The sequence below is a fragment of the Lithobates pipiens genome, unplaced genomic scaffold, assembly GCF_037356315.1.
Source record: "Lithobates pipiens isolate NorthernLeopardFrog02 unplaced genomic scaffold, aLitPip1_a1.2 Scaffold_8, whole genome shotgun sequence".
Classification (NCBI taxonomy): Eukaryota; Metazoa; Chordata; class Amphibia; order Anura; family Ranidae; genus Lithobates; species Lithobates pipiens.
In genome coordinates, this window is record NW_027507903.1 from 615,630,359 (window position 1) to 615,686,503 (window position 56,145).

General features: G+C 45.5%; 3 protein-coding genes across 3 annotated transcripts; 1 reads left to right on the forward strand and 2 right to left on the reverse strand.

Annotated features, from left to right (window-relative positions):
• Positions 1-594: 594 nt before the first annotated feature.
• CYB5D1 (cytochrome b5 domain containing 1) lies at positions 595-9,107 on the reverse strand. Its single transcript, XM_077470669.1, has 4 exons — positions 8,931-9,107; positions 6,861-6,937; positions 5,862-6,080; positions 595-4,365 (listed from the first exon to the last, which is right to left on the reverse strand). Exons 1-4 carry the CDS (start codon positions 9,055-9,057, stop codon positions 4,135-4,137), a joined length of 654 nt encoding a protein of 217 aa, XP_077326795.1. The 5' UTR covers positions 9,058-9,107; the 3' UTR covers positions 595-4,134.
• A 77-nt stretch (positions 9,108-9,184) lies between these two features.
• On the forward strand, positions 9,185-16,084 carry NAA38 (N-alpha-acetyltransferase 38, NatC auxiliary subunit). The gene is made up of 3 exons (XM_077470670.1): positions 9,185-9,339; positions 11,154-11,325; positions 15,832-16,084. Exons 1-3 carry the CDS (start codon positions 9,295-9,297, stop codon positions 15,942-15,944), a joined length of 330 nt encoding a protein of 109 aa, XP_077326796.1. The 5' UTR covers positions 9,185-9,294; the 3' UTR covers positions 15,945-16,084.
• Positions 16,085-27,965: 11,881 nt separating this feature from the next.
• On the reverse strand, positions 27,966-41,230 carry TMEM88 (transmembrane protein 88). The gene is made up of 2 exons (XM_077473561.1): positions 40,928-41,230; positions 27,966-29,249 (listed from the first exon to the last, which is right to left on the reverse strand). The coding sequence occupies exons 1-2, from the start codon at positions 41,168-41,170 to the stop codon at positions 29,001-29,003; spliced, it is 492 nt and encodes a 163-aa protein (XP_077329687.1). The 5' UTR covers positions 41,171-41,230; the 3' UTR covers positions 27,966-29,000.
• Positions 41,231-56,145: the final 14,915 nt, after the last annotated feature.

Here is a 56,145-nt window from a genome sequence, read left to right on the forward strand (position 1 = left end):
GTTGCCAGCGAGTAAGAGTATCGATTACTTTTCGTCAGAACTCGGCGTTTCCCAGTACCGATACCATTGCAGTGTGATTTGAGCCCATACAAAAATGAATGGGATCAAATGGCACTGCAAAGAATCGTAGGTGATTCGAACAGGAATGCGGTACGATTCCTGTCCGAATTGAATGCGGTTTCCTGCACCGCTCCTGTATGAACACAGGCTGAAGTCACTATGACAAGCCTGGATTCACATATGAGTGATGGGGGGGAAAACCGCATGTCATTCGGACAGGAATCGCATCACATTCCTATTCAAATCACATGCGATTCTTCGCAGTGCCATTTGAGCCCATTCATTTTGTATAGGCTCAAATCGCACTGCAAAGGTATCAGTTTCAGGTATCGGAGCATTTGCACAAGTAGGAGTACTGGGGCACTGGTACCGGCAGAGCCATCTTTAACGCAGGGCAAAAAGAGACAGCTGCCCCGGGCCCAGTCATTGTTGTGGGGCCCTTTTAGCTCACAAATAGTTGATAAGTGGATGTGTGCCCAGGGTTCAATCAATATTAAAGATGGCCCTGGATACCGGTATTGGTGCAACCCTAATACCGAGAGTCTGCAGGAGTCTGGCATTGCACCCATGATCTACTTAGATCACAGGTGTTATGCTGCCCAGGCTCCTGCAAGGAAGAAAAAAAAAATAATAAAAAGGCACTTTTTTTATTCTGCAGAAATATGTACATTTATTATTTTTTTTTACCAAAAGGTGAACTTATCCTTCAAGAAATTCCTCAATAAAGAATAAAACTTTCCATTGTTAACAGGCTGCTCAGTGGATATTCATAGCTTGTGACTCAAGGGCTATGTAACTCCTGAGCCCTTATCAGACATGCATGTTGTTAGGGGAGGTGCGGCCACAGACTTCTGTTCAGCTCAACGGAATGTATACTAGACATGTGCAATTTTAGTTCTGGATTCGTTTAAAAAATTTGTTAATACCGAAATTTTCCAAATTTCAGAAATTACGACTTTCGAAATGTCGGAAATTCGAATTATCGGAAATGTAAAAATTCTAAAATTTGGAAATTTGAAAATCCAAGAATAAGAATGAAAATCAGAAGATTCAAAAGAATAAAATCTGAAATAACTAATAATAAATATTAAATTATAGGTATTGTAATTTCCTTTCAAATTAGTGAACGTATTTGAACAAATTATCTGAAATAACGAATGCCGTATTTAAACAAATGGAACGTAACGATCTAATAATAATAACTAACAATAATAATAATAAAACCTTTTTATCATTATTACCGTATTTATCAGCATATAACAGGTGTATAAACACGCACCTCCATTTTAGGAGGGAAGTTTCAGGAAAAAAAACTTACATTTTAAATGAAGAACTTTGAAGCAAAATAAGGGTCAGTGCCCATCAATGCAGCCTCACCATTGCCCATCTGCAGGCTCACCATTGCCCATCTGCAGGCTCACCATTGCCCATTTGTAGCCTGATCAATACCATCTGCAGCCTCACAATTGCCCATCAATGCAGCTTGATCAATGCCCATATGCAGCCTCACCTTTGTCATAAATGCAGCCTGATCAGTGCCCATCTGCAGCTTCACCTCAGATTACTGCTGCCTCGGAAGGGACAGGGATGGGGGCGGGATGAGCGCCGTCAGATTACATACAACGCAAATCTGTTTACTCAGCAGCCTCTTTAATACAAAGTTATATGATAGACAGAACAGTGGTCCAATGGCGGCCCAGGAGACGGGACTTCCTATTACAGAGGCCGCTGTGTAAACAGGAGATTCTCACTTTATGTAATCTGCCGTCTCTCGTCTCGTCCCCTCCCCGGCAGCCCAAATTGCAGTATTGCCGTATAACACTGACACACCATTTGAACCCGACTTTCAGGGTGAAAAAGTGAGTGTTCTATACATCAATAAATACAGTAATTAATCATTTGTTCCATTACATTTGTTTAGATGCGGCATTCACTATTTCGGATAATTTGTAACTTCAGAGACAAATTTGAAAGGAAATTCCAATACCTATAATTGAATAGTTAGTTATTATTTAGAATTTTACTGATTTTCTTTCCAATTTTTGAATTTCTGAGTTTCCGAAATTACGAATTTTCAAATTTCCGAAATTACGAATTTTCAAATTTCCGAAAATTCTGAATTTCGTAAATTCGAAATGTCGTAAATTCGAAATGTCGTAAATTCGAAATGTCGTAAATTCGAAATGTCGGAAAAATCGAAATGTCGGAAATTCGAAATGTCGGAAATTCGAAATGTCGGAAATTTCATAAGTTTAAACATTCTAAACTTTGGAAATTTGAAAATCCAAGAATAAGAATGAAAATCTGATAATTCCAAAGAATGAAAATCTGAAATAATAACTAATAATGAATATTACAATTATAGGTATTGGAATTTCCTTTAAAATTTGGCTGTTAGTGAATGTATTTGAATGAATTATCTGAAATAACGAATGCCCTTTTAAAACGAATGGAACGTAACGATCTAATAATAATAAATAATAATAATTATAAAACCTTTTTTTATTATTATTAATTTGTTCCATTCCATTTGTTTAAATGTGGCATTCCTTATTTTTGGACAATTCCTATCTTCAGATAAATTAGTATTTGTTACATTCACAAACAGACAAATTTGAAAGGAAATTCCAATACCTCTAATTTAATAGTTAGTTATTATTTAGAATTTTACTGATTTTCTTCCTTTTTTTCAGATTTTCGCATTTTTGAATTTCCGAAAATCTGAAATTAGGAAATTCGAAAATCAGAATTTTTGGTTTTCCGAATTTCCAAAAAAAAAAAAGCAAAAAACGAATGAAATGAAAACAAACACATTTTTTGTCAGTGCACATGTCTATTGTATACCCTCCTGCCAACCCGTCCATTTCTCATTGGATGGTTTCTGATAAGGGTCCTATTTTCTCAAAAAAAGTAGAGTACCAAATCACCAGGAAAAACCCATATTAAATAATTGGCTAGCAGTTAAAGCCTTAGCCCAGTTTTTTATATTTTTGTTTAGGTTTCTATCATACCCCCCACATGCTATTTTATGTACTACTCACTCTTTCCATGCTCTTATCTGCCATCGGTTCTCATCCAGGATGAACAACACACAGGGGATTGATTTACTAAAACCAGAGAGTGCATACCAACCAATCAGCTTCCAGGTTTTATTGTCAGAGCTTAGTTAAACAAGCTGAAGTTAGAAGCTGATTGGCTACGATGCACAGCTGCATCTCTGCTCCTTGTCACGTGACTGATTAAAATTCAGTATATATAACAATTAAATACAATAAAGTTAAAGTTAAAATAAAGTTTGGCGGTGTAGACTCTAGAGTTGGGCTTTAACTCTACTCTAGAAACAATCGATTAAGTTACAATGCCGCGTACACACAATTGGAATTTCAGCCAGCAAAAGACAGATAAGAGCTTTTCATCAGAAAATGCGACCGTGTGTATGCTCCATCGGAATTTAGCTGGCCGAATTCCCGCCAACAAAAAATTTGAGAGCATGTTCTCAATTTTCCAGATGGAAAAACTTTCTATCAGAAATTCTGATGGTGTGTATGTAATTCCGATGCGCAAAAACTCACGCATGCTCAGATTCAACTACAAGACGGAAGCTATTGGCTATTGAACTTCCTTTTTCTAGCGCCTTCCTACATGTTGCACGTCACCGCGTTCTTGGCGGTCGGAATTTGGTGTGACTGTGTGTATCCAAGACAGCTTAAGCGAAATCCCATCGGAATTCTGTCTGGAAAACCATCAGAGCTTTTTCCGACCAAAATTCCGATCATGTGTATGCGGCATTATAAGGACTGAAGCTTTCCAATCATTGTGGTAAAACTCCTCCAAAAACTAGAACTATACCTGGCTTGGTGACTGGCTAATATGTTGTAGGATAGCTGCACTGTGATTGGTTTTTGGCATCAAAGGATCTGCAATTTGATTGGCTACTCTGCACAACAACTAAAAAGAATGAACAGCAATTTACTTTGTCTCTTGGCCTAAGAAAATATAAAACTGGCACTGTATATCAGAAAACCTTATGGAATAAGGATGTAGTGGTGACCGGGGGGGTTGATGCCTTGCTATTTAAAGTTCTGTCAAGTCATCATTGAAATATAAGTGTATGCTGGCTGTATACAGGTCGGAATCTAACTTCAGTTCCTCAAATTCATCATCTTCATCTTCCACACTGTTTTCCTCTAATGTCAGATCCATGTTCAGAGGAACACCGCAGTACTTCCATGTGTAACTGGCGGCATGGGCATTGTATGGCAAATAGCGGCGCAGAATCTCCCATATAGTTTCCTCCGAGCAGACCTAAAAGACACAAGGGTCACACTATAAACGTCTTATATAAAACTGAGACATTCCCTTCTGTATCACCCTGCAGGAGGAGGAGGACAGACTCATAGCTCCCTTCTGTCTGTATCACCCTGCAGGAGGAGGAGGACAGACTCATAGCTCCCTTCTGTCTGTATCACCCTGTAGGAGGAGGACAGACTCATAGCCCCCTTCTGTCTGTATCACCCTGCAGGAGGAGGACAGACTCATAGCCCTCTTCTGTCTGTATCACCCTGCAGGAGGATGACAGACTCATAGCCCTCTTCTGTCTGTATCACCCTGCAGGAGGAGGAGGACAGACTCATAGCCCCTTCTGTCTGTATCACCCTGCAGGAGGATGACAGACTCATAGCCCTCTTCTGTCTGTATCACCCTGCAGGAGGATGACAGACTCATAGCCCTCTTCTGTCTGTATCACCCTGCAGGAGGAGGAGGACATACTCATAGCCCCTTCTGTCTGTATCACCCTGTAGGAGGAGGACAGACTCATAGCTCCCTTCTGTCTGTATCACCCTGCAGGAGGAGGAGGACAGACTCATAGCTCTCTTCTGTCTGTATCACCCTACAGGAGGAGGACAGACTCATAGCTCCCTTCTGTCTGTATCACCCTGCAGGAGGAGGAGGACAGACTCATAGCTCCCTTCTGTCTGTATCACCCTGCAGGAGGAGGACAGACTCATAGCCCCCTTCTGTCTGTATCACCCTGCAGGAGGAGGACAGACTCATAGCTCCCTTCTGTCTGTATCACCCTGCAGGAGGAGGACAGACTCATAGCCCCCTTCTGTCTGTATCACACTGCAGGAGGAGGACAGACTCATAGCTCCCTTCTGTCTGTATCACCCTGCAGGAGGAGGACAGACTCATAGCTCCCTTCTGTCTGTATCACCCTGCAGGAGGAGGAGGACAGACTCATAGCCCCCTTCTGTCTATCACCCTGTAGGAGGAGGACAGACTCATAGCTCCCTTCTGTCTGTATCACCCTGCAGGAGGAGGACAGACTCATAGCCCCCTTCTGTCTGTATCACCCTGCAGGAGGAGGAGGACAGACTCATAGCCCCCTTCTGTCTATCACCCTGTAGGAGGAGGACAGACTCATAGCTCCCTTCTGTCTGTATCACCCTGCAGGAGGAGGACAGACTCATAGCCCTCTTCTGTCTGTATCACCCTGCAGGAGGAGGAGGACATACTCATAGCCCCTTCTGTCTGTATCACCCTGTAGGAGGAGGACAGACTCATAGCTCCCTTCTGTCTGTATCACCCTGCAGGAGGAGGACAGACTCATAGCCCCCTTGTGTCTATCACCCTGCAGGAGGAGGACAGACTCATAGCTCCCTTCTGTCTGTATCACCCTGCAGGAGGAGGACAGACTCATAGCCCCCTTGTGTCTATCACCCTGCAGGAGGAGGACAGACTCATAGCTCCCTTCTGTCTGTATCACCCTGCAAGCAGTGTGCCATTTAGAGTCCACTTACCTCCAAGGTATGCTCCTGGGATGTCAGCGTGTTAATGATACGTATGATCCGGGTTTTGGCAGACAAGATTCCAATTTCATAGGATGGATCCCTCCACCAAGGGCGTCCAAAGTCTGTGTCCCAATCTGAACAGGGGTAGGAAGGGGATATATGGAGAAAACGCCCCTGAGGTGTAGAGTATCTCAAGCAGCCAGTTTGTGGATCTATGAATGTCTTGATCTGTGAAGACAGGGACAAAATAAAATGACTGTTAGCAGAAAAGAACTATAAAAACACATACGAAGGTCAACTATCCCAGCACTTCCCTGGTGTGACAGTTCAGGGGCTAACTACTGAAAGATGGATCAGAACATGTTCCCCAACACACTCTCAAGCTATGTTAAAGCGCTGGACGCTGGGCACACTGTTTGAGAGCGTTGGACGCTGGGCACACCGTGTGGGAGCGCTGGACGCTGGGCACACCGTGTGGGAGCGCTGGACGCTGGGCACACCGTGTGGGAGCGCTGGATGATGAGCATGCCGCGTGAGTGCACTGGACGCTAGGCACGCCGTGTGGCAGCGATGGACACTGGGCACGCTGTGTGAGAGCGCTGTGCGAGAGCGATGGAGGCTGGGCACGCCGTGTGAGAGCGATGGAGGCTGGGCACGCCGTGTGAGAGCGATGGAGGCTGGGCACGCCGTGTGAGAGCGATGGAGGCTGGGCACGCCGTGTGAGAGCGATGGAGGCTGGGCACGCCGTGTGAGAGCGATGGATGCTGGGCACTCCGTGTGAGAGCGATGGATGCTGGGCACTCCGTGTGAGAGCGATGGATGCTGGGCACTCCGTGTGAGAGCAATGGATGCTGGGCACTCCGTGTGAGAGCGATGGATGCTGGGCACGCCGTGTGAGAGCGATGGACGCTGTGCAAGATCGCTGGACGCTGGGCACAGTCAGCACTGCACCCGTCCAGCAATGACCTGTTAGTTTACATAAAGAGGCATTCTCTAATTTCTACTTACATCGCCTGTCTTGGGATTGAACCAATGACTGATATCCTTCCCTGCAGCTTCAATAATTGGCTTCAACAAAATGTCACCTAAAAGGAGACACAAGACAGAAATGTAAAGGCCACACTCACAGGCAAACATAGGGACAGACAGTAATTATTCTGCTCAGAGACAGCATGGAGCAACAGATTGGGGGGACACACAAGGACAATACAGGGGGGCAGGTGAGGGGGGACATACAAAGACAATACAGGGAGGCAGGTGAGGGGGGAACACACAAAGACAATACAGGGGGGCAGGTGAGGGGGGAACACACAAGGACAATACAGGGGGGCAGGTGAGGGGGGGACACACAAGGACAATACAGGGGGACAGGTGAGGGGGGACACACAAGGACAATACAGGGGGACAGGTGAGGGGGGACACACAAGGACAATACAGGGGGACAGGTGAGGGGGGACACACAAGGACAATACAGGGGGATAGGTGAGGAGGGACACACAAGGACAATACAGGGGGACAGGTGAGGGGGGACCCACAAGGACAATATAGGGGGACAGGTGAGGGGGACCCACAAGGACAATACAGTGGGACAGGTGAGGGGGGACCCACAAGGACAATACAGTGGGACAGGTGAGGGGGGACCCACAAGGACAATACAGGGGGACAGGTGAGAGGGGACACACAAGGACAATACAGGGGGACAGGTAAAGGGGGAACACACAGGGACAGGGCAATGAGTCAGGTGAGGAGGACACACAAGGGGATAGTAAGGGGGAAAGGTTAGGGGGGACAAATAGGGACATGTGTGCGCTGTAATATTTTGTTCTGTTGTATGGTCTTATGGCTTTACCATCTTTAATACATCTTTTAGGGTGTGCCCCCCAAATATCTTGTTTGTCTATTGTATGGATTCTGACCAAATCCTGTTGGGTGGAGCACCCCACTCCCTCAGTGAGTACCTCTCATTAGTGACCACCTGTGTCATGGTGGAGACCTCATGTTCTCCCATTTGGAGGAGTATAGCTCCCATGGTTCAGAGAAGCAGGATCTCCCAATCTATGGATAGTGTAGGACCCACTAATCATGGGGTACTCTGTCGCAGTAAGTGGGCTTAAGCACCATATAGCAATATGGTGTTACCAAATCCCCATATTTTTTTATAATGATTTTTGAAAATGTCTAGGTGTTTTTAAATAAGGGGGGACAGGTGAGGGAGGACACATAGGGACGGTACGGGGGGACAGGTGAGGGGGGGGACACACAGGGATAGTATGGGGGGACATATAAGGACAGTACAGTGGAGCATGTGAGGTGGGACACAGGGACAGTATTGGGGGGTACACATAAGGATAGTACGGGGGGACAGGTGAGGGGGGGACACATAGGGACAGTACGGGGAGGACAGGTGAGGGGGGACACATAGGGACAGTATGGGGGGACAGGTGAGGGGGGGACACACAGGGACAGTGCAAGAGGACAGGTGAGGGGGGCGGAAATGACACATCATAGGGACAGTAGGGGGGGCATAGAGACAGTTCACGGGGGGGCGGGTGGGGGGGCATATAGAGACAGCAAGAGGGGGACAAAGAGACAGTAAGGGGGGACAGGTGAGGTGGGGCACGTAGGGACAGTAAGGGGGTGGCATAGGGGGGACAGGTGAGGCGGGGCACACAGGGACAGTGCGAGGGGACGGGACAGGGACAGTAAGGGGGTGGCATGGGGGGACAGGTGAGGGGGGGCACACAGGGACAGTGCGAGGGGACGGGACAGTAAGGGGGAGGTGGCATAGACACAGTGGGGGGGGCAGGTGAATGGAGGGGGACACACAGGGACAGTAAACAGGGGACAGGTGTAGGGGTCAGACACAGGACAGGAAGTGATAGTAAATCTCTCCAGCGGGGACACTAACTAAAAATAAATAATTTCATGTGACACCATTTCTTGTAAGGTGTCGCATATAATGGAAGTGAGGGTGGATCTCCCCTTTGGGGTCACAGATAAAGCTAAAACCAATAACAGAAGACAATATGGGAGGTCGGTCATCTGTCAGTTTGTGTGTGGAGATGTGTCCGGAATCACCTCTGTAGTGGGCGGCCAGTGGGGTGAGGTCATACACCCGTCCCAGGTACGACACCCACAGGTCGGCGGCGGTGCAGTGCCGGGATACCTCCCTGGGAGTGAAGAACGGAGCTCTCGCCGGAGACATGATTGAAGGCTTCTTGGTTACCTCGGCAACGGGACGCGCAGCGCCCTCCTTCCGCCCTTATACACTATTTCCGGTTTAGTTTCTGCACTTCTGCGTTCCACAGGGCTCCCATAGGACGTCACGTCCGGTGTACAAACATTATAGGCGGTGTGATTGGGTGAAGGTGGTCTTGGGGGCGTATCCTTTCCATTGGTGGCTGGGTTGTGTGCGTCCCATAGTGCACTGCGGGGAGAGGAGATGGCAGCTGTGCTGGAGGAGAATGGATGTAGCCCCCCTCCTGGGGTGAGTACGACCTTCCCCACCACCATTCCAGAATCCGGGGTGTCCTATACAGGGACTGGGAGAAGGAGCCCCCCCCCCCCCAGAGACCGGGGTGTCCTATACAGGGACTGGGAGGAGGAGGGGCTCCCCAGAGACTGGGGTGTCCTATACAGGGACTGGGAGAAGGGGGGGCTCCCCAGAGACTGGGGTGTCCTATACAGGGACTGGGAGAAGGGGGGGCTCCCCAGAGACTGGGGTGTCCTATACAGGGACTGGGAGAAGGGGGGGCTCCCCAGAGACTGGGGTGTCCTATACAGGGACTGGGAGAAGGGGGGGCTCCCCAGAGACTGGGGTGTCCTATACAGGGACTGGGAGAAGGGGGGGCTCCCCAGAGACTGGGGTGTCCTATACAGGGACTGGGAGAAGGGGGGTCTCCCCAGAGACTGGGGTGTCTTATACAGGGACTGGGAGAAGGGGGGTCTCCCCAGAGACTGGGGTGTCCTATACAGGGACTGGGAGAAGGGGGGTCTCCCCAGAGACTGGGGTGTCATATACAGGGACTGGGAGAAGGGGGGCTCCCCAGAGACTGGGGTGTCATATACAGGGACTGGGAGAAGGGGGGCTCCCCAGAGACTGGGGTGTCCTATACAGGGACTGGGAGAAGGGGGGCTCCCCAGAGACTGGGGTGTCCTATACAGGGACTGGGAGAAGGGGGGCTCCCCAGAGACTGGGGTGTCCTATACAGGGACTGGGAGAAGGGGGGCTCCCCAGAGACTGGGGTGTCCTATACAGGGACTGGGAGAAGGGGGGCTCCCCAGAGACTGGGGTGTCCTATACAGGGACTGGGAGGAGGGGCTCCCCAGAGACTGGGGTGTCCTATACAGGGACTGGGAGGAGGAGGGGCCCCCCAGAGACTGGGGTGTCATATACAGGGACTGGGAGGAGGAGGGGGTCCCCCCAGAGACCGGAGTGTCCTATACAGGGACTGGGAGGAGGAGGGGGTCCCCCCAGAGACCGGAGTGTCCTATACAGGGACTGGGAGGAGGAGGGGGTCCCCCCAGAGACCGGAGTGTCCTATACAGGGACTGGGAGGAGGAGGGGGTCCCCCCAGAGACCGGAGTGTCCTATACAGGGACTGGGAGGAGGAGGGGGTCCCCCCAGAGACCGGAGTGTCCTATACAGGGACTGGGAGGAGGAGGGGGTCCCCCCAGAGACCGGAGTGTCCTATACAGGGACTGGGAGGAGGGGGTCCCCCCAGAGACCGGAGTGTCCTATACAGGGACTGGGAGGAGGAGGGGGTCCCCCAGAGACCGGAGTGTCCTATACAGGGACTGGGAGAAGGGGGACCCCCCAGAGACCGGAGTGTCCTATACAGGGACTGGGAGGAGGAGGGGGTCCCCCCAGAGACCGGAGTGTCCTATACAGGGACTGGGAGGAGGAGGGGGACCCCCCAGAGACCGGAGTGTCCTATACAGGGACTGGGAGGAGGAGGGGGTCCCCCCAGAGACCGGAGTGTCCTATACAGGGACTGGGAGGAGGAGGGGGTCCCCCCAGAGACCGGAGTGTCCTATACAGGGACTGGGAGGAGGAGGGGGTCCCCCCAGAGACCGGAGTGTCCTATACAGGGACTGGGAGGAGGAGGGGGTCCCCCCAGAGACTGGAGTGTCCTATACAGGGACTGGGAGGAGAAGGGGGGGCCCCCAGAGACCGGAGTGTCCTATACAGGGACTGGGAGGAGGGGGGGCTCCCCATGGACCGGGGTGTCCTATACAGGGACTGGGAGGAGGGGTTGTACACGGACATTGTAGTAGAGATTGAATGTTATGTATTGGTAGGACCTGGATGTGGGGCCCAGGAACAACGCCCGCCACAAGCTGCAGTCTCTCCTGAACCGAAACATGCGGATAGAGATGACAGATGGACGCTCCCTGATTGGCTGCTTCCTCTGTACAGACCGGGACTGTAACGTCATCCTTGGTTCAGCCCAGGAATTCCTCCGTCCCTCAGGTGAGACCCCATTGGACATTCAAAACGTCTAGGAGGTGATCCAGCAACCCCAGTTTAAATGTCAACTAGGGGTACAGAAGAAATCCGAGCCATCACCTTGTCCCTGTCCAGGACTGACATGTGAAGATGTGTAAAAGGTGACTGTCCTCCTGCACCTCTTACCTGTGCAGAGTCCTGTGGAGGACTGGAGGCCGCCTTTCTAGCTTGAGGTCCACTCTAAGGTTGGCCTATAAAACGTGTAACAATATCGCCTCCTACTGGCACAAGGTAACTATTTGTTAAATAGAAACTCCGGGCACATAAAATATGGTCATTAACCACTTCATCCCTGGAAGAATTTACCCCCTTCCTGGCCAGAGCAATTTTTACAATTCAGCACTGCGTTGCTGTAACTGACAATTGCGTGGTCAATCGCATTAAGTGTATATCGATTGGTTTGCGCAAAAGTTTTAGCATCTACAAACTATGGGAGAGATGTACCGTATTTTCCGGCATATAAGACGACCTTTTACACTAAAAGAAAACGGCCAAATATCGTCTTATACGTCGGGTATAAAGCAGAGGTCATTTTCTATGCAAGCCGCCCGCTGGATGACAGCCTACTGGATGCTCGCAATAAATGTGCGGTAATACTGTATACATACAATATACACCGAGGAGCCAATCCTGGCAAGCGATGTATTCTATTAGTGAATACAAAGCCTGCTCGGATTGGAGTAACCACCTCTGCCAATCCGAGCAGGCCATACGGAAGCCTGCTCCGATTGGCTTTGAGAGTCAGAGGCGCGGGCTGATGATGTTACAGCCCCTGCCAATCTGAGCAGGCTTTGTATTCATGAATAGAATACATTGCTTGCCGTGATTGGCTCAGCGCGGTATACTGTGAGACAGTGTTAACTGTTACATCGAGCAGGCTGACAGACTGGTCGGAAGGGGGTCGTCTTATACAGCAAGTATAGAACAAATCCAGCGTTTTAAATGGAAGATTAGGGGGTCGTCTTATATGCCCAGCCACCTTATACGCCGGCAAATAGGGTATGTCCTTTTATTAATTTTTTTAACTAGTATTGGCGGCGATCTGTGGTTTTTGGCGCGATTGCGACATCCTGTCGGACACTTGACACATTTACGGGACCAGTGACATTTATACAGCAATCAGTGCTGTAAATATCACTGGCAGGGAAGGGGTTAACACTAGGGGGAGATAAAGGGGTTAAATGTGTGTTCACTGGGTGTGTTCTAACTGTGGGGGTCATGGGACTGACTAGGGGAGGAGAGAGAGAGAGAGAGATCACTGTTCCAACTTAGTAGGAACACACGTTATGTCTCCTCTCCCCTGATAACACAGGGATTTGTGTGTTTACACACACAAATCCCCATGCTGCCTTTTGTGCCCGCGGGCCACACACATCGGGTCCTTTGATGATGATAATAAAGTGCTTCTAGGATGCACTAGAGGAGATGCTCTTCAGGTCAGATGTCTCCAGTATTGTGTGTTATAGAGGTCCCACATTATTCATGACTGTGGAAGTGGGGTGGCTCCAGAATTGTTGGTAACAGTATTCCTCATGTGACCACTCGTTCTCTGCCTGTGAGGTGAAGACATGTGAGTGACAGCGGGCCCCATGTGACCATTCTTCATCTGCCCCATGGGGTGGCTCCAGGATTGTGAGTGGCAGCGGGCCCCATGTGACCATTCTTCACCTGCCCCATGGGGTGGCTCCAGGATTGTGAGTGACAGCGGGCCCCATGTAACCATTCTTCACCTGCCCCATGGGGTGGCTCCAGGATTGTGAGTGACAGCAGGCCCCATGTGACCATTCTTCATCTGCCCCATGGGGTGGCTCCAGGATTGTGAGTGACAGCGGGCCCCATGTGACCATTCTTCACCTGCCCCATGGGGTGGCTCCAGGATTGTGAGTGACAGCAGGCCCCATGTGACCATTCTTCATCTGCCCCATGGGGTGGCTCCAGGATTGTGAGTGACAGCAGGCCCCATGTGACCATTCTTTCTTTGCTTCCAGGGCAACTCCAGAATTGTGAGTGACAGTGGGGGGAGGCCCACAGGACCGTTCATCTACCTGCGTTGTGAGTGACTGCGCCCCCCCCCAAAATGACACTTTATCTGCCAGCAGGGCAGTAGTCGGCTGCTAAATCAGCAGGGCTCTAATGAAGAAAGTGCCAGAGTCTGCATCCCTTTAGATGTAATCTCCCTTGGAGTATCTCGCCAAAAATGTACTTTTTTTTATTTTATTTTTTTAACCACTTTCAGCCCCGGACCATTTTGCTGGCCAAAGACCCGACCACTTGTTGCGATTCGGCACTGCGACGCTTTAACTGACAATTGCGCGGTCTTGCGACGTGGCTCCCAAACAAAATTTACGTTTTTTTTTTTTTTTTCCACAAATAGAGCTTTCTTTTGGTGGTATTTGATCACCCCTGTGGTGGTTATTTTTTGCGCTATAAACAAAAATAGAGCGACAATTTTGAAAAAAACGCATTATATTTTACCTTTTGTTATAATAAATATCCCCAAAAATATATTAAATTTTTTTTTTTTCCCTCAGTTTAGGCCGATACGTATTCTTATCAGTGCTATACAAATGCACTGATTCCTGTGTAAATGACACTGGCAGTGAAGTGGTTAATCAGGGGGTGGCAGTGTAGGGGTTAAGTGTGTCCTGGGGCATGTTACTAACTGGGGGGCGTGGCTTTGTGTTGGTGAACATTGATCTCTGCTCCAATCACATGGAGCAGAGATCAGCGTCACTTGTTGCTAGGCAGAACAGAGAGATGCTGTTTACAACGGCATCTCCCCGTTCAGCCTCCCCGTGAGACGATCGCGGGTATCCCCACGGCGATAGTCCGCGGAACCCGCGACCGTACTCATGGGGGGGTCCCGACCGGCGCGCACACACGCGGTGGCAGGGCATCATATAGAAATGGACGTACCTGTACGCCAATATGCCTGCCCGTGCCATTCTGCTGACGTACATTGTCGCGCGCCGGTCGGGAACTGGTTAACTTTTTTTTTTTTTTTTTTTTTTTTTTTAACACAGGGGATTTCAAAAACCGGATTTGTATATTGGTGCGCTGCACAAACTGTTGGCACTGTATAAATTCTGTATAATAAAAATATTGCCGATTTCTGGGGAAATCAGTGAGCCAATCGCACAAGCAGGGAATTGCCCACCTATATACTACAGGTTTAGGAGTGTACAGATTCATTGCCCATTTATCTGGATCTAACCACTCCTAGGTAACCACCCACGTGATGGATATTAGTAAAGGATTTATGGGTGCCTGCCTATATCACCCAGAGCTCCTCCCCTGCCTGCTGTCATTAACCACACCTGGACCACCCCATAGTATATTTACTCGGCCCCCAGCTACATCACTAACCTGGTCTCCAAAAACGCCAACCTACTCGTTCCCTTTGGGGGTTGTAAACCCTCGTGTTTTTTCACCTGCTCATTCTATGCATTAAGGTGAAAAAACTTTGAACACTGACCGTCCCCCCAGCCCCCCACCCCCTGGTTTTTACTCACCTGATCCCGCTCGCTCCCTCGGCGGAGATGCGCTCTTCCTCTCTGCTCGTTGTCTCGGCTCTTGAATGGATAGATAGTGGCGCAGCCATTGGCTCCCGCTGCTGTCAATCAAATCCAATGATGTGGGGGGCGGGGGCCGAGTCCAGCATTCTGTGTGAATGTACACAGATGCAGGACTCGATAGGAGAGCCTTCTCCAACGTGGGCACTAGATCCGGTGGCGCCGGGGGACCCCAGAAGTCGAGGATCGGGACTACTCTGTGCAAAACGAACTGCACAGTGGAGGTAAGTATGACATGTTTGTTATTAAAAAATAAATAAACTGGGTTTACAACCCCTTTTAAAGGTAATGTCCTTCAACTTTTACAGTTCCTCCTTACCTAAAGTGTCATAAAATGCTTGTTGTTCGTGACGATCTTTGCTCTGGTTACACAGATCCCAGGGGGTTTCCACAGTTTTCAAACAAAGGGCCCCTTTATTGTCCTTCAGACTTTAGGAGGGCGAATTGTAGGCAGCAGGGGCAGAAAATGTCAGGGGCCCAGCACCAGTGAGAATAAATATGACCTCAGGGTTGGTGGTCAGTAGGAGGAGTATACCTCCTATTAGTAGGAAGAATAGTATCCCATCATTGGTATTGGTGGAAAATATAGTGCTCCATTGTTGGTGTCAGTGGGAGGAATAGTGCCCGAAGGGCCGGCTAAAGGCCAGCAAAAGGGCCACATCTGACCCTCTGGCCACAGTTTGGAGACCCCTGCCTTGGAGTGACTCCTCCATGATAGAGATTTATTTCAACATAACAAGGTAACACTAATTGGCATCTGATTTTGCTGTGCTACTCCTTTAGGTAACCTGTAGTGCTCTAGGAATCCTTTGTCATATGTGAAACGTTTTTTAAAATAAAAAAAGCACAATATATAATTTATATTATGTTCCACTAAAGTTCTTTCTCTTCCCTGTAGACACTTTTCCTATCAGAGAGCCTCGTGTCCTGGGTCTTGCCATGGTTCCCGGACATCACATTGTGTCCATACAAGTGGAGCTGGAGAGCGTCACCTCCCCTCAGTACCTGTGAGCAGCGGAGGAGACCGGACGTTGTGTGTTCCTGAGTGCAGAATATAGACATCGGCTGTCTGTGCCCATCCTCCAGATCTGTGTGTGTTTATCGCTGTGTACATTTTTCTATAATGCCAAAAATAAATTATTTTTACTGCCTCCTCTTCTCATTAGTCATGCTTGCTCAATAAAGTGAGAACTCCATATTGAGGCTGGTTGCTTGCCCGTCAAACTGATCCATTGGCTTCGGTACTTTGAGGAGTCGGCCATCAAGAATGCAGATCTGACTTCTGTCCGAATCTTTAATCAATGTGCTTGTTCCAAGTCAGAAAACTTTGAAGGTGGAAATAGCCAGGGGATTAGTGTTCATAGGAGGTCAGCAACTGACCCTGTGTTTTTTTTTTTTTTTTTTTTTTTCCCTTAGTGCATGAGTGGACACATTTAAAAATGCATTCCAGGGAAGGATATTTTTTCATGGTTACAATGGTCAAGCTTGCACCAATGTAACTAATGGGGTTGATTTACTAAAGGCAAATCGACTGTGTACTTTTGCAAGTGTAGTTGCTTCAGAGCTTAGTAAATGAGGGAGAAAATAGCTCTTCCATCATCCAATCATGTGCAAGCAAAAATGCTGTAAGCTTTACCTTACAATGAATACCCAATCACATGCAAGGGGGAAAAAAAAAATGTGTGTGTAAGTACACACATAATAAAAAAAAAATATATATATATATAGTTTTTAATTAATTTATTTTTATTTATTATGTGTGTACTTACACATTTATTTTTATTTTTTTTCCTTGCATGTGATTGGGTATTCATTGTAAGGTAACGCTTTATCTCCTTTTACTCCGTTCTGGAGCAACTGCACTTGCAGATAGGGAACAGTCTATTTGCCTATAGTAAATCAACCCCCTATGCTTGATCCCTATCTAGAAGATCCATGGGAAAGCTGGAAATAGCTGTAATAGGCTCAGGACCTGGGAGCAAATGGTGATCACTAGAGCAACAGTGCCTGCTCCAGGGATATATGTGTGTTGGTTTTTTTTTTTCTTTTAAGTACTGGGTCCTCTCCTGGCAGTGGATGATCCTGGACAATGCAGAGTAATATGATCACATCAGCTCTGCTCTCTTCATCATGACATTGTGCACACAGGGTGCTACTTGGGGGGGCATGGCCATGACGCTACATTCAACATCTTTCCTTGGTCTTCTGGGTTCCATAATGCTTTCATTCATACAACTCCCAGCACAGTGACCAAGCTGTCAAGACAGCTCTCGGTATCTACAAATGATCAGGAGCTGGCATGACTGGCTCCTGATCATGTGACGGCCAATCACAATGGGAACATGATTGGCTGATCTTTCCCATCCCCCAGCCACAAAGACCCAGCTAATTGGATGCTGGTCTGGCCATGACAATACAATTAACATCTCTCCTTGGTCATCGGGAGGGGTTCAGTGATGGTGGTCTTCATACAACTCCCAGCACAGTGACCGAGCTGTCAGCTTAGTATCTACTAATGATCAGGAGCTGGCAGGATCAGCTCCCGATCATGTGTTAGTCCCATGCCTGATGAAGGGGTCCTGCATGGCTCCGAAATGTTGCAATCTGGTGTAGTGATGTGATCGAAAAAAGCTTTGGACCCGTTCTGGAGATCCTTGGTGTGCTGGTGCCATTCTCTTGCTCTGACTTGACACGGTTCCAGACGGTGGTGGGTTCAGCACCCACTTACATACACAGCCATTTCTACAGGAATGTGTGCTTTGGGAATAGTGCGGTGGATATTGACAGCCAATCACAGTGGGGATGTGATTGGCCTGTTATTTCCATTCCCCCCCCCCCCCCCCAGGTATAAAGACAGTGTTGGGCAATCCATAGATTATATGATTTTTCTTTCCTGCAACCATGAGTGGAAGGAAAGAAAATCGTTTGATTTATTTATTTTTTCCCCATCAACACAGTCAGTGTTTATTATTATTATATACGATTTATATAGTGCCAACAGTTTACGCAGTGCTTTACAATGTAGAGGGGGGACAGCACAATTACAGTACAGTTCCATACAGGAGGGCCCTACTCATAGAGATTACATTCTAAATGGAGGGAGTAGTGGTACAAAAGGTAATAGATGCAGGGATGATTTGATGGGGGAGTCTCTCCTGCTGAGCTATTGTGTTCTCCCGGCGGGTAGCTGTCCCTGCCAGGAAAACAGAATGGTTATTGTGGGCGAGAAATCCCACATAGTAGGTGAGGTTGAAAAAAAGCCACAAGTCCAACCTATGTGTGATTATATGTCAGTATTACATTGTATATCCCTGTATTTTGTGGTCGTTCAGGTCCTTATCTAATAGTTTTTTGAAACTATCGCTGCTCCCCGCTGAAACCACCACCTGTGGAAGGGAATTCCACATCCTTGCCGCTCTTACAGTAAAGAACCCTCTACGTAGTTTAAGGTTAAACCTCTTTTCTTCTCATTTTAATGAGAGGCCACGTGTCTTGTTAAACTCCCTTCCGCAAAAAAAGTTTTATCCCCATTGTGGGGTCACCAGTACGGTATTTGTATATTGAAATCATATCTCTCTCAAGCGTCTCTTCCCTAGAGAGAATAAGTTCAGTGCTTGTAACCTTTCTTCATAACTAATATCCTCCAGACTCTTTATTAGCTTTGTTGCCCTTCTTTGTACTCGCTCCATTTCCAATACATCCTTCCTGAGGACTGGTGCCCAGAACTGGACAGCATACTGCAGGTGCGGCCAGACCAGAGTCTTGCAGAATTATCATTTTATCTCTGGAGTTAACCCCTTTTTAATGCATGCCAATATTCTGTTTGCTTTGTTAGCAGCAGCTTGGCGTTGCATGCCATTGCTGAGCCTATCATCTACTAGGACCCCCAGGTCCTTTTCCATCCTAGATTCCCCCAGAGGTTCCCCCCCCCCCCAGTGTATAGATTGCATTCATATTTTTGCCACCCAAATGCATTATTTAGCATTTTTCTACATTGAACCTCATTTGCCTCATAAATGGAACGACTTGGGTACAACAATCAGCCTGCCGATAGGCGGGTCAAATTGGGACCATCTATGTTCGGCCTTAATGGCATGCAGGGTCTAGCCACGACACTACTTTTAACAACTTCCCTTGGTCCTCTGGGTAATGGAAGGGGGATCACTGCTCCAGGTGGAAATATGGATATAGAACTCTCCTTGGAACTGGAACACCAGATGCCGGCTAAGCATATAGCAACATGAGGCAAAAAGGAAGTTCTGGGCAGCCGCACTCCAGGAATATAGCCTTTATTTGTAAAATGTCCAACAGATACAAGCCACAGCAAAAAATTGGGACAAACGTACTGACGCGTTTCACACTTAACAGTGCTTAGTTGTAGGTCACTAAGCACTGTTAAGTGTGAAATGCGTCAGCTCGTTTGTCCCGTTTTTTTGCTGTGGCTTGTATCTGTTGGACTTTTTTACAAATAAAGCCTATATTCCGGAGTGCGGCTGTCCAGAATGTCCTTTTTGCCTCATCTTGGTCCTCTGGGTGTAGTAATGCTGGACTTCATACAACTCCCATCACAGTGACCAAGCTGTTGGTTTGTACTAATGATCGGGAGCTGGCAGGACTGGTCATCATGTGACCACTGTAACAGCCAATCGCAGTAGGCACGTGATTGGCCAATCCTTCTCATCCCCCCACCAGGCATAAAGACCCTGTTAAAGGGGTGCTGGGGTCTAGGCAGGGAAGGGCTTGGTTCTTTTAAAAGTCCTGTTTTAGCAAAGTGCCTGGGCTTACTGGCTCTTGGGAACAAAGCAAAACAGGACAGAAGGGGTTCTTTTCTGGACCTGGAAGGTAATCAAAGACACCTTGTGGTAGTTGTCACCTATTGCTGCCTCAGTCACAGCTAAATGTAGAAGAGGATCTAATTCAGTGTGATTTTTATGGGCAGTTCTCTGGCAGCCATGATGATAATGCTGCAGATAACGCTCACTGGCCTGTAAAATCCTGTCCTTCAAACACCTGGGGGGGGGGCGTTGATCCCCATCTGTTTATAATAATAATAAAAAAGTTGCAGTGGAAATGTCCCGGCATCTGTGCAAAAGTCACAAATATTACCCATAATGTCTTTAATATCTGTGAAATGTCAGTTTCTACTTGGTGCCTTTCACAGGGTGAATATACCATTTCCTAACATTCGACCCTAAGAGAAAATAGTCTTAAGAACATTTGATCAAAAGAGTTAGGCTATTTTCTGAATTGATCGAATGCTAACGGTATAGTCTAAGAATGTTCCACCAGAACAGAGAACTCTGCTCTGTAAACCATGGGGTTTATAAAAATAAAAATGGCAGAGCTATTCATCTTGCGAACCTTCATGTATATGCATTTTGTATGAATGAGAGCCAAAACGAATGTGATTGGTCTATTTTCTCTCCACTTCAAATGTTTTGCATTTAGGGCATGGGGTATTAAATTAAAATTAAATTTAAAATTAATTTTCTCTTACAATCGAATGTTAGAAATGCAAAACATAGAAACTGAGGTGTCATACGTATTACAGGCATTATGAGTGATTTTTTGGAAAATGCAAATTTTTTTTTTATTTTTTTTTATAAATAGACCCACCTGAAACATTCAGCCTGAGTATATGGGCCCCTGTTTATTCTTCAGAGCGTGATTTCATTTTCCTGTGGACGAAGGTTTACACATACACTGGAAATGGCTGGATTAATTCTGATTAAATCAAGAATTAGTGGGAATGTTCTAAGGCTGCTGCAGTTCCTCAAAGCTGCCACTAGATGGCGATGTAGTTGCAGTGTTGGTGTGAATAGTGTAGCAGAGTTCCATTTTTCTTATAACTTTCAAAGAACTGTACAACATGTCCCATACTTAAAGTGAACCTGTCAGGGTGGTCACAGGTATGCCGACATATTTTATTAAGACAATTTTTTGCATCAGTCTCTGTAAATCCTAGAGACTGTAGTTTGTAAAAATCTCAGTAATTGCACTGTTTTTCCACCTTCATAAAGCCTGTGTCCAGCCTGTTTAATTTTCATGGGGTCCCCATTCTGCTTAAAAAAAAAAAAAGTTTGGCATTACTCCACCCCCTCCCCCCCCCCCCCCCCATGCTTCAGCCCTACCCCACATATTATCACAAGAGAAAGGACAACCTGCATGCAGCAGATTTTGCGTGGCCCTTGGGGCGCCGACAGACACTGATGTGGGTTTCCTTATTGCTCTGGTGTAGAATTGATCTCTTATGTAATGTGTTCCCAGTCTATAATAACTGTCTCTTGAAGCGTGAACTCCAGTCTACAAAAAACTCCTATATCGTGTTCACAGCCCTGATAGTCTAATGCAGCTTGTTTACAGTCTCTGACCATCTCCTGTATCATGTCTGCAGTCTCTGACCATCACCTGTAGTATGTCTGCAGTCTCTGACCATCACCTGTAGTATGTCTGCAGTCTCTGACCATCTCCTGTATCATGTCTGCAGTCTCTGACCGTCTCCTGTATCATGGCTTCAGTCTCTGACTGTCTCCCGTATCATGTCTTCAGTCTCTGACCATCTCCCATATCATGGCTGCAGTCTCTGACCAGCTCCTGTATCATGTCTGCAGCCTCTGACTGTCTCCTGTATCATGTCTGCAGTCTCTGATCATCTCTTGTATCATGGCTACAGTCTCTGACCATCTCCCATATCATGTCTGCAGTCTCTGACCATCTCCTATATCATGGCTGCAGTCTCTGACCATCTCCTGTATCATGTCTGAAGCCTCTGACTGTCTGCTGTTTCATGTCTGCAGTTTCTGACCGTCTCCTGTATCATGTCTGTAGTCTCTGACCATCTCCTGTATCATGTCTGCAGTCTCTGACCATCTCCCGTATCATGTCTGCAGTCTCTGATCATCTCCCGTATCATGTCTGCAGTCTCTGATCATCTCCCATATCATGTCTGCAGTCTCTGATCATCTCCCATATCATGTCTGCAGTCTCTGACCATCTCCCGTATCATGTCTGCAGTCTCTGATCATCTCCTGTATTATGGCTACAGTCCCTGACCATCTCTTGTATCATGTCTGCAGTCTCTGATCATCTCCTGTATCATGTCTGCAGTCTCCGACCATCTCCTGTATAATGTCTGCAGTCTCCGACCATCTCCTGTATAATGTCTGCAGTCTCCGACCATCTCCTGTATAATGCCTGCAGTCTCTTATCATCTCCTGTATCATGGCCGCAGTCTCTGACCATCTCTTGTATCATGGCTACAGTCTCTGACCATGTCCCGTATCATGTATGCAGTCTCTGACCATCTCCCATATCATGGCTGTAGTCTCTGACCATCTTCTTATCATGTCTGCAGCCTCTGATCATCTCCTGTATCATGTCTGCAGTCTCCGACCATCTCCTGTATCATGACTGCAATCTCTGACCATCTCTTGTATAATGTCTACAATTTCTGACCGTCTCCTGTGTCATGCTTACAGTCTCTGACCATCTCTTGCAGAATGCTCACATTTTCTAACCATCTCTTGTATCATGTCTACAGCCTCTGGCCATCTTTTCTTTCATGCCCCGGGTCTTTGAACATATCCTGCTGTGTGTCTGTTGTGTCTGTTGTCAATGAGGGCTCGCTAACACTAGCAGTTGAGGGACAGTAAAACTTGCTGTGTTTTTACCGCTCCCCCTTTAGCTGCAGATCCTTTGTTTCATGGCCATGGCAGAAAATATACCCCCCTGACGCTTTTGCCGGTCGTAGAACCACTCTGCAAGCGTCCCTTTACCACATGCAGTGCGGGCAGTTGCAGCACATTACTGCAATGTTCAAGGGGTTAAATCAGGCAAAACAATGCTTCCTCATTGACTGCCAAATGCTCTCTAAAGAGTGATCCAAGCGCAGAACATTCTTCAGAGGCACAAGCAAACATGAACCAGCCCTGAGACTGCATATTCACCTAATTTTATGTGTGGCCCCTTGGTGACATCGGGAGCTGCACTTGAGGCACCCCACCTCAAGAAAGTGGACCGCCACTGCTTGAAGGTATGGAAGGACCATGTGACTCGCTCCATCTGACAGTGTTGTCACACATGGATTCCTCAGCCCTCATAGCTTATAAATGGAGTAGGGGATGAACAGAAGGTAAGGATATGCAGGGCTACATTGAAGCGAGCCACACTCAGGCTTGCCCCCTCCCCCCCCATTCTCTTCCGGTTGACCACTGCAAAAGGGTGACCTCACATACCATTTACCAAGGCTGCTGAATTTGACTTGTACTACTGATTTTGAGTCATTTTAAAGACCCCAAGGCTTTCAAACAATATACTATTTTTAATGGGACAAGCGTTCTTCCAATACATGCAAAGGTAGAATAATAAACATATAAGTTTCCGTAGGCTGTGTTTCAACTGTACAAGGAAGAAAACCCATAAAAATCACAATTACAGTACAAAAAAAGTCACAATTACAGTACAAAAAAGTCATTCATTTAATCAAACAAAGGTGACATAGAAATCTGAGCTGCAGAGAGGAGAGAGAGAGAGAAGAGAGAGGGAGGAGAGAGGGGAGAGAAAAGAGGAGAGAAGAGAGAGAGAAAAGAGGAGAGAAGAGAGAGAGAAAAGAGGAGAGAAGAGAGAGAGAAAAGAGGAGAGAAGAGAGAGAGAAAAGAGAAGAGGAGAGAGAGGGGAAAGAGAAGAGGAGAGAGGGGGGAAAGAGAAGAGGAGAGAGGGGAGAGGGGAGAGGGGAGAGGAGAGGGAGGAGAGAGAGGGAGAGAAGAGAGGAGAGAGAAGAGAGGAGTGAGGGGAGAGAGCTGTGCATGATGTAGCCTAGGCTGATGACCAGACAAGAAACAGGCAGTGGGCTGTAGAAGGTATTTACTGGCAAAAAAAAAAAAACGTTTTACTATCCAAAGTTAAAACAACAACAAGGGCAGAAAATTTAATAGATGGAAAATTGGAAAAATGACTGAAGGTCCACTTTAAGGATTATTTAAAGTAAGTAAAATAGATCCCTCCAGAAACAGTAGATCCATCCAGCAACAGTAGACCCTATGCAATAAAATACCCCCTAACAACAACAGTTCCACCCCAGGAACAAAAAACCCCCACCAGCAAAAATAGATCTCCCAACAGCCACCATTAATAAACACTTCAACAGCCAGCAATTATAGACCCCTCCCTCAACAGTAGATCCCTCTGAGCAACAATTGATCTCTCCAGCAACATATGACCCCCCCCCAGCAACAATAAACCCTTCCCTCAACAATACATCCCCCCCAAGCAACAATGGATTCTCCAGCAGCCAGCATGAATGGACCCTACAGCACAACCCCAGCACCCCTCGTCATTGCAAACATTTGTAGCTGGAGGTGCCGGAGCTGTGTTCTCCCCGTGATCCTGTTGAGATAAAGCCCTGAATGTAACCATGTAAAAATATCCATACCCGGAATTCTTCTATAAAGATGAACTATGGCTAAAGTAAAAAATGACCTTCACTAGAATTACCATACGGGTTTTGTTCTTCTGAAGCCTCCTGTAGCTTAGTTTGTTAACTGTTAATCCTGCCAGCAGATCCATTTGTCACTTCCCTTTTTGAAAGTCCAGCTACATAGGGTGACAACGCTGCTGTGTGATCTGACTACAGAACGAACTGTTGTCACCCCTTTACAGGAAGTGAAGCATAACAGACCTACTGGCTGGATCATTAGGTAATAAAACTTTGTTACCGAGTGGACTCATAAACTGCTGTGTTAATGCTACTGACATTTTTTTTATTTTGCCCGTAGTTCCACTTTAAAGAAAACCTGTATGAAAAGATACACAGGGTCCTCCATTACCAGCCCTCTTTCTGAGGATGATAGATGTCTAGTAGACATGTGCAGTTCGTTTCGATACAAATTGAAATTCGGACACATTTTTCGCTATTTAGAAATTCGGATGTATCCCAATTTCCGAATTACAATAGTAACAATTTAACCAATTTAAACAAATCTGAAATAATGAAACTTTCAGACGAAATTCAAATCGTTTTTGAATCGAATTCGAAACGTTTTCGAATTGAATAATTTTCGAATTTCCAAAGAGAATCAAATAGAATATAAAAATAAAGGGATAGAATAGAAAATAATAGAATAGAAGATAAAATAATAGAATATAATAGAGTAAAACAGAAACAGAATACAAAATAACAGGATGGAAAAAAATAAATAGCAAATAAAGGGATAAAATAGTAAATAAAAGAGTTGAAAAGAACAGAGTAAAACAGAAAAAATATAGAATATAGAAAATAAAAGAACAGAAGAAATAGATTAGAACAGACTATAGACTGAAATAAATTAGACTATAACCATCTTCTAAAATTCAAATTTTAAATAGAATAAATTTGAATTAGAATAGAAAAGAATAGAATTGAAAAGAAAAATAAAGAAATAGAATAGAATAAACTATAAAATGGAAGAAATTTAAATATAACCATCTTCTAAAATTCTCATTTTAAATAGAATAAATTTGATTTAGAATAGAAAAGAATAGAATTGAAAGGAAAAATAAAGAAATAGAATAGAATAAACTATAGAATGGAAGAAAATAGAATATAACCGTCTTCTAAAATTTGAATTTTAAATAGAATAAATTTGATTTAGAATAGAAAAGAATAGAATTGAAAAGGAAAATAAAGAAATAGAATAGAATAGGCTATAGAATGGAATAAAATAGAATATAATCATTTTCTAAAATTCAAATTTTAAATAGAATAAATTTGATTTAGAATAGAAAAGAATAGAATTGAAAGGAAAAATAAAGAAATAGAATAGACTATAGAATGGAAGAAAATAGAATATAACCATCTTCTAAAATTTTAATTTTAAATAGAATAAATTTGATTTATAGTAGAACAGAAAAGAATAGAATAGAAAAGAATAGAATAGAAAATATTACAATAGAAAATAAAATACTAAAATAGAAAAGACTAGAATAGTATAGAATAGAATAAACAACAGAGAAGAATAGAATAGAAAGAATATAACTTCAAATTTTGAATAGAATAAGTTAGAATTTGAATAGAAAAGAATAGAATATAATAGAAAAAGAATAGAACAGAAAATAAAAGAAGAAAATAGGATGGAATAGAAAGAATATATCCATCTTCCAAAATTCAAATTTTGAATAGAATGAATTTGATTATGAATGGAATTCAATTCGAATGGAATTCAAATTTGAATTGATTCAAATTTTCCAAATTTGACCCGATTCGAATTTGAATAAATGAAGCGAATTCCGAAAACAAATGAAACTAATTTAACTAAACAAATTTATGTAAATACTGAATCGAAATGAAACGAAGCAAAAGAAAAAATAAACAGAAAAGCACACAGGTAAAGTAATACACATACGGGTGGTAACGTGTTTTGATACAGTATGATCATTTGATCAACCAGTTGCAACCAAACAAATCAAACTGCATACAAATGCAACGTTCAGTCAACAAGTAAATCAGTCCTTTTCCATTGAGATTGCTTCCATTTTCCCTAACAGTCTGTGCTAAAAACCAGAAACAAACTGTAGGTAGTGAGACGCTACCCCCCCAAAAATCGAGTGTCGCGATCAATTTTTTGCTTCTTATTGAAGGATGATCTGTAGCAATGGAAGGAAAAGCCTGCAGGGTCTTCAGGATCTGGATATATATGGACAGTTCCATGCTATGGGTCATGTGAAGATTTGGTAAGATGATCAGGTCCATGCTATGGGTCATGTGAAGATTTGGTAACATGATCAGGTCCATGCTATGGGTCATGTGAAGATTTGGTAACATGATCAGGTCCATGCTATGGGTCATGGGAAGATCTGGTTATATGAACAATTCTGTGCTATGTGCTATGGGAAGATTTGGAGATATGGACAGTTCCATGCTAAGGATCATGAGAAGACCTGATTATATAGACAGTTCCAGGTTTCTGGAAAATCTGGTTATATGGACAATTCCATGTAATTTGTCATGGGAAGATCTGATGGTATCAACATTTCTGAGCTATGGGATATGAGTAGATCTGGTTATCTGGACAGTTCTGTGCTATGGGTCATGGGAAGATCTGGTTATATGGAGAGTTCCATGCTATGGGTTATGGGAAGTTCTGGTTATATAGACAGTACAATGTTATGAGTCATGGGAAGATCTAATTATAAGAACAGTTCTTGTGCTATGGATGATGGGAAGATCTGGTTACATACACAGTTCCATGTTATGAATCATGGGAAAATCTACTTGTATGGAGAGTTCTGTGCTATGGATCATGGGAAGATCTCGATATATGGACAGTTTCCTTGTCATGGGTCATGGGAAGATCTCGATATATGGACAGTTTCCTTGTCATGGGTCATGGGAAGATCTCGATATATGGACAGTTTCCTTGTTATGGGTCATGGGAAGATCTCGATATATGGACAGTTTCCTTGTCATGGGTCATGGGAAGATCTCGATATATGGACAGTTTCCTTGTTATGGGTCATGGGATAATCTGGGTATATACACAGTTCCATGTTATGCATCATAGGAAAATCTGCTTGTATGGAGAGCTCCATGCTATGGGTCATGGGAAGATCTAGTTATACACACAGTTCCATGTTATGGATCATGGGAAGATCTGGTTATATACACAGTTCTGTTCTATGTTTTATTAAAAGATCTGGTTACAGTATATGGACAGTTCTGTGCTTTGGGTCACTGGAAGTTCTGGTTATTTGGACAGTTCCATGCTATGGGTTGCAGAAAGATTGTGTCACGTGGACAGTTCCATGTTATTTGTCATGGGAAGATCTGATTACATGTACAGTTCCATGCTATGGGACATGGAAGATCTTATATAGTTCTGTGCATGGGTCATGAGAAGATCTGGTTATATGGACAGTTCCATGCTATGGGTCATGGGAAGATCTTGTGTTTATGGACAGTTCAGTGCTATGGGCCATGAGAAGATCTGGTTATATGGACAGTTCAGTGATATGGGTCATGGGAAGATCTGGTTATATGGACACTTCCGTGTTATGGGTCATGTGAAGATCTGGTTATATGGACAGTTCCATGCTATGGGTCATGGGAAGATCTTGTGTTTATGGACAGTTCAGTGATTTGGGTCATGGGAAGATCTGGTTATATGGATACTTCCGTGTTATGGGCCAAGGGAAGATCTGGTTATATGGACAGCTCTGTGCTATGGATCATGGGAAGATCTGATTACATGGACAGTTCCATGCTATGGGACATGGAAGATCTTATATAGCACTGTGCATTGGTCATGAGAAGATCCGGTTATATGGACCTTTCTATGCTATGGGTCATGGGAAGATCTTGTGTTTATGGACAGTTCCGTGCTATGAGCCATGAGAAGATCTGGTTATATGGACAGTTCAGTGATTTGGGTCATGGGAAGATCTGATTATATGGACACTTCCGTGTTATGGGTCATGGGAAGATCTGGTTATATGAACAGCTCTGTGCTATAGGAAGATTTGGTTATATGAACAGTTCCGTGCTATGGATCATGGGAAGATCTGGTTTTATGGACAGTTCCATGCTATGGATCATGGGAAGATCTGATTTTATGGACAGTTCCATGCTATGGATCATGGGAAGATCTGATTTTATGAACGGTTCCGTGCTATGGATCATGGGAAGATCTGGTTATATAAACAGTTCCATGCTATGGATCATGGGAAGATATGGTTATATGGACACTTCCGTGTTATGGATCATGAGAAGATCTGGTTATATGAACAGTTCCATGCTATGGATCATGGGAAGATCTGTTATATAGGCAGTAGCATGTTTTGAGTCATGGAAATGCTGGGTATTGTACTTCCAAAGCAGCTGAGAAATAACACAAGGCCACTGTGTTCTTTGCTAATAGTATGGTACATTGTAAAGTCCTTTGTACGTTTTGAATAGTTCTTCAGGGATGATGCGGCATAGCGCTTGCAGTAGTGACATCATAATGAAATCAGCAGGTCCCAGATAGGCATAGTTTTAGAAAGCAACGCGGTCATTGTGGCATCACACAGTCAGTAGGGTGACCGGATGTCCCCTTTTCACACCCAGGCCTTGCTCTGTTTGGGGCTCTCCTTGGCCGGGGTTCTCTGGACCCTGCCACCTTCGTACATGGCCCGGCTGTAGGGCAGGAAGCAGGAGCCAAGGTGGAAGCCGCGGACGATGCGAGCGTAGCCGGCCAGGCCGAGGATCAAGAAGGGCAGGAGCAAAGCCAGTCCAAAGACCAGCAGTGTCACACAGGCTGCCGGGGTCAAGATGGCGGGGCAGAGGGTCTCCTTCGCTTGGCGGAACTGGGGAGGAGAGATAAACGGAAAGGGTTAGAGCAAAACATGCCAGGAGCAGTGGATATAAATATATAAATGCATAGTTATATATTTTTTTTGAATGATAGCTATTGAACTAGATAAAAAATAATTCAATGGTGAGTCCACCCAAAAGTGATATTTGACCTATAGGTGGAGCCTGATACTCCAAAAGAGAGACCTCCCTTCCAGCAGGTGTGCAGACCCATGAACCCAGAGAGCACCCAAGCAACAGACTGCCAAGTGGTTTACAACTTTTTCTTTTAGGACCCAGTAGTGTCATCACTGGGTCTCTGTGCTTCTCTTTGCAATGCAGGCAGATAGTGGGTGGTGGGAGAAGCTGGCAGGATACTGAACATAGCTTGCTGAAAACATCAGAGCTGCCTCAGTACATTCTGCCATGAGCTCTCAGGCAGTCAGGCTGGGGTGGAAAGGGCTAGATGATGCTGGGTGACCTCCACTCAGGATATGAGGTGAGCTTCATCTGGCTTTCTGCAGCTTCTAATACACGTTGTTAGAAGCTCACAGTGTGCAGTGAAATCGGGTGAGGAGCCGGTGCAAGACTGAAGGGAAGGCCGGGTGTCACATTTAAGAGGTTTAAGCAAAGTGTCCAGGCGAAGGCTCTCATTGGCTGCCAGTTTTGGAATATCCTGGCTGATATACCGATCAGGTGAGGTCAATTTTTTTCTGCAAAAGGGAAGTCTATCTAAAAGTACACCATTCTGAGCGATGAGGACAAGGGCCTCTTCCCTACAACCCTGGCCCGGTAGGGGTGGGGGTCTGCAGGCATGGGGCTTTATTGGAATCTCGATGCCCCATTTAACAATAATCTGGCATTAAGTCCCCCCTTCCCAGCGAGGACACAAACACAGGATTCAAACAGCACCCCCACACCCACCACAGGGGTTCTGCTCTTCCCCCCTAGTCATCCAAGTTAAAAAAAAATTGGCTGGAGCGGTGATCTCTAAACTGCAGCCATTGTTTGCCTTTATCTTGCCCTTGGAGCACTATCTACTGATACCAATAATGGGGCACTATTCCTCCCACTGAAATCAATGATAGGGCGCTATCCCTCCCACTGACACCAATGATGGGGCACTATTCCTCCCACTGATACCAATGATGGGGCACTATTCCTCCCACTGAAATCAATGATAGGGAGCTATCCCTCCCACTGACACCAATGATGGGGCATTATTCCTCCCACTGACACCAATGATGGGCCATTATTCCTCACACTGACACCAATGATGGGATACTATTCCTCCCACTGACACCAATGATGGGGCATTATACCTCCCACTGACACCAATGATAGGGTGCTATTCCTCCCACTGACACCAATGATGGGGCACTATTCCTCCCACTGACACCAATGATGGGGCATTATTCCTCCCACTGATACCAATGATGGGGCACTATTCCTCCCACTGATACCAATGACGGGGCACTATTTCTCCTACTGATGCCAATGATGGGATACTATTCCTCCCACTGACACCAATGATGGGGCGCTATCCCTCCCACTGACACCAATGATGGGCCATTATTCCTCCCACTGACACCAATGATAGGGCACTATTCCTCCCACTGACACCAATGATGGGGCATTATTCCTCCCACTGACACCAATGATGGGGCACTATTCCTCCCACTGACACCAATGATGGGCCATTATTCCTCCCACTGACACCAATGATGGGGCACTATTCCTCCCACTGACACCAATGATGGGGCGCTATCCCTCCCACTGACACCAATGATGGGACATTATTCCTCCCACTGACACCAATGATAGGGCACTATTCCTCCCACTGACACCAATGATGAGCCATTATTCCTCCCACTGACACCAATGATGGGGCACTATTCCTCCCACTGACACCAATGATGGGGCACTATTCCTCCCACTGACACCAATGATGGGCCATTATTCCTCCCACTGACACCAATGATGGGGCACTATTCCTCCCACTGATACCAATGATGGGGCACTATACCTCCCACTGACACCAATGATAGGGTGCTATTCCTCCCACTGACACCAATGATGGGGCACTATTCCTCCCACTGACACCAATGATGGGGCATTATTCCTCCCACTGATACCAATGATGGGGCACTATTCCTCCCACTGATACCAATGATGGGGCACTATTCCTCCTACTGATGCCAATGATGGAGCGCGATCCCTCCCACTGAAACCAATGATGGGGCATTATTCCTCCTACTAATACCAATGATAGGACGTTATTCCTCCCACTGACACCAATGATGGAGCGCTATTCCTCCCACTGACACCAATGATGGGATACTATTCCTCCCACTGACACCAGTGATGGGGCACTATTCCTTTCACTAATACCGATGATAAGGCACTATTCCTCCCACTGACACCAATGATGGGGCACTATTCCTCCCACTGACACCAATGATGGGGCACTATTCCTCCCACTGACACCAATGATGGGGCACTATTCCTCCCACTGACACCAATGATGGGGCACTATTACCCACGCCACTAGCCACTGTCTGGCTCCTTCATAATCTGAAGGACAGTAAATTGTCCATTTGTTTAGAAAGTTTGGAGACAGCTGGGCTAGAGTTATACTTTAGATCCCAACTTCAGACTAGGAATAAGTAAAAACTCCTGAGCGGGATCAGCAATAACCAGGAACAGGCTCCACCTCCTCCCACCCTGCCTTTGTCTCCATTGTTGAGATTTAAGTCACTTCCTGTCCCAGTGCCCACACAGGAAGTGAGTGGAAATCTACAAAACAGGATTACTAACAAAATTAAGAAAAAACTGAAAGGCGTTCTAAACCTTCCCCACTCAATCCAACACCGTATGGAGGTCAGCCTTAAGACTGCGCCTGTAATGATTTGCATTTATCAGCACCTGGGTGCGTCCACTGCTGGATTACACAGTTACTAATGGTTAGTGCTGTCCATGGTGCGAATCCCCCCCCCCCCACCCCCAAACAAAAACACTTGTTGCAGTTTTAGAGACCAAATGTGAGGATTTCCATTGCACAGCAGAAGGCAGCTATTTGTTGCACAGATATGATTTTGCAGTTTATGTTATGGGGGGAACATAAGATGATGATTGGGGGAGGGAGCGAGGGCTCCATGTGGTACCAGACGCTGGAATGTGTGAGGGAGGCACACCCGTCTACATACATTGGATCTCTATATACAAACTCCTAAAGCACGCTACAATACCTAAAGAGGAACCCCAACCCGCTCCTTGTTATTGCCAAGCAATGCCCGATCCCTGTGATCCCGGGGGACAGTAGGAGGAAAGGAAAAATGGGATCATGTTCGTAAACTTGCTTGATTTATTTGTAACTATTACACCCGCTAGATGCTGTCTGGAATAGTCAGGGGTGACATCAAACAGGGGCACCCCCGACAATGGCGGAACTCATATCAGCAGCCACACATACACTATATTGTCAAAAGTATTGGGACACCTGCCTTTACACTCACATGAACTTTAACCTCTTCAGCCCACGGAAGATTTTTACCCCCTTCCTGACCAGAGCACTTTTTGTGATTCAGCACTGCGTCGCTTTAATTGACAATTGCGCAGTCGTGCGACGTTGCACCCAAAGAAAATTGATGTCCTTTTCCCCCCACATATTATTAGAGCTGGGCAATTTTCTCCAAAAAAAAAAAATCTGCGATTTTTAAAAAAGAAAAACGACTCACGATTCACGATTTTTTTTTATGGACACCGCGTCGGTCCTGAGGAGCTGCGGGCAGGAGTCTTTAGGCGAGGACGTGGCTTCGGCCTAGTCCTCGGCTTCGCCTAAAAACTCCTGCCCGCAGCTCCTCAGGACCGGTGCGGTGGCAGTGCCGGTCCTGGTGAAAAAAGAAAAACGATTTGCTGAAATTTTGAATCAATTTGACCTCTCAACTCGATTCAAGATTTAAATAGATTTTTTTCCCAGCCCTACATATTATTATTATTTATTATTATTATACAAAATGTATATAGCGCCAACAGTTTACACAGCGCTTTACAATGTATAGGGGGGACAACACAATTACAGTACAGTTCAATACAAAAAATACGGGAGGGCCCTTCTCGTAGAGCTTACATTCTAAAGGGAGGGGGTGGTACAAAAGGTGATTTCTTTTGGTGGTATTTGATCACCTCTGTGGTTTTTATTTTTTGTGCTATAAACAAAAAAATAGTGACAATTTTGAAAAAAAAACAACAATTTTTTACTTTTTGCTATAATAAATAGCCCCCAAAAATATATAAAACATTTTTTTTTCCTCAGTTTAGGCCGATACGTATTCTTCTACATATTTTTGGTAGCTTTCTCATATTTTTTTTGCTATAATAAATATCCCCCAATAATATATATATATATATATATATATATATATATATATATATATATATATATATACAAATAAAGTTTATCTAAAGTTTAAATAAAGTTTAATAAAAGTTTATCCTCAGTTTAGGCCGATATGTATTCTTCTACATATTTTTAGTAAAAAAAAACAAAAAAAAACGCAATAAAAGTATATTGTTAGGTTTGCGCAAAATTTATAGTGTCTACAAAATAGGGGATGGATTTATGGCATTTTTATTATAACATTTTTTTTATTAGTAATGGCGGCGATCTGCGATTTTTATTGGGGCTGCGACATTATGGCGGACACATCGGACACTTTTGACACTATTTTGGGACCATTGTCATTTATACAGTGATCAGTGCTATAAAAAGGCACTGATTACTGTGTAAATGACACTGGCAGTGAAGGGGTTAAACACTGGGGGGGCATCAAGGTGTAAACAAAATGTAAACAAATTTGAAAGAAGAAAAAAAATATTTTTTAATTTTTTTTTCTTTAAAGTAAATTCAAATAGCAGTGGATCGTCTGTGATAACCTCCAGAAGGTGATGAGTGGGTAATACCCCATCAAGGGGTTAAGTGTGTCCTAGGGAGTGATTCTATCTGTGGGGGAGGAGCTACTAGTCCCATGACAGCGATCACTGCTCACGATCACAGGGAGCAGTAGATCCCTGTCATGTCACAAGGCAAAACGGGGAAATGCTTTGTTTACATAGGCATCTCCCCGTTCTGCGGCTCCGTGACATGATCAGCGGGAGACCGGCAGACATCGAGACCAGCAAACATTGAGGGGCTATTATCCGATGCACACTAGCCCATTATGCTTTTACTTTTGCAGGGGAAAAAAGAGGGAGTAAAACACATCAGGGTTTACTTCCTCTTTAATGCCGCGTACACGTTCGGAATTTTGGTCGGAAAAAGCTCTCTTGGTTCTCCCGACGGAATTCTGACGAGATATCGCTCAAGCTGTCTTGCATACACACGGTCAATAGCCAGTAGCCAATAGCTTCCGTTTCGTAGTTGAATCTGAGCATGCGTGAGTTTTTGCGCATCGGAATTGCATACACACCATCGGAATTTCCAATAGAAACTTTTTCCGTCACAAAAATTGAGAACCTGCTCTCAATCTTTTGCTGGCGGAAATTCGGCCAGCAAAGTTCCGATGGAGCATACACACGGTCGCATTTTCAGACGAAAATCTCTTATCGGTCTTTTGCTGTCCGAAATTCCAACCGTGTGTACGCGGCATAAGAGTTCCCTTTACTGGAACTAAGGGGCCAAGCCCAACTGCTAAAAAACAAGCCCACACCCTAATCCCACTAAATGATTTGGCCAGTGCACAAAGCAAGGTCCATAAAGACATGGATGAGCGAGTTTGGGGTGGAGGAACTTGACTTGAGTCATTGACCACAACCCAATAGAACATGGGGATTGCGAACCTCTGATGTGATTGGAGGACCTCTGATGTGATGGTGGACCTCTGATGTGATTGGATGACCTCTGATGTGATTGGAGGACCTCTGATGTGATGGGGGGGGGGTCCTCTGATGTGACTGGAGCACCTCTGATGTGATGGAGGACCTCTGATGTGATTGGAGGACCTCTGATGTGATGTGGGATCTCTAATGTGATGGAGGACCTCTGATGTGATGAGAGGTCTCTGATGTGATTGGAGGACCTTTAATGTGATGGGGAATGTCTGATGTGATTGGAGGACCTCTGATGTGATGGGGGACCATTGATATGATGAGAGGACCTCTGATGGGATGAGAGGTCTCTGATGTGATGGGGGACTTCTGATGTGATTGGAGGACCTTTGATGTGATGGGGGAACTCTAATGTGATGGGGACCTCTGATATGATTGGAGGACCTCTGATGTAATGAAGGACTTCTGATGTGATGGGGGACCTCTGATGTGATGGGGGACCTCTGATGTGATGAAGGACTTCTGATGTGATGGGGACCTCTGATGTGATGGGGGACCTCTGATGTGATGGTGGACCTCTGATGTGATGGGGGATCTCTGATGTGATGGGGGACCTCTGATGTGATGGGGGACCTCTGATGTGATGAAGGACTTCTGATGTGATGGGGGACCTCTGATGTGATGAAGGACTTCTGATGTGATGAAGGACTTCTGATGTGATGGGGGACCTCTGATGTAATGAAGGACTTCTGATGTGATGGGGGACCTCTGATGTGATGGGGGACCTCTGATGTGATGAAGGACTTCTGATGTGATGGGGGACCTCTGATGTGATGGGGGACCTCTGATGTGATGGGGGACCTCTGATGTGATGGGGGACCTCTGATGTGATGAAGGACTTCTGATGTGATGGGGGACCTCTGATGTGATGAAGGACTTCTGATGTGATGGGGGACCTCTGATGTGATGGGGGACCTCTGATGTGATGGGGGAACTCTGATGTGATGGGGGACCTCTGATGTGATGAAGGACCTCTGATGTGATGGGGGACCTCTGATGTGATGGGGGACCTCTGATGTGATGGGGGACCTCTGATGTGATGAAGGACTTCTGATGTGATGGGGGACCTCTGATGTGATGGGGGACCTCTGATGTGATGAGAGGTCTTTAAAGTGATGGGAGGCCTCTGATGTGATGGTGGACCTCTGATGTGATTGGATGACCTCTGATGTGATTGGAGGACCTCTGATGTGATGGGGGGGGGGGTCCTCTGATGTGACTGGAGCACCTCTGATGTGATGGAGGACCTCTGATGTGATTGGAGGACCTCTGATGTGATGTGGGATCTCTAATGTGATGGAGGACCTCTGATGTGATGAGAGGTCTCTGATGTGATTGGAGGACCTTTAATGTGATGGGGAACCTCTGATGTGATTGGAGGACCTCTGACGTGATGGGGGATCTCTGATGTGATGAGAGGTCTCTGATGTGATTGGAGGACCTTTAATGTGATGGGGAATGTCTGATGTGATTGGAGGACCTCTGATGTGATGGGGGACCATTGATATGATGAGAGGACCTCTGATGGGATGAGAGGTCTCTGATGTGATGGGGGACTTCTGATGTGATTGGAGGATCTTTGATGTGATGGGGGACCTCTAATGTGATGGGGACCTCTGATATGATTGGAGGACCTCTGATGTAATGAAGGACTTCTGATGTGATGGGGGACCTCTGATGTGATGGGGGACCTCTGATGTGATGAAGGACTTCTGATGTGATGGGGGACCTCTGATGTGATGGGGGACTTCTGATGTGATGGGGGACCTCTGATGTGATGAAGGACCTCTGATGTGATGGGGGACCTCTGATGTGATGGGGGACATCTGATGTGATGGGGGACCTCTGATGTGATGAAGGACTTCTGATGTGATGGGGGACCTCTGATGTGATGAAGGACTTCTGATGTGATGGGGGACCTCTGATGTGATGAAGGACCTCTGATGTGATGAAGGACTTCTGATGTGATGGGGGACCTCTGATGTGATGAGAGGTCTTTGATGTGATGGGAGGTCTCTGATGTGATGGAGGACCTCTGATGTGATTGGAGGACCTCTGATGTGATGGAGGACCTCTGATGTGATTGGAGGACCTCTGATGTGATGGATGACCTCTGATGTGATTGGAGAACCTCTGATGTGATTGGAGGACCTCTGATGTGATGGAGGACCTCTGATGTGATTGGAGGACCTCTGACGTGATGGGGGATCTCTGATGTGATGAGAGGTCTCTGATGTGATTGGAGGACCTTTAATGTGATGGGGAATGTCTGATGTGATTGGAGGACCTCTGATGTGATGGGGGACCATTGATGTGATGAGAGGACCTCTGATGGGATGAGAGGTCTCTGATGTGATGGGGGACTTCTGATGTGATGGAGGACCTCTGATGTGATGGGGGACCTCTAATGTGATGGGGACCTCTGATATGATTGGAGGACCTCTGATGTGATGAAGGACTTCTGATGTGATGGGGGACCTCTGATGTGATGAGAGGTCTTTGATGTGATGGGAGGTCTCTGATGTGATGGAGGACCTCTGATGTGATTGGAGGACCTCTGATGTGATTGGAGGACCTCTGATGTGATGGAGGACCTCTGATGTGATTGGAGGACCTCTGATGTGATGGAGGACCTCTGATGTGATTGGAGGACCTCTGATGTGATTGGAGGACCTCTGATGCGATGGAGGACCTCTGATGTGAGGGGGACCTCTAATGTGTGGAGGGGACCTCTGATGTGATGAGAGGTCTCTGATGTGATTGGAGGACCTCTAATGTGATGGGGGACCTCTGATGCGATGGAGGACCTCTGATGTGAGGGGGACCTCTGATGTGTGGAGGGGACCTCTGATGTGATGAGAGGTCTCTGATGTGATTGGAGGACCTCTGATGTGATGGGGGACCATTGATGTGATGGGGGACCTCTGATGTGATGAGAGGACCTCTGATGGGATGGGGGACCTCTGATGTGATAGGAGGACTGTGATCTGAAGGGAGGGGGTTTAATGTGATGGGGGGGGGGGACTCTTATAGGAAGTTTGGGGGGGGGGGTAAGCGTTTTGCCTATTTTTAAAGGGATCCAATGGAAAAAATGTAGAAAAACCCTGCAGCATGTGATCGCTCAGAATGGTGTGCTCAGCAACATGTGGCTGATTGATTTGACTTCAGCAGCTATCCTCTGATATGCAGCGGGTAAGAAATCTACAATTGTGCAAAGAAAATACTTTACAATGTGAACAGCGAGGAAATTCATGGCACATATTACAGATTACTGGTGTCATTATTATTATTATCAGTCCAGAGGAGGTTACACTTACCTACCACACTTACAGTATATATGAGAAAAGATAATCTGAGCATTATATATATTCCCTAGAGACAATGAAGCCAGGACCCGGTGCTGCAAGGCAAGAGTGATAACCAGTATAGGCACTGTGATGCTAGGTTCAGGTAAGACGTATAATACTGTGGGGGGAGCATTAGAGTGTAAGCTCCTCTGGTTGTAAAAAGTAAGAAGTATGTACCATTTACATTTAGTTCATCATGCTGTGATTGGATTGGGAACCTTTTTTTATATGAAATATTCCATTAAATATTATTGGTAGACTTGCTGTTGCAGAAGAGGACCAATGGTCTTTAATACTTGGCATGGTCCTTGGGGACTGGCACCGACCAATGCCAACATCTGGCAGGTCAATAAAGCCTTGTCATGCAGCGGTTTGCTCATTCCCCATTCCAGTGACTATGGGATCGGCACCAACCAATGGCAACAATTGCTGATCAACAAGTCTAGGTACCAATTTTCTCCCCCTCCCCCCATTTCCCTGACTATGGCACTGGCACCAACTGATATCAACACCTGGCTGTTCAATAAGTCTTGCCACCAATTTTCTCACTTCTCACCTCCACCCTGCCCTTTCGCTGACTATGGGACTGACACCAACCAATTCCCATACCTTGCCAGTTAATAAGTACTGGCATCAAATGTCTCACCCCCACCCATGCCTTTCACTGACTATGGAACTGGCACCAACCAATGCCAACACCTTGCCGGTCAATCGGTACTGGCATCAAATGTTTCACCTCCACCCTTTACTTTCACTGACTATGGAACTGGCACCAACCAATGCCAACCCCTTGCCAGTCAATAGGTACTGGCATCAAATGTCTCACCTCCACCCTTTTCTTTCACAGACTATGGGACTGGCACCAACCAATGTCAACCCCTTGCCGGTCAATAGGTACTGGCATCAAATGTCTCACCTCCACCCTTTCCTTTCACAGACTATGGGACTGGCACCAACCAATGCCAACCCTTTGCCGGTCAATAGGTACTGGCATCAAATGTCTCACCCCTACCCTTTCCTTTCACTGACTATGGAACTGGCACCAACCAATGGCAATACCCACGAGGATACCCTGTGGTCTTGAGGTGCCACCGAGAAGGCGACCATCCAGGAGCTGGCAACCACGCACATCGCTGCTTACCCCAGCAGGAATATAAGGGCTGGACATCCCAGGGTCTGATACATAAAGGAGGGAGGACAGTTCCAGATATACCCCCACTTTATGTGATCTACCCCTGCAGGAGTATGAGGATCTGGTGAGTGGGGAACTGAAGGGGGGGGGGGGGCACGAACGACAACTCACGCTGTTTGCACAGGATTTGACCTATGAATGGTTTCTGCACAGGGCACTTTGGATTGCTTCACTTATAATTAGCACTACAGATTGGATTTATATACCAGTATTTGCACTTTCACGTCGTTAGTCATCACTGGAGGTCAGGTGATAGGCAGCGCCACCCACCCCTGTATATATATATATATATATATATATATATATATATATATATATATATTCTTTGAATGGCAATACCTGACTGGTCAATTTATTCACCCTTCCCCCCATTTCGCTGACTATGGGACTGGCACTGACTGAACTGGTCAATAAGTCTTGGTACCAATTTTCTCACCCCCTTCCTTTTCACTGACTATGAGACTGACACCAACCAATACCAACCCCTGGCATGTCACTAAACCTTGGAATGCAGTAGTTTTCTCACCTCTCATTCCACTGACTATAGGATTGGCACAGACCAATTTTTTTCACCCTCCACAATTTCACTGACTTTCAAACTGGCATTGACTAATACCAACACCTAGCTGGTCAATAGGTCTTGGCACCAATTTTTTCATACCTACCCCTTCCTTTTCACTGACTATGGGACTGGCACTAATTAATGCCAACACCTGGCTGATCAGTAAGTACTGGCATCAATTCATCCATTTTCTTACCTCCACCCTTCCCTTTCACTGACTATGGGATTGTCACCAACCAAGGCCAACACCTTGCTGGTAAATAGGCACTGGCATCATATTTCTCACCTCCACCCTTCCCTTTCACTGACCCTGGGACTGGCACCAATTAATGCCAACACCTTGCCGCTCAATAGGTACTGGCATCAAATGTCTCACCTCCACCCTTCCCTTTCGCTGACTATGCACCTGACACCAACCAATGCCAACACCTGGCTGGTCAATAAGTACTGGCATCAATTTTCTCACTCCACCCCTTCCTTTTCACTGACTATGGATCTGGCACCAACCAATGCCAACACCTGGCTGTTCAGTAAGTCTTGGCACCAATTTTCTCAAACCTCTCTCCCCATTTCATTGTGGGATTGGCACAAACCAATGCCAACAACTGGCTGGTCAAGGAGTCTTGGCACTAATTTTCTGAACCTCCCATAACAATTCGATCAATTCCACTGACTATAGACCCAGGAGCAGCACAGGGCACTGACCTTTGGATGGCACAGGAATCCATAGAGCAGCATGACAGCAGATGGTAGGAGGGCTCCTCCGCACATCACAATGAAAATGCCCAGGTTGGCAGCGCCCACTAGCAAGTTGTGGCCAGTGATGAGGACGGCACAAGCCCAACAATCCAAGGGTTCCCTGGGGGTGGGGGGCGCCGGAGTGTAAGGCGGTGGCAGGGTTGGCGTATCTTCACCCATGGCTGCCAGGCTGACCTCAGAGCGTGGCATGAACCTCTGTGTCTCCTCTATGAGTCTTTCCTTCCAAATGGAACCCCTTTCCTCTCCTTCTTTGGTCCCTCACCTCCCCCCTCCTCTTATCTAGGAATGCAGCTACTTCACTCCCCTTAATTCTCTGTGTGATGTCTCAGGAATGTCAGGACTCCACATCCCCCTATATACCACCCCACAGACTGACCTGCCTATGGACTGAGTGTCAGCTCTCTGGTCCAGAAGTATGACACGGAATCATCCAACACTGATCAGAGTGAGAGATTATGGTCCTCCTGTGTTAGTCATCAGTAGGATCATGGAGGGTTCACTATCTTCATTTCATTTGATTTACTGACAGATAAAAGTTACAAGCTGTGGAGCTTAGGTCTGCCTCTCCTAAACAGGGTGATACAATGTATCATTCTGACATCCCTATAAAAGCAATCCGGGGTGTTCTATCAGCCAATGGGCTCAGAGCGCTAATATAATGACGGTCAGGGATCATCAGCGGATAATGCACCTTGGTGTTGCAGCGCTGGCGTTCTGGGTTCAGCTTCTACAACAGACCCTACACACAGTGTGGGTGTTCTGGTTTCCTAGTGCAGCCTGGAAATATACCCACAGGTTCACGTAGATCTGAATCCTATCTAGCCTCTTCAGCTCTGGAAGATTTACCCCCCTTTATGACCAGCTGCAATGTCGCAGTCCCGTTTAAAAATCACTGATCACCACCATTACTAGTAAAAAATGTTTTTAAAAATTCCATTAATATATCCCATAGTTTGTAGACACTATAACTTTTGCGCAAACCAATCAATACAGTACTACCTCAGTTCACAAAGTTAATTAGTTCCACGGCTCTAGTTGCAAACCGAATTGGTCCCGAACCGAGGCAAATTGTCCCATAGGGTTCAATGTAAATCAGGTTAATCGTTTTTTTGGGGGGTTTTTGAACCACAAAAATATGAAACAAAGTACAGTACAGTATGAAGAGAGAAAACACTAACCTTGCTTGAGACAACTTCTGGCGTGGAGGAAGGCAGGTGGGAGGCGGTTATTGTCACCTTCATGACTGCTCTGCACTGTCTTGTCACCTGCATTACCGCCCTGCACATTCTTGTCACCTGCATTACCGCTCTGCACTTTCTTGTCACCTGCATTACCGCTCTGCACTTTCTTGTCACCTGCATTACCGCTCTGCACTTTCTTGTCACCTGCATTACTGCTCTGCACTTTCTTGTCACCTGCATTACCGCTCTGCACTGTCTTGTCACCTGCATTACCGCTCTGCACTTTCTTGTCACCTGCATTACCGCTCTGCACTGTCTTGTCACCTGCATTACCGCTCTGCACTTTCTTGTCACCTGCATTACCGCTCTGCACTGTCTTGTCACCTGCATTACCGCTCTGCACTTTCTTGTCACCTGCATTACCGCTCTGCACTGTCTTGTCACCTGCATTACCGCTCTGCACTGTCTTGTCACCTGCATTACCGCTCTGCACTTTCTTGTCACCTGCATTACCGCTCTGCACTTTCTTGTCACCTGCATTACCGCTCTGCACTGTCTTGTCACCTGCATTACCGCTCTGCACTTTCTTGTCACCTGCATTACCGCTCTGCACTTTCTTGTCACCTGCATTACCGCTCTGCACTTTCTTGTCACCTGCATTACCGCTCTGCACTGTCTTGTCACCTGCATTACCGCTCTGCACTTTCTTGTCACCTGCATTACCGCTCTGCACTTTCTTGTCACCTGCATTACCGCTCTGCACTTTCTTGTCACCTGCATTACCGCTCTGCACTTTCTTGTCACCTGCATTACCGCTCTGCACTTTCTTGTCACCTGCATTACCGCTCTGCACTTTCTTGTCACCTGCATTACCGCTCTGCACTGTCTTGTCACCTGCAATACCGCCCTGCACATTCCTGTCACCCAATATTTTTTTACTTTCTGCTATAAAATATATCCAATAAACAATGTAAAAAAAATCAAACTTCTTCATAAATTTAGGCCAATATGTATTCTGCTACATATTTTTGGTAAAAAAAAAAAAAAAATCCCAATAAGTGTATATTGATTAGTTTGTGCGAAACGTTATAGCGTCTATAAACTGTGGGATATATTCTTTTTTTTTTTTTTTAAAGTTTAATTTACACTAGTAATGGCAGCGATCAGTGACTTATAACCAGACTGCGATATTGCAGCGGCCAATCTGACACTAAAGCCTCATACACACGATCGGACTTTGTGCAAACTTTCCCATGGACTTTTGTACAAAGGGGCGTAGTCCACAAGTTTGTATTGCATACACACAATCGGACTTTTTAGGCAACAAACACGAATGTAGTGACGTTTCAACATACTGATGACACTTCAAAAGAGGACGTTCAATTATTCCAGCTCCACCTTTGGTCAACTTCTGTATTGTTGTCTGATCTTTTGCATTGGTTCTCAGCATGCGTGTTTGTACCTTGTACAAAAGTCCGATGGTTTTGTGTACACACGATTGGACTTTGCTCCATCGGACTTATGTTGTCAAAGTTTGTCCATTCGCACAGCCAACAAAAGTCAGATGAAAACTGAAAAGGTTTGTCCGATGGAGCGTACACACAGTCGGATGTTGCTCCAAAACAGATAATTTGCATGTTTGTTGTCAAAAAGTCTGATCGTGTGTATGGGCCTTAACTGACACCTTGTGGGAACCAGTAAAACTAATATAGTGATCAGTGCTAAAAATATGCACTGTCACTGTACTAATGACACTGGCTGGGAAGAGGTTAACATCAGGGGTGATCAAAGGGTTAAATGTGTGCCTAACAGTGCTTGGTACAATCACTGTGTACTGCTTTCACTAAGGGACATGCCGGCATATTCCTGCTGGCAGGACAGAGCTCTGTTCTGTAACCCTCTTCACCAATCAGCGGGTCACTCCCGGCAATCATTGGCCGGGACCCGCTGATTGGCTTGTGCTGTGACTAATCAAAGCACAGCTGGGGCGGGCTGCGCGTGTGTGCGCCCCCTACCTGGAAGAGCTAGATAACGTATTAGATGTATGATCCAGAGCAGGAGAGACGCTCTGCTGCCCGTACGGCAAGCAGCTAGACCACATTTAGTTTGATAAGGCACCGTGTATCATAATCACACACAACTGAATTCCGGACACAAAAACCTGTTTGTTAAAGCATATTTCTCAATAGCCACAATGAATATAAATCCATAAAAACTAAATTCTGCAGACCCAGATATTACCTTGTAAATGTAGCAGTGACCTCATCACCATGCTGTACATAGAAATACATTGAATTTCATATGTCCTGCGACTCGGGGGGTCTCACAAGTCGGATCCCAGGTTGCAGAGGTGTGAAAGTTATCACTGTAGAAAAAATCCAAAATTTTGCATTGTCACCAGATGAGGAATAGAGGGTAAATCTTCCAAAGGGGACACTAGTTCTGGTGACCACCAGGGATTTAACTTCCTGTTTTGGCATCGGAACAGGAATGAAGTGAAATCTCCCCGATGGGACACAGATTTAAAAAAAAACAAAAAAAACAAAACGTTATAACCTGCTCTTAGTCTATCCCAGTGTTTTTCAACTCCAGTCCTCAAGGCGCCCCAACAGGTCATGTTTTCAGGATTCCCATTATTTTGCACAGGTGATTTTATCAGTTTCACTGCCTTAGTAATTACCACAGCCATTTCATTTGAGGGAAATCCTGAAAACATGACCTGTTGCGGCGCCTTGAGGACTGGAGTTGGGAAACACTGATCTATCCAAATGAGAAAAAAAATATTTTGTTGCACTTAGTTCTACTTTCTAACTACTTCACACAAAACACTGTACCCCTAGGTCGGTACTTTGACGCCAAATACCATTGTTATAGCCGCAGCTAGCTGCCAAATCCCCAGTATTTACGGGAACGGTGTGCGTTTCTCTTAAAAAGTGGTCTCAGCGGTGGATTCGCCGCAAGATCACTTTTATAGGTGGCGGGATCCTCCATAGCATTGGAGGGCGGAAGCTCCGTCAAACGTCACTTCCGCCCAATGCTCTTAACCCTTTCATGACTAAGCCTATTTCTGACATTTGGTGTTTACAAGTTAAAATCACTATTTTTTGCTAGAAGATTACTTAGAACCCCCAAACATTATATATGTATATATATATATATATATATATATATATATATATATATATATATTTTTTTTTTTTTAGCAGAGATTCTAGAAAATAAAATGGCGATTGTTGCACTATTTTATGTCCCACGGTATTTGTGCAGAAGTGTTTTAAACGCAATTTTTTGGGAAAAGGGACACTTTCATGAATTGAAAAAAAACAAATCAGTATAGTTATCCCAATTTTTTTTGTATAATGTGAAAGATGAAAGATAATGTTACGCCGAGTAAATAGATACCAAATATGTCACACTTTATAATTGCACGCACTCGTGGAATGGCAACAAACTTTGGTACTTAAAAATCTCCATAGGGGATGCTTTAAACATTTTTTAGGGTTACCAGGTTAGAGCTACAGAGGATGTCTAGTGCTAGAATTATTGCTCTCGCTCAGGCGATCACGGCGATACCTCACATGTGTGATTTGAATACCGTTTACATATGCAGGCGCGACTTCCGTATGCGTTTTCTTTGCTGCATGAACTCGCGGTGATGGGGGAGGTTTTTCTTATTTATTTTTATATGATTAAATTGTGCTTTTTAAAAAAAAATAAAAATGTGATCACTTTTATTGCTGTCACAAGGAATGTAAACATCCCTTGTGACAGTAATAGGTGGTGACAGGTACTCTTTATGGAGGGATCGGGGGTCTAAAAGACCCCAAACCCCTCCTTTGCACTTCAGAGTATTCAGATTACCGAAAACGGTGTATCTGAATACTGTACATTTTTTAAAATCTGGCGCCATTGGTAGCCGAGTAAACAGGAAGTGACGTCATGACGTCGCTTCCGTGTTTACATCAAGGAGACTGGAACAAAGCCGTTTCCGGCTTTGTTCCAGTCTGTCACAAGCCGCCGGAATAGTCAGATCATCGTTCGGCTCTCCAATGCCACCGGGAGGCCTGGGAAGAGCGGCGGGGAGTCCCCTCCCATCCTTCTGGGATAACAACTGAGCGGCTTTTAGCCGCATCGGTTGCTATCGTCGGAAAGCCGTCGCCCGCGGGTATCATCCCGGTATAACCCCCGAAAGCCGAGTACACATATCTGCGTACGCCTGGCAGAAAGGGGTTTTAAAGGAGATTTTTTTTTTTTAAAGTGACTTTTTTTTTTTTTTTTGCATTTTTGTGTAAATATGAGATGTGAGGTCTTTTTCACCCCCAGATCTCATATTTAAAGCGGAGGTCCACCCTAAAGTGGACCTTCCGCTCACCGGAACCCTCCCCCCCTCCGGTGCCACAATCAGCACCTTTCAGGGGGGAGGGGGGTGCAGTTACCTGGATAATCCAGGTAACTGCACCCACTTCCGGGACAGCTCTCTGCGGAAAGGGGGCGTAACTTACGCCCCTTTCCGCAAGTGCCCACCCCTTCCCGCAAGTGCCCCGCTGCCTGCTGGGAAACACACAGATCCCAGAGGCAGCGGGGAGCGTCCTTATTGCGCAGCGCGATTCGCGCATGCGCAGTAGGGAACCGGGAAATGAAGCCGAAAGGCTCCATTTCCTGATTCCCATACCCAAGATGGCGGCGGCAGGACCCGACAGACGACCTAGCGATCGGCTTCGGGTGCCGACAGGTAAGTGTCACTATTTTAAAAGTCAGCAGCTGCAGTATTTGTAGCTGCTGGCTTTTAAAAAAAAAAAAAAACGCGGAGTCCCGGTGGACTCCCGCTTTAAGAGGTCCTGTCATACTTTTTTTCTATTACAAGGGATGTTTACTGCGCAAATACAGTGTGACAGAAAGTATTGCAATGACCTCCATTTTATTCTCTAGGGTGTTAGAAAAAAAAATATATATGTTTGTGGGTTCTAAGTAATTTTCTAGCAAAAAAACAAACAAAGTGATTTTAACTTGTAAACAACAAGTGTCAAAAAGAATCTTGGTCCTTAAGTGGTTAAGATGTCCCTTAAATATGATGGGCTGCCAACGCAATAAAACATCCAAAAAACAAAAATCAGACTAGTCGCAAAGTTTTTAGCGCAATGCACAGAAAGTATGGTATATTGATTTAGTGCGAAGTCTAAAGCCTTGTACACACGGTCGGAGAATCCGTCGGAATGTGTCCTATCGGACCGTGTCGTCGCATAATCCGACTGTGTGTGGTATGCATCGGACTGATTCCGTCCGACCCAATTTTCTAACATGTTGGAAATATTTACCGACCAACTGGGCCGGACGGACCTAATCCGATCATGTGTAGAGCATTTTCATCGAACCAAGTGCCACGCATGCTCAGATCAAATTCCTACATCAAAGCTATTGGCTACTAGCCTGAATGTAGTCCCATCGTAACGAAATTACGTCATCACGTTCTGAAAGATCGGATTTTTCACTAACTTGGCCCGACCGTGTGTATGCAACAGTTTCGGACACAATCCGTCGGACTAAATCCGACGGGCAAAATCCGACGGATTTGGTTGACAGAATCTCCGACCGTGTGTACAGGGGCTAATGCTGTCTCTGTCATACTGTAGCATTCTTGCATAGTCTTCAAAACACGGGACCCTCTCAAATGTTGATCTGATATGGACAGGTTCACAATGAAGATACAGAGAGTGCATGGGGTGGGTGGGTTGGTTGAGGATTAGGGAAGAGGGGAGGGGGCACTTTAGGCCCCCCCAGGTTGATGAAGTGCAGACCCTCCAGGATGGTGACTTGCAGATAACGGGAAGGGGGAAATCAGAGTTCAGTCTTAGCTGTCAGAGTGAGTGAAGCCATACCATGTGTGATGTCACTCAACCAGTCCCGGGACTCTCTCACACCTCTGCATCTTAAACAACGCACATCTTCAAAAACTGCATCTTCTTCCAGTGCATTTAGCTTGCGTTTTTTTTTTTTTTTTTTAAATGGGATTGCTTGAGATATCTCTACCTCTGGAGGATATGGTGTTTTATATGCATTAAAGTGGACATATCCTTGGACCACACAGGGCTGGAACATGCAAAGATGTCCAGTAACATCCAAAAACTCCCAGGTGCCAATCCATAATGTCTTCTTCTTGATCCCTGATCAGTGCTGGCAATGTGGGGAGCCCGGGGGTACCATGCTGCACATCTGGTGGTCCTAACATCATTGTAATCCTTATTGGAAAACCATTTTTCAGGTTTACGTGCACTGGACAGGGACCACCTTACGAACCTTGCCTCAAGTACCTCTACCATCTGTATTACCGGGATCACTCCCTGCAATTCCCCAGGGGATCTTTTGATTTCTAATTCTGGGAGGTAGGGTCCTAATTCCCAGACACTGGAGGTTATTATTATTATTATACAGGATTTACAGTTGTGCTCATAAGTTTACATACCCTGGCAGAATTTATGATTTCTTGGTCATTTTTCAGAGAATATAAATGATAACACAAAAACTTTTCTTTCACTCATGGTTAGTGTTTGGCTGAAGCCATTTATTATCAAATCAACTGTGTTTACTCTTTTTAAATCATAATGGCAACAGAAACTACCCAAATGACCCTGATCAAAAGTTTACACACCCCAGTTCTTAATACCGTGTAATGCCACCTTTAACATCAATGACAGCTTGAAGTCTTTTGTGGTATTGTTGGATGAGGCTCTTTATCTTCTCAGATGGTAAAGCTGCCCATTCCCCTTGGCAAAAAGCCTCCAGTTCCTGTAAATTCTTGGGCTGTCTTGCATGAACTGCACATTTGAGATCTCCCCAGAGAGGATCAATGATATTGAGGTCAGGAGACTGAGGTGGTCACTCCACAACCTTCACTTTATTCTGCTGCAGCCAATGACAGGTTGACTTGGCCTTGTGTTTTGGATCATTGTCATGTTGGAATGTCCAAGTATGTCCCATGCGTAGCTTCCTGGCCGATGAATGCAAATGTTCCTCCAGTATTTTTTGATAAAATACTACATTCATATTGCCAACAATTTTGACAAACACTAACCATGAGTGAAAGAAATTTTTTTGTGTTATTCATATTTTCCAAAAAATGGCCAAGAAATCATAAATTCTGCCAGGGTATGTAAACTTATGAGCACAACTGTATATAGCGCAAACAGTTTGCATGGCGCTTTACAACGTAGGGAGACACTACACCAACAGTACAATTTAAAACAAGAGGGTTAAAGGAGCCCTGCTCCTGCGAGCTTACAATCTAAGAGGGAGGGGCTGGTGAAACAAAAGGTAGGGACTGTGAGGGATGAACTGATGAGGGGAATAGAAGATTTTGGTTGTTAGATGGAGGCCGGATAGGCCTCCCTGAAGAGATGAGTATTCAGGGGACACCTAGAAGTGGACAGAGTAGAAGATAACCTAACAGATTGGGGAAGTGAGTTCCAGAGGATGGGAGAGGCTCTGGAGAAGTCCTGGAGATGAGCATTGGAGGAGGAGACAAGGGAGCTAGAGAGTAGGAGGTATTGGGAAGAGCGGAGAGGACAGTTTGGGTGATATTTGGAGACAAGATTGGTGATGTTGCTCGGGTGCAGAATTGTGAATAGCTTTGTCTGTTATTTTTTGTTATTCTTTGGGCAATGGGAAGCCAGTGAAGGGATTGGCAGAGAGGGGTGGCAGACACTTAACGGTTGGTAAGATGGATGAGTCTGGCAGCATTTATAAAGACTGAAGAAGGGATAGCTTGCCGAAGAGGCAGGCCAATGAGGAAGGAGTTACAATATTCAAGGCGAGAGATAGCAAGGGAGTGAATATGTTGCTTAGTGGTCTCAAGAATGCTCCTGGAGCCAAATTTCTTATTCTGTGGCTACCTATGACTGAAGGATTCTTATTTTTCTGATATGAACAATCTATGGTTATAGCCGGTCTTCAATGAGTATTCACTTTGATACGGCATCCCCTGTTTGAAAGTATCATACCTAGACATTCGTGATCATTGATTCACAGGTAATTTTTATTTTATTTTTCTGTTATATATTATGTATTTGATTTGAGTTATGATTTTTTTTTTATTGGTTTTTAGGTGGTTCCTGGGTGTTGTTTGCCTGGTGATTCACTCTGACCTCATTGCGCCACCTTGCTTTTTTCCCTTTGTTGGAAATTACTTTTTCGATCACTGATTGATTAATATGTGATTCCTTTTGCAAGGTAACAATCAGCTTATCCCTGCCATGGTTCTGCTTTGTATACATGTGTCGCAGTCCTCGGTCTCGACATACAGAGTTACAGTGTTTTTCTTTTTATTATATGTTTATTGTAATCTGTGTGTTTTTATCCTTAGATAGCGAGGCCCCTTTCTCTTCTTTGAAACTACTGAACCGCAAATGGTCCTGAAAAAGTGTACAATGAAACGCGTAGACGCATTAGGACTCATATCATATATAGATTGTCTTTTGTATATATGATTTTTATTGACGTTTCTTTCATGCCCCTGTTGTTTGTATTATATATATATATATATATATATATATATATATATATTTTTTTTTTTAATAAATGCTAATATTTTTGTATATTTCTACTGTTTGTTGTGCGACCACAGGTTTTGCATTTTTGGAATAATTTTTCTTTAATTCTTCGCATGCTTCTGGAGAAACTTGTGCCTCAGATACATGATTGATAGGCCATTCTCAGTCAGGGTTCCTTCAGAGGTGCTAGGGCTTCCTTGGGTTCAATTTCTGCCTCTTAGATAAGTAACCACTGACAACAATCATTTATCTGTAAGGCAGGCCATACTTGGGCTGAATTCCAAACGCATTTTCTTAAAAAAAAACATCTGAAATTTCAGGAAGAGGCCCTTGTCCTCACCAACATGGGGGCAAGGTGCTTTGGGGTGGGCGGTCGCTCGTCCCCTCCCTTTCCTGACCTGCTGGGCGGCATGCTCGGATAAGGGTCTGGTATGGATTGGGGGGGGGCACCCCACGCCATCTTTTTAAAATTTTTGGCATGGGGTCTCCTCCAAATCCATACTAAACCTTAAGGGCCCTGTATGGACCTGGGGGGAACCCCACAATATTTTTTATTTGTCTTACATTCAGCGGGGAATCCCGCTGATAGCCGATGACTCATTATCGGTTGCTAAGGATGCAGCGGCCGGCTTCCCGGCCCCCTGCTTAGCAACAAGCTCTATACAGTGGTAAAATAAAAACCGAAAAACACATAACATTTATTTTTATTTTTTTAAATATCGTACCACTTGCGATTCTGGTGCAGCTCCATTGAAGTCTTTGAGAATGGATACTAAGAATTACACCCGGCATACAGGACAAAAGAAGTGGTACTGTGCAGAGTCCATACATACAGAATAAGAAGAGATACTGAGAATTACACCCCATTATAACCATAGTTATTAACAACAAATCGTGGGAAAAAAAGTCCTCGACCCTTTCCAAAAACGCACCTGCCACAAGACGCATAGATGTGAATTAGTACCATAGGAAACCATGTTAAATGGTCTGTGAGCGTCTGTGGCACAAGACTAAGTCTCTCGAAGACTTCAACCAATACAAATCTGCCCTCAAAAAATACTACTCTTTCCTCCACACTGCCAAGCAGACCTATTTTACAACTCTTATTAACACCTTCTCATCCAGTCCCCGTAAACTTTTCTCTACCTGCAACTCTCTACTTCGTCCTCCACCCACTGATTTACTCACTGCCCAGGAGATTGCTAATCCCTTCAAAAACAAGATCGATACAATCCGTGATGAAATCTCCACTCTACAGGTATCTCCCCCAGTTAAAGTGGTTGTAAACCCTTACAAACCACTCTGACCTACAGGTAAGCCTAGATTAAGGCTTACCTGTAGGTACAAGAAATATCTCCTAAACCTACATGGTTTAGGAGATATTTACAAAAAGACAGGCACCGCTGTCTACGACGCATGCGCCATAGACAGCGGCACGCAGGCGCACTGAGCATCCCGCTGCTAACGGCGATATGCTGTTAGTGGGGGCTCCCGTGCGCATGCGCGGGAGTGACGTCATCGCTGCTCCGGTGCTGTGAGTGGCCGGAGCAGTGATACCCGGAAGAAGATGGATGCTCCGTGCTACAGAGGACAGCGGTGACATCGCTGGCTCCTGTGTCAGGTAAGTGACACACAATGGGCTACTATGCGATGCATAGTAGCCCATTATGCTTTACTTTTGCAGGGAGACAAAGAGAAAGTAAACCCATCAGGGTTTATTTCCTCTTTAAGACCACATTACAACAGGTACAATTGACACTCCCCTAATTCAAATCTGCTACTACAGATGAAGTTGCTAAACTCCTTTCTAACGCCCACCTACCCCCTGGACCCTATTCCCTCTCAAACACTACGGTCACCATCTGACTCTATCCTACGCTCTCTAACTCACATCTTCAATCTCTCCTTCACCTCTGGTATTTTCCCCAATGCTCTAAAACATGCACTGGTCACCCCCATACTTAAAATGCCGTCCTTGGACCCTACCAATCTTAACATCCTATACCCTATCTCCTTGGTCCCCTTTTCTTCTAAACTCCTTGAACGCCTGGTTTACTACCAACTGAGTGACCACCTCATTAAAAATAACCTTCTTGATCCCCTTTAGGCTGGGTTCACACTGCTGCGGGGGGAGATCCGGATGTGATTCGCACCGCAAATCACATCCAATCTCCGTAGCGATGCGAGTACAGCCATACAGATAGTATGGCTGAATTCGCATCGCTCCCGCAGCAAACTCGCACGGGACCCTTTTTTCGGTCCGCAACAGAATCGGATCGCATGGGGGTTCACACCATGCGATCCGATTCCTGTCCGAGTCGGCAGATCGCACTGCGATATGTGGACGGATCTGGGGGTGTCATTAACATATCATTGACACTCCCAGCCGTCCGCATAGGGCAGTGTGAACTGCCGGCGGGAGTAATGCGATCCCGCATCGCAGCGGTGTGAACCCGGCCTCAATCTGGATTTCGCCCTCAACACTCCACAGAAACTGCTCTTTTAAAACTCACAAATGACCTACTAACTGCAAAATCCAACGGACACTATTCTGTACTCCTACTTCTGGACCTTTCAGCTGCCTTTGACACGGTTGACCACCCTCTCCTCCTCAAAAAAAAACTTTACTCCCTCGGTCTCTGTGACTGTGCTCTTCAGTGGCTCTCATCCTACCTATCCCACCGCACCTTCAGTGTCACTTCCAATTCCACTTAATCCACTCCTCTTCCCTTCTCCGTCGGGGTCCCCCAAGGTTCTGTTCTTGGACCTCTTTTATTTTCAGTCTACACCTCCTCCCTGGGTCAGCTGATAGCCTCTCAAGGCTTTCAATATCATTTCTATGCTGACGACACACAAATCTCTCTCTTCACCCCTCAACTCACTCCATCAGTCTCCTCACCCATCACCAACTTACTAACAGACGTATCTGTCTGGATGTCACAACACTTCCTCAAACTCAACTTCTCCAAAACCGAACTTATAATATTTCCTCCCCCACGTGCCTCTTCCCCTGACTTCTCTATCAAGAGTAATGGCACAACCATCCACCCATCCCCACATGCCAGGGTGCCAGGTGTTATCCTGGACTCTGAACTCTCCTTTCGGCCCCACATCCAATCACTTTCCAAAGCTCGCCGCCTCAACCTCCGCAACATCTCCAAACTACGTCCCTTTTTAACCAAGGAGACCACAAAGCTCCTGATTCACTCCCTGGTTATCTCTCACCTCTACTACTGCAACTCCCTCCTCATTGGCTCACCTTTACATAGACTTTGCCCCCTTCAGTCCATCATGAATGCTGCTGCCAGATTTATCCACCTTACAAACCTCTCAGTGTCTGCTACCCCTCTCTGCCAATCCCTCCATTGGCTGCCACTTGCCCAACAAATTCAATTCAAAATACTAACATTAACTTACAAAGCCATCCACAACTCTGCCCCCAGCTATATCACTAACATAGTCTCAAAATACCAACCTAATCACCCTCCTCGTTCCTCCCAAGACCTCCTGCTCTCTAGTTCCCTCATCACTTCCTCCCATATCCGCCTCCAGGACTTCTCCCGAGCCTCGCTCATCCTCTGGAATTCGCTACCCCAATCTGTCAGACTGTCTCCAAATGTATCCACTTTCAGGCGATTCCTGAAAACTATCCTCTTCAGAGAAGCCTACCCTGCCTCCATCCCACAAACCTGAACTATTTTCTTTTATTAGCTCCTCTTATCCTCCTTTTATTAGCTCCTCCCCCACAGCTAATACCCTTTTGTATAACTTGACCCTCCCTCCTAGATTGTAAGCTCTAACAAGCAGGGCTCTCTGATTCCCCCTGTATTGAATTGTATTGTAATGGCTGCCCTAATGCTGTAAAGCGATGCGTAAACTGTGGGCGCTATATAAATCCTGTATAATAATAATAATAATAAATGGACTGTAAAGTGTTTCTGAAAACCGCACTAAAAATCACATAGGTGTGAGCGTAGGGTGAATCACACCTGATACCGCAGCACACCTACCTGTGATGTTGGACACTCTCCTTGCTTCCTCGCATATACCAAAAATTGATATGTAAAATTGCCAGTACTAAGATTTTTCACAGACAACAATCGGATTCAAACCTGTCCTGGATGTCTGAATGTGAGAGGCGATAAAGTTATCAGAGAGGAAGTCACACAGTACAGGATGAAGATGTGCACACTTACTGTAGTCATGTAGAGGGGTGTGTGACTATTCTGTGCTGGCACTGCCACCTTTGTGCTAAAATCAAATGATCACTTCTCTGAATACTGAATTATAATCAAAGACGAATTACATTTTAAGTATAATTTAAATTACAACTTGTCTGCCCCTTGTTATACTTCTTGCCATAAATGCTGTCTGCCACTAGGTGTCAGAACTGCCCCATAAATAAAGGAAGTGCTACTGTTCAAAGCCCATAGATACAGAATAAGATACCGGTACTGAGAATTACACCCAGCATACAGGACAAGAGAAGTAATACTGTGCAGAGTCCAACCATACAGAAGAAGAACAGATACTGAGAATTACACCCGGCATACAGGACAAGAAAAGTAGTACTGCGCAGAGTCCATACATACAAAATAAGAACAGATACTGAGAATTACATCCGGCATACAAGACAAGAGAAGAAGTGGTACTGTGCAGAGTCCATACATACAAAATAAGAACAGATACTGAGAATTACACCCAGCCTACAGGACAAGAGAAGAAGAAGTGGTACTGTGCAGAGTCCATACATACAGAATAAGAACAGATACTGAGAATTACACTCGGCATACAGGACAAGAGAAGAAGTGGTACTGTGCAGAGTCCATACATACAAAATAAGAACAGATACTGAGAATTACACCCGGCCTACAGGACAAGAGAAGAAGTGGTACTGTGCAGAGTCCATACATACAGAATAAGAACAGATACTGAGAATTACACTCGGCATACAGGACAAGAGAAGAAGTGGTACTGTGCAGAGTCCATACATACAAAATAAGAACAGATACTGAGAATTACACCCGGCCTACAGGACAAGAGAAGAAGTGGTACTGTGCAGAGTCCATACATACAGAATAAGAACAGATACTGAGAATTACATCCGGCATACGGGACAAGAGAAGAGAAGTGGTACTGTGCAGAGCCTATACATACAGAATAAGAACAGGTACTGAGATTTACATCCGGCATACAGGACAAGAGAAGTTGTACTGTGCAGAGTCCATACATACAGAATAGGAACAGTCCCGGGATTGTAGGGATCAGTCTGAAAACTAAACAGATCCATGGAGGCACCCACTGTTCACGCTCCTCAGCACTGTTATGACCTCAGAAATATTCAGGTGACATTCACTTATAATCAGGGCAGGACTTACCATTGGGCTTGACTGGGCTCAAGCCCATGGGCCCCGCCGAGATACATAGCCGAGTGTACTCG

What these genes read in the sequence shown, in the direction of transcription:
- TMEM88 (XM_077473561.1), bottom strand. Translation starts at nt 41,170, where the DNA reads ATGCCACGCTCTGAGGTCAGCCTGGCAGCCATGGGTGAAGATACGCCA. An exon ending in GATTCCTGTGCCATCCAAAG is followed by an intron (nt 29,250 to 40,927) that starts GTCAGTGCCCTG and finishes TCTCCTCCCCAG; the next exon opens with TTCCGCCAAGCGAAGGAGAC.
- NAA38 (XM_077470670.1), top strand. Translation starts at nt 9,295, where the DNA reads ATGGCAGCTGTGCTGGAGGAGAATGGATGTAGCCCCCCTCCTGGG. An exon ending in GATGTAGCCCCCCTCCTGGG is followed by an intron (nt 9,340 to 11,153) that starts GTGAGTACGACC and finishes ATGTATTGGTAG; the next exon opens with GACCTGGATGTGGGGCCCAG. An exon ending in GGAATTCCTCCGTCCCTCAG is followed by an intron (nt 11,326 to 15,831) that starts GTGAGACCCCAT and finishes TCTTCCCTGTAG; the next exon opens with ACACTTTTCCTATCAGAGAG.
- CYB5D1 (XM_077470669.1), bottom strand. Translation starts at nt 9,057, where the DNA reads ATGTCTCCGGCGAGAGCTCCGTTCTTCACTCCCAGGGAGGTATCCCGG. An exon ending in TCAATCCCAAGACAGGCGAT is followed by an intron (nt 6,081 to 6,860) that starts GTAAGTAGAAAT and finishes CTGTCTTCACAG; the next exon opens with ATCAAGACATTCATAGATCC. An exon ending in CCCAGGAGCATACCTTGGAG is followed by an intron (nt 4,366 to 5,861) that starts GTAAGTGGACTC and finishes TGTGTCTTTTAG; the next exon opens with GTCTGCTCGGAGGAAACTAT.